Source organism: Coenobita brevimanus, chromosome 48 (assembly GCF_032717465.1).
Source record: "Coenobita brevimanus isolate Jiangsu-jjx chromosome 48, ASM3271746v2, whole genome shotgun sequence".
Classification (NCBI taxonomy): domain Eukaryota; kingdom Metazoa; phylum Arthropoda; class Malacostraca; order Decapoda; family Coenobitidae; genus Coenobita; species Coenobita brevimanus.
In genome coordinates, this window is record NC_137001.1 from 24,154,872 (window position 1) to 24,226,960 (window position 72,089).

Genomic DNA, 72,089 nt, shown 5'->3' on the forward strand with positions numbered 1-72,089 from the left:
AATATTCGAGTAAATACACCTCACAGGCATTCCACTATTCCCACATTGCAGTGCAGCCTCTCACACCACAACATACTTAACCCACTTCATTCACCATGTTATCGCAACATGGACAATTCTCCAACATAGCCTCAGCAAAAGACCTTTGGAAGTGACTGGTCGAAGTGACTGGCTTCCTTCCGTCCTCTGGTTACATGTCTAGTCATTGTGAACTGCTCCTCATGCAGACTAAGGCCTGTCCACACCAAATGCTTGCTGGTGTGGGTGGGAGTTCTACATCACTGTCATTCATAGGGGTTCTTGTGTGCATCTCCTCACATCCAGTTGGGCTACTTGTATGGGTAACAGTAATGCGAACTCCCTCCCACACCCACTTGTGCCAGCAAGCATTTGGTGTGGATGCAGCCTAACAGAGCTTCAAACTACTGCCTTAACTCTGGACAGCAGGTCTTTGATTGGTGTGATTCACTGTCTGTTACTTAACCTCCGGCCAGGGAAGGGGTTAGAGGGTGAGCAGAAACTTTGACTCACAGATATATATACTGTAGTTATGTAATACAGCCAACACATAGGTGCAGGTGTTCTACTGGGTTTAGGCACTCCAGCTGGATTTGACATTTATGGCATTACATACATGGGATAGTTGGTGTTTATTGCTCTTATTAAGCCACTCAGAGTCGAGCAGCTAGCTACCTTCCCTGTAAATGTCTGGACTGAATACTGTAACTTTACCACAGACCCCTACACTCCTGATGGGACAAGAAAAAGGATTTGGCAGTAAACAGATAGAATTAAGATAGTACATTGTAGTTAATTAGTGAGATTAGGTTCCAGTTTGTAGTGGAGTAAGAGTGGGTTTTGCCTTTACCCAAGCTTGCGGACGTACCCTTAAGCCAGCCCTCCCTGTGAAAGTGATCACTAAAGGAGACGCCCTTTTTGTTTTTTGTCAGCTCATTGCAATGCCCATCGCTCTCAAGGCAGCTGCAGAATATGGAACATTAGAGTTTGGCTAGGACACACCCACATCTGAGTGTTGGGACGATGGCGGTCAGGACTAAACATCCACACATAACATTCTGCAGACTATCGACAGGAGTGGCCGGCACCTTCCCCACCACCATGACAGAGACCCAGATCCATCCTTTGACCAACCGTATTGAAGGAGCAAACACCACTGAGGTCCAGAGGATGGTGTGGTAACCCAACCCGCCATACGCACTCGACAAGAGCCTTGGTAGTGAGTGCAAGTGTCTTTGGCCTGTACAGTAAGTCCTCATTATATGTTGGATTTGGCGTTTGACTTAGTGTCCAGTCCATAGAAAACATCTGCTGTACCATAGCCTGCCTCAGTCTGGGGGTTCCTTAAGGTGAAGCATTTCCTTAAAGGTGAAGCATGGCATCATTTGATGTGATTATCATCAGTACTGTATGTGTTCCAAAATATCTCAACATTTTACATATGGTTGGTATTATAGATTAGGGGAAGCCAGCAGATTAGCTTTATAGGTTCCAGTGGAACTTTAGTAGACAGTTTTTAAAATAAATTACTGTGCATTGAAAACCAAAAATGCTAAAAAGGTGACATATAATGAGGATTTTCTGTAGTAGTATTAAAACTGAGAGCACAAAGGTACAGTATGTTAAAATCTCCACCCCCACTTTTTTTTTTTTTTTAATTACAGTGTTCTCTGAAGTACAATATATGATGATAGAATGTATCTGACATGTCCTCTTGTTACTGACTACACTCTGTAATATGCGGTGCAGGCTCATCACAGCTAACAGTTACAGGTGTACCATAAATAACCATAAAAGTAACAGGGGCTTTTTTACACCTGTGTGCTTTCAGTTTTAATTTCATGGCCCTTTAAGTTCTGGTGCAGATATAATCACCCTTGACAGCTTATCAGACCAGGGTGGGGGGGGCAATATATATGAACCTTCTTGGGCTTGAGTTGTGAATAAGATTTCTATGCTCATTTTACCTTAACCTGGCCTAAATTTTGTGTCCTTTGGCAGCTTATTTGACATCATGCAGTGATGGAAAAAGATAATACTACATGGCTCTGCATCCTTTCCATGGCACTTCTTTGTTTCTTGTATCATAATTTAAACTGTTTTTACACCTCAGCATTCAGGATGGAGAGATGGCAATTTTAGGCCAAGTTATGTTCGTTCTTTCATCTCTACTCACTTATCTGCCACACACTTAAAAGATCAGAAGTCAGAATTATATACCCATTTTTAAATCAAAGTCCTTTAGTCCAGTAAAGTATTATTATTATTATTATTTTATTATTATTATTATTTTTATTATTATTATTATTATTATTTTTATTATTATTATTATTATTATTATTATTATTATTATTATTATATTTATCCATCCTTCCATCCATCATCCAATCCTACATTGCCCCATGAGGAGCGTAGGAGCCCTTATATTATTATTATTATTTTTATTATTATTCCTCCTTTTTAATTTTTTCTGCCTTCAGACAGTGTTGTGCGGCCTGGAATTGATTTTTAGCACTGAAAGGGTTAGTGAAGGTCATATCAAACCCCTCCAGTTTGAAAAGCTCTCCTAAGCTGAGTAGAGTTGACTGAAGAGAGGAAGATGACTGAGAAATATGTTATGGGAATGAAGGGGTTAAGTTGTGTATAAGATGACGTATTCATTCATTCATTTTCACTCCTACAACTGCTATACACTTTAAAGATCAGGGGCCATCATTATATCCATTTTTAAGCTTATTTGTGTGTAAGATTTCAAGTTTATTTATTGATTTTCACACATAGCTGCTATTCAGTTATTGGCTCATTTATGAATATTCTTGAGCGTACGTTATGTGGAAGATTTTTAGGTTATTCGTTTGTTTTCCCCTCATACAGCTGCTTTTCAGTTATTGGCCTTATTTACAAATCTTTTTAAGCTTAATTTGTGTTCCAGATTGCTTGAATGTGTTTGCTTTATTCGTTTGTTTTCATCCATACAGCTGCCATACACTGCAGAGCCAGACTAGGGTGAATTATAACCGTTTGAGTTTGTTGAGAGAGAGGGGTGTGAGCTGGGAGCAGGGCAGTGAAATGGCGAGGGATAGGACGACATGGAGGCGATTTGTTTGTGGCCACGCCTTATGGGATTAAGGCGTCTGGCAGTAGATAGATAGAGAAATATTGTTGATGGGTTCCCTAGTTTGTTCTTGTTATTTTGGGGTGATTTTATTCAGCTTAGGGAAGACTTTTCGACTTAGGACAGATACAGCTTTACTACTCCCCATTGCCACTACAAATCCTTCCTAGCTTGAGTAAAATCATTTAGAGATGGCAAGAGTTTAATGAGAAAATACATCATCAGACTGAATGTGTTAAAGTTAAAAGAATGACAAGAAAATTATTCTTAATGGTGATTAGCCACTATGGAGATGTTTATCCTGTGGTTTAGGTCTGTGATGAATATGAGGAGCTTCATTATGTAATTCCAAATGGGCCAGATGTGATAAACTAAGAAAGTGGAGGTAAGACGATGAATTTTTTGCCCATGATGCTTTTAGAGTTCCGTCATAGAGCAGTGCCATAAAAATAATATGAAACACTGTGTGGAGGAACTCGTTAGGCACCATGGCTTGTATTCTTGTTTGTTAAGGAAGATCCCAAACACCTCTTCCTAAGAAGTTTATTTTGTTTATTACACAGTACTGTCCTCTTCTGTGTTCCTTAAATAATTATAATGTCATCATACTCTGCACAAATGATGTACAGAATGATATTGGCCCACTGTATCCAAAAATAAATTGGTACGGAAGAGGTGTTAGGGAGCTTCCTCAACCAATGAGAATACAGGACCATGAGCCCAAAATTCTGTATTCTATCATCTGTTTTCTCAGTCTCAAATTTGGCTCATTTGGTGTTACTTGACAGAGCTTCTCGGATGATGCCAAACGTCGTATCCCATGGAGGACATGTCTCATTTCAGCGTTGACCCCGCACCTGATACCAGTCAACCCTTTGGTCTCAAAAATCAATTCATCAATAGTCACTTCTTGTTCTTTGCCTGGGATGTGTTCCAAAATATAGCAACATTTTTCCATGCAAGTGGAGCTGCTGTGGTTTGGTTGCTAGTATGCTAATCTTGTGATGCTTTAGCCCCTTTCATACGTTTACACCTCGTTGGTTCTACCATTGGCGTATACAGACTCTCACACGGACCATTTGACTTTCACATGCATCACTCTTCCAACAGACGTCCCCTCCCTATTCATACTTTACCAGCATGGGGATGGTTTAATCTGGCATCACACTCCCTGTGAAAAGGTCTGGTCTTGCAGTGGATCTGATATGGGCAAACACAAATCCAGACGCATAAAATACCCATGCAAGCACCATACTGTACATTGGAGAATATTGCCTTTGGACTGAATAGATAACAGTGGAAATTTACCCCATCAGTCCAGTGACATAGTTTCTTTTGCATTCTTGCTTTTGGATGATTTTATTTTATATATTTATTTATTTATTGCTTTTTAATGGGAAGGGTTGGATACAGCCTATGTTTACACATACAATACTCAGAAATTTTTGTAAACTAGAAAACTAAAGAAACTACCCAAAAGAAACCACTGGATTGGAGGGGTGAAAGGGTAATCATTCTGTAATTCACCTTGAACTTAATAGCAAACCTGAACATCAAAAAGGCTGCTTAAAATGAAGACTTACTCTATATTCTTCGTATTCACTAAGGTTTGTATTTTTGTTGGTTCTGGAGGCTTTCTGGCACATTGTCTTAGGGATTTGTTTTTCAGACGACTCCATATAATTTTCTTGTATGTTATCTCCATTTTTCTTGTATCGACTTCAATCCATCCATCCATCATCCAATCCTACATTGCCCCATGAGGAGTGTAGGAGCCTGGGGCTAGGCAGTTTGTCCCGACATTTAAGATGAGACTTCAAACTATTGAATATTGCATCCACTTTTCCTCCCAGTTTGTTATGATGAGGTCTCACTGTATGTTAATGTACAGCAAGTCCCCAGCTAACAAACATCATTTCACAAAATTTTGCCAATAAAAACAGGCTTGTTAATTATATAATCTGAGGTTCCTGTGATGGTTTGCTGTCATGTATGGGTGGACTACATATTGTGGCTGAAGAAAATGGTGGGTGTGACCTGTTGTTGTGTGTCCCATTCAGATGCATCCGTTCAAGTACAGTATTGTATGCACTGCATCATTAGGACAAGAAGTAAGTTACTTGATTTTTTGTGTTCTGTGTACAGTATTTGTAGCCTGCATACTTGGGTTAAGTGTACAGTATATACAGTAACGCCCCAAGTTTAGCAACATCTTCGTTCACGGTTTTGTGGTTAGTGGTGACCTGCAAATATTCCCAAACACTGGGTTTCAAGTGAAAACCCCTCCATTTGTGGCAAGAAAACGTAAATAAACCATGCACATGGAAAACAATGGTCACTTGTTGACCGCCATTGCCACAGAAGAGACGCAGCACAGGATGGACGTGTTGCATGGAGAGGCAGAGGCAGAGGAGGGTGGAGATGCCAGAGGTGGCAGGGCACAGTAGCCTCACCACCTGCTTTGGAAATTACACCCCCCATCCCTTCCGTTACGCATCTCACTCCAGCCTTCCAAGTGAGTTTCCTTGCCTGTTACTCTATGTACTTTGTAGTAATTCTAGTTTATTTTCAGGTGTGATCAGTAAATTTTACATCACATAAATGAGTTTTAGGAGGAGTTGGCATGGGACCCAGAACCAATTAGCCCATTTCCCATAGGATCAGTGTCCTAACTTAGCAGTTTCATGGTTCGTGGTACTTCTCATTGAACCAATTAGGCGCGAAACTTGGGGCTTTACTGTACCCTGTATATACTACAGTATTAACAAACAGCCATTAATTCTGAGTAAAGACAATCTTAAAAATGGATTTTGTTCATTAGCTGGGGACTTGCTCTCCCAGAAAAAGAAATAAGCCAGTAAGAAAGAGGTGCTTGGAAGCTTCCTTAACCAGTGAGAGTACAGCCTGATCTTTATAACAGATATCCACTCCACATCTATTATTGTTGCTTTGCCTCTTCCCCACTTTCACAACAAGTTATTAATTGTACAGTTATCCACCAAAGCTGTGTCATCAATCCTGCCTTTCTTGAACTTCATTATTTGTTGGTTTTGTTCTTTTCAAAAAAGGCTCCAACATGCTTGCATGCGTCAGCCTTGGTCACCCAATGTCGGCTCTCCACACTGCTTGATCTCTAGCAGCCTCCTAGTTCTGTACCTGTAAGAGAGTTAATTTGGAACAGCAGAGGGAGAAGTGTAAATGGAACTTTGAGTTACTGAGAGCTGATGGGTGAGGAGGGAGGGCAGTGTTTTAGGTGACAAAGGGGACAGTGTAGCATCCCATCTGTGGAGATATATTTTGCATATTACACTTTAACATTTTCTTATATACATGTTATATTATCAGCACAGCTTGCATTAACCATATCAGTTCAGCCATATATTTCATACTTTATTGTTGCTATCACCAGATGATTTTATTCTGCTGCTGAGAAAGAGTTTGAACTGGAGGAGTTAGATTTAGCCTTCATTAACTCCATCACTGCTAGAGGCCAGTCCTAAGTTGAAGTCTAGTGGTTGCAGGAATAAAAGTAGAAAATATGTCATCATGTTGAAGGGATTAACTTCATGGCCATCGTCATCATCATCATCATCATCATCATCATCATCATCATCATCATGTGTAACTTCAGCCTGCAGTCCACCAGGTTCATGTTTCAGATGAACCTGGGGCTACTACTACAACTACTGCTACTACAATACTGTCCAGATCCATGAATGCATCACAGTATGCTAAAATTTCACATATTGCATTTATGTTTTCATTTGGTTCAGTACAGTGCAATACAACTTGTCCAAGATGTTACGTGGGTCAATCAGTCACTCAGTCAACCACATTTACCACATCTCAGTACATGAGGAGGTTCTTCAGTTGGCTTAAATTATATGTTAAAACCAAAATGTCGTACGGTAAATTGAAAGAGGATTTAGTGCCATATTCAAATCTGGTATCTCAAAATTCCAATAAGATGAATTAATGAAAGAATATTTGCTGTCAGTTGAATATTGCCTCATAGTATATTTAATGCCAAAATTTGCAGAGCCAAAAAATTAGATAAAAGAGAATTTAGCACTAAAGTTGTTGATCTTTTTATTGCCAGATGCCTCAGTCCCATACGGGGTAGCCACAAACAAATCGCCTCCACGTTGCCCTGTCCAATTTGTTGATCGGAAGAAAAAATATACAGTACACTTCCATAGAGACTGACACATCCAGCCACATACTGCCCCTCCCTACCTCTTAATCGGCTAAATGTTTGTGGCGATTGGTTACTAGGATGCCAGCATATATTTTTTTTTAGTGCCCTCTCATTTTTTAAACATGAAATTTGGTTTATCAGTTTTATTGATCATTTAAAGTAGTTTGACATTTTCATATTAAGTCCTTCAACCTAGTGACGTACAGTACTTTCCATTGTATCAGTGAAAGCTTTATCCATCTGCTTCAGTTAGGAAGATCTACCCCAAAGATAGCGCATAGAAAAAACAAGAAAGAAAATGTCTGATTGAAGGGGTTAAGTTGCTGATTAATTAACTTCTTTTCTTTGCCTGAAGTTGTGTATGATTTAAAGTTGATTTTATTTATTTATTTATTTATTTTTTTTATCAATGACTGGCAGATGTCACTGTTAAAATTGCTTTACCTCCCCCTTTCCTGTGGTAATGTATTTTTCATGCTGTTCTTGGTAGTGTAAGATTTTTTTTTTTTAATAAGAAGACTCCCTGTAGCACTGTAAAGTAGTAATAGTAGTAGTATTAGTGGTAGTAGTAATAGTAGTAGTAGCAGTAGTAGTAATAATAGTAGTAATAGTAATTGTAATAATAATAGTAGTATGGTAGTAGTAGTTGCAGTCTCAGCCATATCTGAATATGAACTGAGTGGACTGCATGCTTAAGTTTCCTTCCTTCTGCCGTCCACCATCCTCCATTCTGGGGATAGAGAAGTTATTGAGGGACCTTTATATAACCAGGCATTGGGACCTCCTTGTTATATCGGGGCCACCATACCAAGTTATCCCTCTCCAACACCTCTTTTAGCGAAGGAATTAATGAAGCGCGGATCTCACCCTCCCAGTTTGAAAAATCGTACACAGTAGAATAAAAATAAGGATGGGAAGAGTAGAATAAAAAATAAGTCTTTGGTTTGAAGTTTCTCTCTCTCTCTCTCTCTCTCTCTCTCTCTCATCCTAGGTCGTTACTTGAGGACTGACTATTTTGGTGTCATCTTCAAATCTGTCTTTCATTTTTGTGGGAATATATTAATTTTTGAGGAATTTATTTGACATATCCTTCAAAAAATGGCCATCCACGAAAAAATCACGTCCCCAGAACCTAACTTTAACCTCATTCAGACATCAAACTGTGACATCCTTTGAGGGACATCATTCAAAACTTGATGTCCTTTGAATTGACACGTAGCATTTTTCGGACTTTTGACATCTTCTAAGGAGCGTCATTCGGGTTTGCAAAACTTTGACACTTTGAATCTAAGTTTAGCATTATTTGGATCCACGTAACTCTGATATCCTTTGAACCTAACCTTAGCATTATTCAGACTTTGACATACTTTGAACCAAACCATGCATCATTCAAACTTACCAAACACTGACATCCTTTAAGCTTAACTGTAGCATAATTCAGACATACTTAATATTGTCTCATTGCTCAGACTTAACTTGGACATCCTGTAAGCTAAACTGCAGCATCATTCAGACATACATAGTATTGTCACCTTGTTCAGACTTAACTTGGACATCCTGTAAGCTTAACTGCAGCATCATTCAGACTTACCTAATTATGGCATTCTTTGAACCTAACCAGGGCATCCTTCTGCTCAGAGAGATTGGAGATACGACCCCGACCTGACTAACCAGTGACAGCTACATCGTAAACACCTAACCAGCCTTCACACCTACCCTTGACAGATCTTTCACTGATCTGTTTCACTACTACCTAACCATACATTTGGCAGACTATAAGAACAGTATTATATTCCCTGTAGAAGAACAGATAAATAGATAAATGAGTGAAAGGGAAAACTGCAAGGATTTTGAAATGTAGTGGAATGCTCATCAAGTAAAACATTAAAGAGACATCAGAAAAATATAATTAAGGATTTTGTTAGGGGAAGGGAGGTGGGGGAGTTGCATTCTTGAGAGGGTAGGACAGTTCATGTAGCTGACTTTTATCACCATTCCTGTCCATAGATTGTCCATAGATTCTGTTAGTTTCATAGTGGACTAGTGGTTAGAATGCCCCAGTCGAGTTATGATCTAGCCATGCACATAGGTTCAGTTCCCGAGCAGTGACTGGATGTTTATGGATCATGTAATACCATCACGGGTGTAGGCTGGTCATCCACCCCTAAATTTACTGGACTATATTTCCCTTACCCTGGGCCCTACACCTCAAAAAGGGTAGCATGGGATGGGCAGTTGTGTACCTTTGTTTTTTTAATGTTAATTTTAATGTTAAGTTTTGCTTACTTAATAATAGCATAACACTTATAGAAGATTTTAACATTTATAGAAAACGTTAACAATTTTAGGCTTAAGTAAAATTAATATTAACCTCTTCAGTCCAGTGGCATGTTTTGGTGTTTTGTTGTTGCTGTTTTTTTTTTTTTTTTTTTTTTTTTTTTTTTTTTTAATAGCTTGAAAAGGATCTGTATTAGTGAAGGTATTATTGAAGGATTTATGTAACCCCACTAGTTAAGCCTTATCTAAGCTGAGAGTTAGAGAGAGAGAGAGAGAGAGAGAGAGTTATGTGAAGATAAAGTAGCTTGGATGCAGTTCTGTTATGGCCCTCTTCTGTTTGGGGATTCCCAGGAGAGAGCAGGGTGTCAAGAGTTAGTGATGATGGCAACGATTGTGGTGGCGGTGATGATGACGATGGTGAGGGTGGTTGTGACGAAAATGATGATGGTGGTGATAGTGGTGGTGCTGGTGACGAAAATGATGATGATGGTGATGGCAGTGGTGTTGACAATGATGATGATGAAGGTAGCATTACTAAAATACAAAATACATCATTGGACTGAAGAGGATAATCTATGAAAGAAGAGAAGGTTGTATGTGAATCAGCTGTTCACTAGTGCAGGAAGCTAAGGACTTTCGTTTGATTTTTCTCTTTTGTTTGATTCATTACTTTTGTAGAGTAGTTATGTACATTTCAGTAGAGGCACAAGTATTATTTGAAGTAGTACAAAATGTAACTTCAGTAAACTATCTCTAGCATGCTTAAATAAAGATTGTGTATTGGGTCTGGATGTTTTACCCTTTTGTAGTTTGTACAGTAATGATAAATTGGTAAAAAGCATTGTTAACCAAATGAGGCTGGGGACATCATTTTATTTTCTTCTTGCCAGCTCTTGACAGCTTTAACTTTGATAGACTTTTTAAACTGGAGGGGTTAGATACAGCCCTACCAAATCCCTTTCATATGAGGGACCTGTCCTGAGTTGAATATATATTTAAATGCAAGGAAGAGGGAACCAAAGGCCAGAAGCCCGTAAGATTGTTCCCTCCAAGAAAAAAAACAAAATTAACAGAGAGCCAAATTCAAGATCTGTTCATTGGTGACTGTAAGAATAAAGTAAAAAGCATGTTGCCCAGACTCAGGGTTATTGATTCAAAACTGTGGTTGAAGCAGTAAGTAAGTTAACTCTTGACATATTTTTGTCAGCTTCAGAGACTGCCAAACACCTCTTACCCACAAGTTTATTTCTGCATATGGAGAGCCCTGGGTGCTGGAGAGAGATGCCTTCATGCAGTGATAACATTGTAGTTGGGATGCTCCACCACTTGGGTATATGAATGTCCCTTACTTCCCTCCTTGTCCCCCAGAATAAGGATGGTGGACTAAAGACAAGAGCAACTGCAGCCTCCAGTTCACCATTTCACGTTCAGATGAGTCTCGGGGCCACAGCAACAGCAACAAGATTCACCATCGAGGATTGCTAGGATCAGTGGTCAGGGCGGTTGGTTTGAGCAGGAGCTGTTGGCACTGAAGCAGTGTGTGTATGTGTGTTGGGGAGACGAGGGATGTCAAGAAGTCCTCATATGGTACATCGAGTTTTCTTGTAAAGGCCTGAAAGTGTAACATCCTGGGGGACCAGCTGACATGACAGGCACTGTATTGTCTTTGGACAGGACATCCACCAAAATGTGGATGTTTCTGACATGTGGGAGGCTGGCAGATGTAACCATTGTTAGTTTAAAGTATTGTTAGTTTAGTTGTTTTGGCCCTAGGCGCATCTGAATATGAACCTGGTGGACTGCAGGCCACAGTCTCCCATCTCCTGCAGTCCACCATCCTCTTTTGGGGGGGCTGTGGAGGGAGTTGAGGGATGTTTGTGTAATTTGGCAGAGGAGCATTCAGTTACATCAATGCCACCTTGTAACGGCACACCTCTCCAGCACCATCAGCGTTGTGAAAGGGTGTTTGGAGGCTGCATTTAAATTCGCTAGGTCAAAAAAAATCTGTCCTAATCTGAATAAAATCATTTCGAGGTAAGAGGAGCAAAATAAAATGTATCCCATCATGTTGAAGGAGTTAAAGCATTGACTTCCACCGTTTAGCTGCAATTGTATTTATGTACCATAATCTAGTTAGCCCTTGAAAATTAGGTGTCTTCTAACATTGGAGTCTTTGTAGCATGTTTTTCTCGGCTGTGTATTATGCTCATTGTATATTACCTTCATAATCCCCTTAATGTTACTGCATTTGATATATTTCTGTTACAGATGTGGAATATTTTGGTAATTAGGCAAAATAGGTCACTGAGGAAGAGGTATTATGAATTTCAGAGGCTAGACTACAGTTGTTGGTGTATCTTGGAGAAATGATAGCAGTCAAAGGCCTCAAACTGTTGTGAGTAATCCTTTCACTGCCATTGATACAGTACACCTAGACCGAGTGCGATTATTTGTCGCCGGTTCATGTAGGTATTCTGTTTAGGGTTACATCAGATAAATTCTTTCAGGTGAGATAAATCCTAGCCATCAGAGGGTTAAGGGTTGTTGTTTATTTGCTGTATTTAATAGTAGTTGTAGTACAGGCTCTACTTTTACACCAGTAGTAGTTGTAGTGGTAGAATATACAAAATTCCCCCACCAGTGACAGAGTGGCAACCTCAAGATTTGGGATATGTGTATGTTGGAGTTACAGAAATCCAGCAAAATTTTATACTCACCACAAAGCATAGTTCACCACAATTCCACTGGATTGTTAGGGTGATTCGAACTTGTTTGCTCAAGTATGTGCTGATGGTTATGCCTGTGAGGTGGAGTCAGGATTCCTGGTGCTTGAATGGTGAGTGAATTAGTATCTGGCTCATTTCACTGGACATGCATTTTATTAGTTCTTTCTCTGTAATGTTTTTCTCATAATTCTGGACCCCACCCCACCCAGTCCATAGGTGAGCAAAAGAGATGATGGTGATGATGATATGGATTTAGCCCAGTAATAGAGCAACTGACTAGGAGAGGGAATGTGAGTGAGGTGGAGGGGGAGACTGAAGATGAGATGGAGGGATGGGGTAGAGAGGTATATGAGAGAGGGATGCAAGTTGGAGAGAGGGCAGGGTAACATGGAGGTGATTCGTTTGTGGCCAACCATTGCGGGATTGAGGCGTCTGGTGATAGATGGATAGGCAGGATAGAAAGAGAGGTAAATATGTGGAATTGTAGATTGTCTCAGGGAAGAAAGGTAACTGGTGCACTTGATATGAAACAGAAGTCTGAGATCGGAGTCTGCAGGAGGATTGCATAGTGGTATGTTAGTGTTATTACTATGTGAGTGTGAGACTTTGATATGGCCTGAGTTTGAGAAGCCAAGGGTAAGTGCAGTGGACATGGGACTCTTTAGGAATGTAAATGGATAGGATGAGAAGCATAGAGACTCATGCAAGATTTGGAATAAGGAAGAGTGTTGGTAATAGGTTAAGAGAGAGTTTGCTTGGTTGGTAGGTTCAGTGGGAGAGAATGATTTTAAATAGGGTGCTGAAAGAGGTACAGTATATGTGTGTGAGTTTGAAGGTGGGAAGAGGGATGGCAGGCAAGAATAAGGCAAATAGAACTGTAAATGAGTTATGGAATGGAAGTTAACATGGCCTAGGAATGGACAAGAGATTGTGTTGTTTAGGTGATTTACCGGTATGTATGGATTAGCACATGACAAAAGATTATTACTGTATTAATATATTTTTTTTTCCTCCATTATAGTTGCCGAATGTGGGTTGGGTGTAATGAAAAGCTTCTCTTTCCTGAGTGCCAGGGGGTTGTCTGTTTCCATTAGGCCCACAGTGGGGGGTGGTATGTGACAAGGGGAGACACCTCTCAGAGCTGCCTGGCTCTCACCTGATTGTCCTGGGTTCCATTCTCAGCACAGTATTGGCGACACGTTAGTTGATTTTCCTGTTCTAGAACAGGTTTCTTTCATCATTGTTATGCATAGTTATTCACCTTACATTCTTTAGAACCATCCTGAGGAAGAGGCCTTGAGCCATGTATGATACCACACAGACATTTTAAATAGTAGTTGTTGTTGTTTTGGCTCCAGGCTTATATGGACATGAACCCAGTGGACTGCTGGCTGAAGTTACCCTTCTCCTGCAGACCACTATCCCGTTTTTGGTGGGCAGGGAGGGAGTTGGACATTTGTATTATGTCACTGCCACCATCTTAAGGCATCCCTGTCTAGCACTATTGTAAGTAGTGATGGGAGGAATCATCCAGACTTAGAGCTTATGAGAAGGTGTGTTGATTCTTCCTACCAGGAAAAGCCCCACAAGGCATGGCAATCATCCCTCAACCCACAGGGTCATCAGCATCTTGTCCATTCACTCAAATCAGCTATCATATGATGTGATTCTCACTTCTTCCTTGTTAGGGTACTGGAAACCCACTGTAGGTGGTTTCACTGGTGTCACCACCTAATCTTGCCAGTGGTATCACCTGTGTGTGTCTTTTGTTCACGATATGTGTCCCTCATCAGTGCTCAACTTTCCACCCTACCCCATGCCACTGCCCACCACTGTTCAAACCCTCCTTGCCCACCTTTGTCTTTTCTACCACAGGCATCAAACTTCTGTGATTTACACCTTCATATCACCAGCACTTCCCTTCTGGATTGGGGTATCTCTCCTGGGGACCCCAGGCTCAACTGGAGAAAGAGGAGAAGGAATACTGCGTCTGTAATACCTCCTTGTCATAGGAGACAACAAAAAGAGTTGTTGATGGACTTGTGACTTTTAAAAAAGTTACAAAAGCAAACAAATGACCTTGAAACTGGACAGAGATATTTGATGACCGTGGAGTAAACAACGAACTTTGCGGATAGCGATTTGGAATGGAAGAGACGTGGATGATGAAATAAATGGGAAAGAAATTGTGCATGTGCTTCAAGATGCAAAAGTGTGGACTGTATATGCAGGCAGACTGAAACCAAATGGTAGGATAAGTGTGTGAGAGAATCGAGGTTTGGATCAGGCATATCAGCCGAGTGTATGAGAATGAGAGAGCAAATTATTGAAGATGTTAAGAGTGTGATGATTTTTACCACTATTTCCAACACCGAGGTAGTGTTTCAAATGCCGTTCCACCAAATTTATTATATACAAAGTTGATTTTTGGCCTTATGATAATTTATTTCTGGCTGCCCCTTCCAAGATCAACCCCTTTAATCTTGTGACATTTTGTTGTTGTTGTTCTGTTTGGCCATGTGGAGAGGATGGAGAGTGAGAGACTGATGAGGAGAGTGTGTGTGAGTGAGGGGGAGAGGGAGGGGGAGGCCAAGGATGAGATGGAGGAATGGAGTGGAGAGGCATATGAGAGGTGGGTGTGAGCTGGAAGCAGGGCAGTGAAATGGCGGGGGACAGGGCGACATGGAGGCGAATTGTTTGTGGCCACCCCTTACGGGATTAAGGCGTCTGGCAATAGATAGATAGATAGACTGTATTCAAACAGTTTTATGCATGTTGGGGGAGAATTTTTCAAACTGGAATTATTTTTACCCCTTAACTACAACAAGATGCTCTCCCTAAGCTGAATAACATTGCCTTAAGGTAGCAAGGGTACATTAGTAACGTGTGTCATTGGATTGAAGGAGTTATGGCATCTGGTTATAGATAGATAGATAGATAGATTAATGGCTAGGCAGATAGATATTTAGACAGTGTTTGAATAGGTTAAGGCATCTGGCTGTAGATAGAAAGACAGACTAATAGACAGATATTTAGATGGATTACTTGAAGAGTTAAGGGATCTGGTTATAGATATAGATAGGTAGATAAATAATAGACAGATAGTTAGTTCAATAGACAGATAGGCAAATGGGTAGATAGTTTTGTTTACTTCTGTTGTAGTTCCTAACCCCTATAGCCCAGGAATACCTTACCAAAAATTGAATGAAATCACGTAGCATTAGAATTAAGAAAAACAAAAAATGCCACAGGAGTTATTAAGATTTTTTTCAATCCGCACAGCACAGGGCCGCCATACCAAAGCTGAATAAATTAGAAAAAAATAATGTACCAGGGCTGAAGGGGTTACTGGAGGATTTTGCCCTTGAATGCATCCAAAATAAGGTATGTCATTGTATTTGGTGTGTGGTGGTGAGTGTTTATGTAAGTGTTCAGTGTTAATGATTTTCTTTCAGTGAGGCTTTATATGATGCTTGCAGAGTGAGAGTGGTGAGTGATGTGTGTGTGTGTGTGTGTGTGTGTGTGTGTGTGCAGGAGGCTTAAATGTGGAAGTACTATATAAATGCATAATATAGGCTTTAGAAATGTGCCAGGAATAAGTTAGAAGAAGCACCCTAAGATGCTTTCATCATGTGGAAAGTTTGGAGAATGAGAGATTAATTAGGAGATTGTGTGTGAGTGAGGTGGAGGGTTAGAGTGGGAGAGGAAGACCGAAAACTAGAGGGATGGGGTGGAGAGGCCCATGAATGTGGTGGTGTGAGTTGGAGGGAGGGTAACCTAATGGTAGAGGACAGGGCGACATAGAGGCAGTTTGTCTATGGCTGTCGCATTAAGGTTAAGTTGTGTATACATAGACAAGATAGACAGACAGATAGATAGGGAGAGAGACAGAAATATGCAAATTACAGATAGGTAGACAGAGAGACAAATATGCAAATTATACTTATATTCTGACGCCATGTTTTCCTTCTCTTTTCAGCTTGTAGGTTAGACTGACTGGGCATCACACAGCCAGTGGTGTCCTCTGGTACTTTGGTTATGGGCTGATATTACCAACATTCTTTTAATTTTTAAGGTAATTTTTTTAATCACAATTTTTTATTAACGACTTAGTGATAAATAATAATGGATGATTATATAGACAATCAGTAGAGGTACCATAAGTTTTTAAAAAATCATGGGTCATATTCTGTAGCTGGCTTTGGAGATTTTGTAACACCTCATTTTTAGTGATTTGTTTTGTATGTTACACATTTTTTAATTCTTATAGGCGACTGTGACAAACTGCATCAAGAAATGTATAAGAATTACAAGATCCTTCTTTCTTTGTCTCTCTTGTATTTTTATTTTATTTTTTTGAGGAACTTATGAAATTCAGCTTCAGGCTAATTTTTTTTTGAGAAATCCATATCAACATGGGCCCAGTTCTCATCTGTTATGGAGCTACAATTTATGATGGCCATATGGGCAATAATTGTCCCCCTCATAACTAACCTCTAATTGTGGTGCTGTGTTGGTTGAGAGTCAGGCACATGTTAATACTGTACAGCAGTTTTTACTCAGATAAGCCTTAGAATAACCTCCCAAAGTTTCTCAAAAATCTCAAGGGACACTATAGATTATCAGAGTGTGTACGTATGATGAATTTATAAGAAAAATGCACCATGAGATCTCCAAAACCACCTAGAGTATGATCCCATATTGTTACATAATGTAATTGTCCAGCTGAACTTGGCATTGAATGACATCACCTGTTCCATTATCAGTTCAGGATATTGAGTTTCAGGTGTCCTTATAATTATTGTAATTGATTATTTGAGCACAAATTGTCATACTGCTTCTTATTTCCTTTTTGTTTTTGTGCAGTTCTGACACTGAAATTAACTGTAATCTTAATTGTTATGTTTAAATGCATCTTGCCATTCACTGATACAGACATCCCTTGCTTAACGAAGGATTGCATTACCCTCTGTGCCAGAGGGTATAGGGCACTGCAGTTCCCAGGTTGCCACTTTTGCCCAGTAGTGAAGGGCCTGAACCTGGGAGTAACCACAGGAGTCTCTCCTACTTGGGACGAGGTCAGAATGTGTGACCTCTGGGATAAGGGTGCTAGATATTGAGCAGCATGGAGAGCCATCATTAGGTGACCCAGGCCAAAGCATGCAAGTATGTGGGAACCTCTATAAATGAATTGAAAAACAAAACATTCAGCAATGACTTGTATATATATTTGTCCTTAGGTATTAACAAAAATCATCTTACGAGCTTTTTCAGTTATGAACCAACTCTCGGAACCAATTAAAATTGTAAGCAAGGAAGAAGGTGTACATTATTAAGTGAGGGATGCCTGCAGCAGGTCAAGTAGAAAGAATGAGACAGGAGAAGATGAAACAAATGCGGTAGGTTAAGCTGTATATTCCTGTATTTTGCTTTGGTATACTGTACACTACTGTAATATTTCGATGAGTTGTAAAACATGATTTTGTGTATTAGACTCGGTAAGATGTTTTCCATGGTTAATAAAGTTGTACAGTTGCTTGGATTTGTAGTGTTCCTTTTTCAGCAGAAATGGACGAGACAGGTTGCATTCAGACCGTGGTTATTTCCAAAAATAAATACTGGGTATAACTTTTTTGGGCATGTGGAGAGGATGGAGAGCGAGAGACTAATGAGGAGAGTGCATGTGAATGAGGTGGAGAGGGAAAAGGAGGCCAAGGATGAGATAGAGGAATTGAGTGCAGAGGTACGTGAGAGAGCAGGATATGAGATGGAAGCAGGGCAACAAAATGACAAGGGATAGGGTAACATGGAGGTGATTTGTATGTGGCCACCCTTTGTGGGATTAAGGTACAGTACCCTTGCGTCCAACACGCGTTTGTCCAGCACGATTCGCGTCCAGCACGGAGAGCAAAAAATTAGTATGATTTAATACGATTTACGTACTGTAAAACGGGTGCGTAAACACTGATGAAGCTCCGAGAAGTGGGCGAAATCTGCAGAGTTCGCCTGTAGCACGATCACTTCCGGTCCAACACGGTCATACTGGACAAATAGCCTCCCCCGCCCGCTATCATGACGAGATCGTGATGTTGCCCAACGAAAAACGCTTCAGTTCTCACGTGATGTTTTGTTTAAATTTCTCCCGCCACAGCGCCACTCAGTCGCATAATTTGCATTGGACGGTGCTTTTTTTCTCGCTGCATTTTCTGTCCTTGCTACTGCATTTTACCCTGCTCACGATGCCTAGGAAGCCTTCTAAGAACCCCAAGAAGCGGCGGCACCTCCCTCAGGCCACCTAGCTAGAATTCCTCGAGAGGCAGAAGAAAGGGGAGAGGAATTTCAAAGGATTTATGAGGGAGGTTGAGGAGGAGCAGCAGCCATTACCCGCTAGTGACGCCAGCAGCCATCCTCCAGGGACCCAGTAGGACTACCTACAGTCTCGGATATCACCTTCCATTCCCAGCAAGCCCACCAACACTATCCTAAAAGGTTGGTTATCATTCATGGTACAGTACCACTTATTATAATTACAGTAGTACCAGTATATGTATAGGTATATGGTAGGTATTTAGGGTGTTTCCTAGGGTTGCTGACATAATTCATTTTTCCCCATTAGCTCTGTTGTTTGTCCAACTCGTTTTTGGTCCAACACGGGACCCATGCATGACAATATTACCGTGTTGGACGCGACGGTACTGTATATGGCAATAGATAGATAGTTAAGACTTGATATTGTTGTGGCCCTAGGTTCATCTGGACATGAACCTGGTGGACTGAGGCTAATGTTATCCTCTTCCTGCAGTCCACCATCCTCCTTTCAGGGGATACAGAGGGAGCTGAGGGATGTTTGTGTAGCCAGGCAGAGGAGCTTTGTCCCAGCTTCCTGGGACATGTGCAGCAATAGTCATGGTTAATGAGGTATCTCTATCAATTTAATTCAAAATGTAGCAGTGTGTTGTGTCTGGATTATGTTTCTTTATGATGTCAGTTCTTGTGTCCTCATCACCCTTGGGGCACCTACTACTGTACCTTGCTCCAAGTAACAACAAGTGAGGTAGCTGAAGGCTCTCATGTTTACTACTGAGCATAAAATAGTTTGTAAGTAGTAGAACCAGCATTATTAGAAGTACAGTAGTTTTTGTAGTAGTAGTTCCAACCCCAGTCTAACCTGAACATGAACCCAGTGGACTGCAGGCCACAGTTGTCCTTCTGTAGTCTACCATCCCCCTTTTGTGGGCTAGTGAAGGGGTAAAGAGACGTTTGTATACATGGGCAGCTCTGCCACTGGTCATGTCAGTGCCACCACATGAAGGCATCCCTCTCCAGCACGAGTCTGTAAGTAACAAGAATAAAATGGAGAAGTACATCATTGAACTGAAGGGATTATCAGTGTTATTTATTGCCAACTAAAATCTAAAGTTGCCTCACACCAGTACCTTGATATTGTGCTACATGGTCTTGATAATTATAAGACAAGCAGCATATGTCATCTGTTTAGTATGTAATAAGACATTTTAAACTACTGTAGATGTATGTTCTCAGTGTTCATCTTCCTATATTTTGCTGTATAGCCTCTCCTGCTTTTGGATATTTTATAACACCTTTGTGAGCAACTTCTTTGTTTATGGCTTACTAACATGCAATGTTTTTCTAACATGATGAATATCCATAATCTCTCTCTGCTAAGCTGATGACCAAAGTGTAGTCAGATTGGTGGAATGACCTGATTAGTAACCAAGGAGGCATCATTCCCTCATAACTGAGGCTCATAGAATTTCATGTTACCATAACCTTTGATGTTGGGTATGCAACATGTATCATTGTATTGTTAACCAAACATCTGACTAGACATCAACTATGCCTTCCTTCCTTTCACTGTTCATGCCTACATTTTTTTTTTTTTTTTCATCCGGTGATGCAAGTTAACCTGCTAACTGCAAGGATGTATATACTTGTTTTGTCTTCTTGCCTCCAGACATATTAACAGTATCTTAAGGAAAGGCCTATTGTAGTGACAAGGTTTACATGGAGGAAACTGCTGCACCTGTACTCAGTGTACAGCCTTCATGACGAGTGGCAGTGTAAGCAGTTTACAGCCATCTATGCAGGTACAGTGCACAGTACGTGTTTCTTACCCATTTTACCCCAACCTGGCCTGAAATTGCCCTCTCCCCATTGTGATTTCTGAGTTGTAATAACATTATAAAAATACTGTACTAGTCATGAAGAAATGTTATGATAAGGATGTGAACTAAGTTGCAAATGGGCAAAATTATGGGTCGTTAGTGAAAAATGGGTATAGTTTTCATTTTTAGTATTAGAATATATTATACTAATTTATTTTCAAATGTATGCTTACTAATTTTTATTCAATCGTGTTTGAATTCCTAGCAAGGGGGGGGGGGGACTCCTCAGATTTTATGAACTTTTGGATCAAACCTGGCTTCCTTCCAGTTAGGCCTCTAGTTATCTATAGCAAGGGTTTACTGCATAGCAAAAGTGAAATATAAAATACTTCATTGAACTCTTTAATATATTAATTTAGGGTGCTTCTCATGGTGGAGAGGGATGCCTGCACATAGTAGCACTGATATGAATGGGTAACTCTGCTTCTTGGTTATATGAATGTCCCTCAGTTCACTCTATGTCCCCTAAATGGAGGATGGTGGACTGCAGAAGGTTAATTTCAGTCTGTAGCCCACCAGGTTCACATTCACATAAGCCAGGGGTTGCTGCAACTGTACTGGGACGCCTCTATATGGACAAAGCGGAGGTGAAAAATTATTAAAAAACACAGATGCACAATATTATACTATTGCTATAAAAAGATTTCTGAAAAATTTAGAATGAATGAAAAAGGTAGGGCTGCCTTTGTGTCTGCAATTTACTTCAATTTTCCATATCCCTTCATGTGACTTTATTAACCTTTAGGAATAAACTTACCATACTCAAGATTCAGTACTGAGCCTATGTTTTAAGGCATTACTTACCCTCCTCTCTTCCTGTTTCTCCCATCTTTCCTGTCACTTCTTATTGCTTTTCTTTCCTTTACAGGTGGCTTTACATTGAGTGACAAGCCAAATGGTTTCCTGTAAGCCAAGAAACCATTTACAACGCTGGGTGGTAACCATATAACCAAACCATATGTGCTCCCTACGTGTCAACAAGTGGGTTGGTGGAGGGTTAGTGCCCCTCCACGTAAATCAAATAACTCAGAGTCAAATGGCCACCCCTTACAGGATTATGGCGTCTGGGAATAGATGGATAGATAGATAGACTTTCCATAACTTAGTGCAAGGTTTTATTGGTTTTTATATATTGTACTGATGGGTGACATATTCGTTTCCACTGGAGACCACTTTTAGCACTGAGATGGAAGAGTTAACAGTAATGGTCACCACCAATCCCATTTTGCCACCTTTGGAGCATAGGGCCCAAGACTAGGCTATTATAGTCCTGGTCATTTAATAATAGGAGACTGACCTATGCCCCTGGTAGCATTGATATGATCACCTCCAAGACCTAAACTGTAAGGTGCAGACCAGTGGTTTGTCCAGAGGGGTCTACCACCATGCGTCTATATGAAAGAGAACACAGAATTAGAATATTCCTATTTTCAACTCATTACAGTATGTATCACAGTACTGTCTTGGAGAATGAAAGAAAATCCATATTTGTGGGTACATTTTAGTAACTTTCAATTTACATCCTAAGACTATTGTACTTTGTGATATTTTCCTCATGAAATTAAAAATAACCTGCTGACAGCTGTGTTTGCCAAATTTCAGGGCATTCTCTTGCATAGCTCAGTCAGTAGCAATTATTATAGACTGCACCACTGGGTGAGAGTTGTAAAAATTATATATTTCATTTTTCAGTGAACCAAGTTTATTTATTACAGTATGAGAGAAAACAGGATCTATAATGAAGTTACTCCTGTTTTCATCTCATTATGTACACCATATTATACAGCCATACCCCAGTATGAGATGAGGTTAAGTCAAAAGTGAAAATGGATTGCATGCCCAGAAACCGCAGAGGTCGATTTAACTTGGGTTCATTGGCGTGAGAGAGGGAGCCAAGGACCATGTAACCTAAGATTTAAGAACACATTTCTGTTAGCCAGCCACCCATCTGAAGTAGCTATGTCCTAGGATGGTCCAAGTCATCACCAAGGGCCCCCCCCACAAGGCTAGGGGACAGCTGAGGGCCTGGATGATCACTTGAGGTTTTCAGGAGTAGGTTTGGAGTGAAGGGGTGAGGGTGAGGCACGGCATAGCAAGTTGGTGTAGGAGTGCAGCTGTGAGGTGCTTAGCAATGTCCAATTTCACATCAAGGAAGGAAGGAATACTGAAGTAGCACCAAACCATAATATGGCCATATGGCAAAGGCAGAAGGGAGTGGGGGAAATAATTATATTAAATGTATCATGTGAACAGTGGTAAAAAAAAAAAAAGTGATAATATTGGAAACACAAACAGTGACAGAGTCACCTTGGAAATCATTAAGCTTTGGGGGCCAATGTAGTAAGGAGAGGAAGAGGAAAGCTGAGAGATTGTGATGGAGTGTAGAGAAGGAATCAAGTAAAAGATGATGAACAGTCATAGGGCAGTTACAGTGTGGACAAAGGGGCCGAGGGTCATGGATCATTAAATGACCATGAGTTAAGGCGCATTTGACCCAAGTGAAGACAAGCAAGATCTGTTTCCTATCAATGATTGGAATAGGCTGATGTGTGCCAAGGAAGATCTGATGGTTTAACACTGAAGTTTGTTCTGAACCTGCAGGTTCCACAAGGATTGCCAACGCTCAGGGAAGAGACAGGTTAGAAAGGAAAACAATCAAGAGCAGGACTGGGGCAGGGAGAGCAGCAAAACATGCTAGTGAGCTAGCTTGTTCATTACCATCAATCCCCAATATGGCAAGGAAACCAGCAGAAGTGAAATGACTTTTTCCGAACAGAAAGACGGAACAGCCACTCCTGAATGTGGGTGATCAGATGATGATAAGGCGAGGTGTGTAAGGAAGTGCAGACTGACAGAATCGGAGAAAATAACAAAGGAGGAGGAACAGAACCTAGAAAGAGACGAGCAAAAAGAATAACATAGAGTTCTACAGTGAGAATACTTGCAATGAAAGGAAGAGTATTTTGGAAGGAGTCAGGGAACACTAAAGCCAACCTGAAATTTGGTCTGGCCAACAGCCCACCAGCACATCCTAATACTTCATGTTGCAATATGGGAAGGATCGCTGATGAGAGTTTTGATAGATATGGAAAATTTCACAATTTCATTCCAAAGACAGAACAGATTGGATAGATGAAAAGGATGGAAGAAGCAACAGCAGAAGAAAAGGCCCTTCAAAATTATTTGAAGCAGCAAGGGGGGCCTAAAGAGAGGGGAGAGGGCAGAACAGAGTGGGGTTGGAACCAAACCTCCACAAATTACCATGCAGTCTATTAAGGCACCCTGCAACAGTTCCTCTGCACATCCAGTCCCAGTCGACATCTCTGAAGCCTCCCCCACGATGACAGGCAAGGAAACGGGGGTTCACATCAAGGAAAAGCCTACGCCTTTATTCTTTTAGGCTTGCACTGGGTACCCTCAGTAGCATCAGGCTTTCCATTAGAGGTAGCACCCATACCAGACATGACTCCAAAGTCACAAGTTTCAATACTTCACACACAAAAAATTACCACTCCACTTAATATTGCACACTGTACTATTTACTGTGCACTTTCACTGTCATCTGGTGATAGCAGTGGTGTTTCTATGGCCTTGAACGTGTGAGACATCTACGTACCAAAGACAATGTAGGGGAGACAGTCACAGCTGTGGGACACTGGAGTGAGTGGACAAACAAGACAGGGTTTTCAAAGAAGGGCGCGAAGTAGGCTATGTGTGCAGACCTCAGACTGGGGTTATGCGCATGTAAACACTGGTCGGCCATCTTGGCTCAAATGACTGTCAGCTTGTGCAGGCAGCACTGTGTACACACGGGATTGTATTGTATAGTGAATTCCATGATCATTAACCTGAAACTAGGTATATATATATAAATACACATGTAGACCATCATCCATTCACTTGATGTAGTGCTGCCTACTTCTTCCTTAGCCTTTATCATTCTTTTTCTGTGACTGCCTCCTCTCTTCCTATTTCTCCCATCTTTCCTGTCACTTCTTATTGCTCTTCTTTCCTTTACAGGTGGCTTTACATTGACTGACAAGCCAAATGGTTTCCTGTAAGCCAAGAAACCATTTACAACGCTGGGTGGTAACCATATAACCAACCCATACGTGCTGCCTACGTGTCAACAAGTGGGTTGGTGGAGGGTTAGTGTCCCTCCCCGTAAAACCAATAACTCAAAGTCAAGAGGCCACCCCTTATGAGATTATGGCATCAGGCAATAGATAGACAGATAGATAGATTTAGAGCTATTGACTGATCCATACTGGGGCGTGACTGTACCCAAGATGAATAAAACAAATTTTACATCTTTTGGCTACACTTGTGATTTTTCAATTTCCATCTGAATAGTTTTTCACTGTCATGATATGAAAAAAGTGCTTGTAACAGCATAAACTTTAATAATTATATTTTAGACTTACCACCATAGCCAGATACTGTTGCAATACTAGTTACAAAGTTGATGGCCTGAATGCCAGGGTACAGCTTCTAATGCCACATTTCAGTGTCCATCCACCTTGTGTGGTTTGGGCAACACTTAGTGAAGTTAACTGTGGTAATCTGGATAGTGCAGTAGTTAACTGTGGTAATCTGGATAGTGCAGAAGTTAACTGTGGTAATCTGGATGGTGCAGTTGTTAACTGTGGTAATCTGGATAGTGCAGTGGCCTTGTACCCAATGACTGTGAGTTAACAGCCTGCCACTTACAGAGATCAGCATTCATGTATGTGCCTCATGGCGTCTGTCCCACCTTTAATGTAGCAAAATGAGTGCGATTCTCAGTATAAAAATTATGCAAATTTTGAGACCTGACTGTATTGTATCCTAAAACTATGGCTGACAGTGCATTAATAATTGTGTACTGTAATTAATTATTTAACTATAAAAACTAAAACTAATGGTTATAACATATGGCATGTAAAAATACAAGCACAATTACAATTTTCACACTAGTATCTCCATAAGGATATACCCGATTATCTTACATTTCATACAATTAGTTACTGATGGTGCTGGAAAGGAACGCCTTCACACAGCAGCACTGATATAACCAGAGCTACTCAGTTATACAATGTCCCTAAAATCCTTCCCTATCCTTTGGAAGCAGGATGGTAGACTGCAGGATAAGGGCAACTTCACCCTGCAGTCCAATGGGTTCATATTCAGCAAAGCCTGAAGCCAAACAAGAGCTGTTGACTCATTCGAAAGGTTTATAGTAACAAAAATATATATTTATGACACAAAGTTTTGTATGATATTAAAACCTGATCGTGTTAAGTTTATCTTACGAAGTGGTATAATTTCCATTAGGCTAATCCCACTGCCACGATAAAGTAGATAAAGTTACTATTTACTTTTACTGTACTGTACACTATACTTATCAAAGTTCTTGCCAGCGACACAAGACACAAAAACAACTGTGCATCTTTTCATTTCGTTTGCTTAGTTTTTAGCAAGTACGTGTAATATCGTTTTTGAACGTTGCACATGTCTCTCTGGGCAATGTAGGCCTTTTTCTGTGCTTCCCATGCCTCTTTCATTGCTTTCAGTGTTTCGTCTATTAGTTTCTGCCGTGACTGGGGCTGATTTGAGTCTTCCCACATCTTTGAAAAGGCTTGAGGGTTGACACACTCTTGTGAAGGAGGGGTGGGGTTAAGATGAGTGGCCAGGGCGTCCAAATCTGGCACAATTACCATCTGCTGTACCCCCTCTGCTCTGGGTGGTTGCTCTCTTGTTGGTGAGCTCTTGGACGTGACAGCAGTAGCAGCAGCAACAACAGCGTTTTCCACTTCCCTAGAAAAGCATATGTATTTTTTTTTAGAACTGCTCCCCACTTCCTGAGAAAGATAAATGGGTAAACCTTCACTTTTACAATAGCAGCAGCAACAGCATCACGCTTTAGTTCCCTACAGAAATATATATTGCTAAGTACTGTATATATTTCTTTATTCTTCTCAAGTTCCCTAGAACCTTAGAAAAATATATTAAGTACAGCACAGTTACATACAGCCTGTTATGTTTTTAGTGTCAAACATTTAGAATGCAACGTACAACTGAAAGATCCTGGAGAAAGTGAATTCACAGGACAGAATGCGAATTCCTAAGTAAAGTAAAACTCATCCAATGTGGTATATATATGACTTTGAAAACTGTGAATAACGAGCTAAAAGAATACAAAAGTAAATTCTGACGATATCTGTGTATTATACATAAAAACTACTGTATAGAAACAATAATAATAATAATAATAATAATAATAATAAAATAAACTTCTAATGAGAACATATACCAATCCATGTGAAACTGAAAAGTATACATAAAACAATGCATATGAACTTAAAAATGTAAACCTGTACTGATGTCTTAAATGTATTTGAAAACTTTAAATCCGCAAACACTCACCTTTCCATTCTTTCGGTGTACTCCACAAGGTCATGCGCCCCAATACCTGAGGGTGAGATCCCTTTAACGGCAACGTCATCACTTGTTGCAAACACCCTTTTCCCTGCTGGATAATAACCTACCAATAGTACTCAGAAAAACACAGACCTGGGTTAACCCCTTCACTACCTTGACCTGGATTTTTATGGCTCCTTGCTATCTCTAAGCGACTCTTCTCACTTTACAAGTACATTGGCTCCATTCCCACATGACACACCCCACACTGCTAATATTATCTCAGCAGTTAACAAGCAAATACTTCAAGTTCTTTTCTCTTCTTAGCCTCTCTCTCTCTGGTTCAGCAGTGTATCACAAATCTTGTAAGTCTCTCATGGTTATGGGTTTGCACATTAAGCTGAGACAACATCAGTGCTGGGTGTGTCAGGAGAGTGGAGTCGACTGCCCCTCTCTTAGTAGTTTTTGTTGTTGTAACCCCCTGTTTATCTTCTCCCTCCTGTAGTCCAACATCCTCCCTTCAAAGGACAGAGAAAGAGCAGAAGGACATGTTTATGGCAGGGAAACGGAGCCACCGGGTTATAAAGGTGCCACTGCATGTAGGCCTCTCTCTCCACATCTCCTTGCAATGTGTTGGAGAGAGACCTTCATGTGGTGGCACTGACAGAAGCAGGTGGTTCAACTGCCTGCTCATACAATACAAACATCCCTCAACTCTCGCTATCCCATGAAATAAGGGTAGTGCACTGCTGAAGAAGGGTGGCTCTTAGCCTGCAGTCCACGGGGTTCACATTCAGATGATCAAGGGACTGCAACCACTACTAATATTACCACCACATTTCATAGTGATGGGCTTAATGAAATGTATATTCAACCCTCCAGTCTGATGTGTCTCAACCTGAATAAAGTCAAGTGGAGATGGCAAGAATAAAAAAAATGCATCATTGTAGTGAAGGGGTTATAGAAACATAATGGCAGCCCTGTCAAAATATCCATCCATACACCTTCCATATTTCACATGAGTTACATCTGAAATCAATGATGTAGAATCACCAACAAAAGTCCAGTCTCTTTTCCTCCTCCTCTCTCTATGGACTTGAATAAATTTACCTCATGAATCCACCGCAACCAACACTGATGATTATACTTTGGCTATAGATCATTGTCATCAGTGTTACTTCATTGGATTCATCACAATAATCTTCCAAAATCCACTAAGAGAGAAAGGTTACAGATGCAGCACAACTACTGCCAAAAGTATCTGTCCTGTAAACATCTATATCAACCATACCATATGTAAAAATAATATAGTACCGGGTAATAATAATAATAGTATAACAAATGTCTCACTCAAAAGTTTTCATTACTGTTTATTTTTCATGTTGATTATTTAAAAGCTCTTGATGCAACTGGGTTCTTTCCCCTTTATATGACAGTACTCTAATAAACGGGGAGATCATGGGTGGGTCTTTGTGGTGCACAGTGATGAAGTGTATTTGCTCCAATGCCCTTGTACAATTTCTAGATGCCTGATGGCCTAGTAAGTTCAGGTGCTCCAACCAGATCTGGCCCATAGGGGTCTGCATTTCAGGGATGGCTGGGGTTTACTGCTCATACACTGCTGCTATAAGGGTTTAGGTTTGAGGTATATGAGGTTTACTGTTCATTTAGTGTTGCTATAATGGGTAAGCCACTAGTCACCTAACCTTACACGTATGACCTAAGTACGCCTTTGAGTCCCTATGCTCCTGATGGGTCAATATGGCAGTGGGTGAAAAACTGCCACACAGTGATGAGCATTGTAACTAAGCATCTCATGGCCTTCATCTACATACCAGATGATGTAGTGGTTATATATGTGCTCCGGCACCATTTTTTTTGGCATTTTTCTGTACGGTAGCCTCACTTCATTATTTTCACTTTACATCTTATCCACTTTACTTGGTACAATACTGAACTGTACCTTCACAAACAGAACCCTTACATAAGCTGGAGACCCCTTGTACTTACCCTTTTTTAAAAACTGCATGAGACCGATATAATATTTCTGCCATTTCTATTTTGCTTCATGTGTGTGCTGATCTGACCCAGAAATATTATAGCTTTATGCTCTTATTTACGTAGAAAATTAAGAGAAAATGGTGGTAATGATAATAAAACAATTTAAACATAAATATGCATATATAATGCAGCTCTCTTACCACTCACCACCTGCAGGCAGCACCATTCATACATCTGATACAGTTTTGTGTTAGTATATATAATCTACATTACATATAAATAAAAAATAGCCGTAATATTTAGGAAGGTAAAGTTACAGGAAGAGTCTAATATTGTGAGTAATATTACTGCCCAGGACTGGCTGCATTGAACCACAAATCTACTCCCACCGCCAAAACAAATGCTTTGCCCCAAACTACTCAGATACAGTACACCACTCCAAGCATGCTCTTCATCATCAACTCTCAAGATACCATAAAAACCACTTATCTGTTACTGCAAAACCTCTTAAATATAACGTTGTGATCCAGAAATGTTGCCATCATATTTTTATGTCCTGGTATACTGTAAAATTATGAGAAAAATGAAAGTATTAAACCAATTTTTCCACAAAAATTGTGTGTGTAACTTCAATCAAAAGCCAGGAGACTAATGATGGTGTGAATTGTTACATGTACAATTTATCTATTGGTGGAAAAAAAAAAAAAAACTTTGGGGTTTGTGTGGGGAAATTGGAGTCAAATTCAGAGTTTGGCCATGCCAAACTTCTGGTATATAATGTAATGGACAAGATATACTTTATTTAACAGAGGCACACTTGTAGTTATTTTACAGTGGCCAACTCCTCAAACCAAACAGAATATTCCAAAGCCATATAACCTTTCATTTACACAAAGCTCAAGAAAGACCACTGGAATCTGGAGGTGGCTAAGCCCCCCCCCCCCAGGCTGATTATGTACATCCAGTGAGTGTGTGTGTGTGTGTGGTGGGGGGGGATTGCAACAGGGACTATATATTCAGAGACAGGTATGCAACATCACTCCTAAACAACCTCACAGACCCTCTGAGGGCTCAACACTTCTTCTCTAAGATCATTCAAAACCTATGTGTGACAAATACAATGGCACTTTCCCTTCCCCACTTCCCATCTAACCATTTTCTCCTCAGAGCTAAAATACACAAAGAAGAACCCAAGTCACAATCTTTCAGTGTCATACCAGGCAATCAGCAATCCAAACTTCCACAAGACAACCTATAGAGAGATTCAGTATTGTCTTTACCGAGGAGCTTCACTTCCCACTACTGATATTTAAGATGGCCTATGGATCATTCCCATCCACAACTAATTCTAAAAATATATATACTGTACTTCACAGTTAATGACCATAATATTAACTCATGTTTTGAAATTTTAACACTGCTCAGAGGGTCTTCACAAAGCTGACTAGAATAATCCAGATGGAACATGAATAACCAGAGAGTACATACTGTACCTCCACCAAGGCAATGCCATTCACCCTTAATGTTTTTCATGAACCTGGCCTTCAACTTTTCCCATCCATAAATTATCAACCGTTCTTTTGATGATCATCAATCTTTGTTCCTCACCTGGTGCAAATCTATCCAACAGCTTTGCAATGGTGATACTGAACAAGAGAGAGAACGAGACACACACACACACACACACACACACACACACACACACACACACACACACACACACACACCAAGCCTAAAACATAACCTCTTTGACCGCCTCAACAGTGGATCAATATACAGCCAAGGTAACCTGTGACAAGGGACATCTAGCTAACAGGATCAAATAAGACCTGCAGCCAAGCCAGATAATTGCTGCCGTAGTCCCAGGCTCATCTGAATGTGAGCCTGGTGGACTGCAGGGTGAAGCTGCCCTCCTCTTGTAGTCCATCCTCATTTTGGGGAATAGGGAGGGAGTTGAGGATCATTCATATAAAGAGGCTGTGGACATGCCTGTTCATACTAGTGCCACTGCATGAAGGCCTCCTTCTCCAGCACCACCCCAATAATGCATTGACACAGTCCTATTTCTTTGTCCCCGTTGCCCAGAATACATCAAGTCTGTAATCTCATTGAAGACGATATTTTGGAACTTTTTTTGACTCATGACAAAACCCCTTCAGCCCCAGGACATCATTCTTTCTGTTACCAAACAAGTTTCTTCAATTTGGAAGAGCTCCCTAGCAGAGCAGGGGTTGACAAAACCTCTTCAATTTGATAATTCTCCAAAGCTGAATAAAAGTGCCTGGAGACTGCAATAAAGTGGACCCTTGACTTACACAGATTGCAAAACCTTGACTTATTAGATGTCACTAAGACTTTTCCCGTTTGCACAGCCAACACAAACATGGCCCATCCACAATGTATGCAGTGCTGTAACCAAGAATGTGGATTGATACTGGTGGAAATACCCAAAGTATTTCACAGTGGCCATTTGGTGATGTGATTTGTGATAGCAATTGCTGCTTTTAAGCCTTTTTACTGCCACTATCTTATGTTTTATATACCTGTTTTGCAGAGTATGTCCTGAGAAAGCATATTAGTTTGTTGGGGTCATACATGATTTTTACTAGGAAAGTGGCAATCAGGTTTGAGATTTAGTTAACATATCAGCTGATTGCGTTTGTTGCTTTAACTACTTTTTAACATCACTATATTGTTATACGCTTGTTTTATCTCTGTACAGCAGGGTACCAGTATGTCTTTTAAAAGCATATCATTCGGCAAGCTGGGGTAGTATGGTTTTTAGTCAGGTTAACACATTTGCTTTATTAATTTATGTTGAAGGTGCCTGATTTTGTGGCTTACATAGATACAGGATGCTTAGTTAACACACCAGCCATGTAAGTTGTGGGTCCACTGTAAAATGATGAAAAATGATGTCACTGAAGCAAAAAGGTTAAATGGAGTGGTGGTAACTCTACTGTTACAGATAGTCCTCATTATAAGTCACTTTATACCCTATTGGTCTTTATTTAGTCCACCGTAGATTTCAGGAAGGCTGTCTATTAAGGTTCCACTGCCATCTGTAATGTGGATCTGCCAGTCTTCCCAACGTACAGCACCAATTACTGTATAAGATAGGTAGAGAGTGTGGCCGTATTCTAAGTGGCGTTGGTGAATCCATAGCATTTCTTCCTTGGCAATTTATTCAGCACATTTGTAAACATTATCATTCTGTATGTTACTAATGCAAACTAGGTCAATACTAAAAAGATATACATATACAGCTGGCCCTTGTTTTACAATGAACTGGTAGCTGTGATGAACTGCTTAAACAAAGTAAAAAATTAGGACTTTTTGATATATGCTCTGATTTTCACTTATACTATGACTAAAAAATTGGACTTTTCTTTGGTATATGATAACATTTTCACTTATACAATCATTACGATCCCGTACAAGCTTCGCTGGTCAATGAATGACAGCCGTTTTCACTTGTATGATTCCCGGCATGCAAGCTACCATTCACATACATGTAGTAGTTGTTCCCTAGGGAGTGTGGCTGAACAGCCCCATCACATACTTGTTTCCAGATGTCCTTTGAACTTGGTCACTGCTGGATGCATCAGTGATGGAACGAATGTGTAGTGCTGGAGTTCAAAAAGCAAGTTTAGTGCAGTGAAATGAAACAACAACCAGCTTAGGGAAACTGCAAACTACTTTTTAGACTTATTTTTAGTGGTAAGCAACATGTAAAGTGAAACAGCAACCAGTTTAGGTAAGCTAGAACTTCACTTTTAGATTTTGTTAGCCGGGTGACCCTTGGCCAAAAACATATCCCCACTGTACCCATGTCATAACCGAGTCAATATACGATAAATTGTTATACCGGTACCGTACAATGGATGTTTTCAAATACATCCTCATCATAAAACAAGGGTGTGCTGTAACAGACCCAGACAGTTAAGGATTAATATGCAAAATAAATCACCAAGGAAGAGGTGCCACAAAGCCTTCCATACCACCTAAAACTTGGCTGGAAGTATCCCTGACTTAGAATGAGGACTGCCTGTACTTATTATACATCTTACCTGTTCCATTCAGTAATTTCTTCCGTGCTGATTGTGATTTACCTTTAGCAATGACGTTTCGCCACCTCTTCATGCACTGCAGAGAATTAAAAGGAATGTTAACCAAATTTTACTAAAAATAAGTTGTCTATCTATCTATCTATAGCCAGACGCCTTAATTCTGTAAGGGGTGGCCACAAACAAGTTGCCTCCATGTTGCCCTATCCCCTGCCATTTCAAGGCGGAAAGTTGTAATACAAGAAAAAATATATACTTTACTGTAATTCCTCACTTAGCACTAAAGATCTGGTTATATAACTACTGATTTATATGAATATTCTTTTAGGTGAAGGACATGGAGGCAATTTGTTTGTGGCCACCCCTTACAAGATTAAGGTGTCTGGCAATGTAGATAAATAGATAGATAGATTTTGGCGAGATTATCCTCTTATCGGATGTTACTCCAGGGTCAAACTTACCAACCCATACGTGTCCCCTCCGTGTCAACATGTGGGTTGGTGGAGGGTTAGTGCCCCTCCTTGTCAAATAGCTAACTCTAAGACAATCGGCCACCCCTGACGGGATTATGGCATCTGGCTATAGATAAAGTCAACTCGTCTTCCCTTTGATAGAAACCATTTGCAGTGAGGCCATATTTCTTATTCAAAAATCAATGTACTAACTAAAATTCACATAGAGGGATTTGTCTGAAGCTACATGAAGATAAAACACAATACCTTCAATTAAAAGTGCTGATTCATTAATTTTTGTGCTAATTTGGAAACTCACTGCACCTATTATAAAAGAATGTGGTTTTTCCTATTAAGTCTGTCTTATGTAATATCCATAAATATTACTGCAACTACTGTACATTTCATAAATACCAAAACTGAATTATTTTTTGAAAAGGTATTTGATGTTGCAGTCCAATGCCATTCTTTTTACAGCATTTCATGGGAAGAAGTAACAAACAAATTATTTTAATGGATTTTTTTCAACAGTATTCACTTTTGTCCTGGTTGTTAAGTGTTTTGGATTTGTATGACATAAGATAATTTCAAAATGAAGTAATTTTATTCATAAACTGAACTTAAAACCTTGCTCACAATATGGGCTCAAGAAAATTTATGAATTATATGCATAACTTAAGTTCAAGAAAATTTATGAAAATGGTATATAAACAAACAATCATGTGCACAACTCAAAATTTTCAAAATCTGATACCTAGTCAAGTGAATGAATAAAAAGCAAAAAATGAGAAATCCTGCAGAAATCTTAAGCCCAATAAAGGATTTTTGTGAATATGGTACTAGACACTTAAATATTCACTCCATTTATTATAATTAGAATATATGGAAGGAATGATAGAGCTATACAAATAAGGGTTAAAAAAAATATATTACCTGGTCAGCTGTACGGACACTGTAGGGGAAACTTGCATTAATTTTCTGAGATATAATATGCCACGCCTCCCTTTTGCTCTTGGATGTCACTCCGGGGCCAAACTTGCCTTTAATTATGTGTTTCCTCTCGTTGACCAGCCTCATGAGATATGCCGTCTCGTCCTCTGTCCAATTACTGTTTCTCTTGACGGTTCTCTGGGCTTGTTCACCGTCCATGGCTGCGCATTCATACATGGTCTCCGAGGCGCTGTTATAAATGGCTGCCCCTTGTGAAGCCGCGTTGTAAATGGTGGTGGCTGTTGTCCCCGAGGAGCTGTCACTGCCGTACTCCATGTTGCCTGGGAGTTTTGTGTGGGCCTTCTGAGGTGCTAGACTTGTCCGATGCGTTCAGCGGCTGTGGGAACAAAGAAGGAGGTGCCCCCGACTCCGTGCCGATCCTGAGAAAACTGTTTTAGACGCCCTGTGGTTCCCAGGGAGACAGTCATGGAGAATTTAAGCCAGTAGAACGATTTGCTACGGCTCGTGAAGGTCAAACACAGCCAAGGAGATTCAAAGTCCAATAATCAGGTTGTCTTGCCGCCAAAACTAAGGGAGGATAAGGATTAGGGAGCCTTCTAAACTCAGCAACTGCTACAAGGACATGAAAATAAAACTATCGGGTTCTCTTGGCGAACCCAATAAACCCATTCGTACGATATATACAGCCAAAGGTCCGAAAGAATGCGAAAATGACGCTGTTTTACGGTCCTATGGCGTGAAGGTTTGACCATAGCTTGGTGGTGCGGGATAATATGTACTCATATATAATACACAATTCACCAGTTTTGGCTCATGTTTAGTCTAAACTTGTGCCATGCCAGAATTCTTGTAATTAACTTGCTATAAAATAATTGCCAATTATTCTTTGGCTCTTCTGGGCCTGTTTGTAAATTCTGTCTCCCACCGCCGGCCCTATATTTATATAATATCTTAAACCCCTTAAGAATTCTCACCATTTAATAGCTAAAGGTTGTTTAAAGAAAACGGCTTTAAAATAATCCAAAAAACTTTTACGGCGGCAAGCCATTGATTAATAGAATAAACTGGATGGCTCAGTTTCAACAGAGTAACGTGAACTAGTGAAGTAGTTATATTCACCCGGCGGCCATCTTACCACTCAAACTGATGCGGTAAGTATTCTATAAGTTGATAATACTGTACAGTAATAGTTTTTGTTGAAGTATTCTGCATGCATTAGCTAGTGATTCCATAAGTTATTACAATGGTTTAAAGTATGCCACACATGGACAGAGAAAACAATTCCAATGATTGTTGTTGGGGCAAAATGTGACAGAAATCACACCTTCCTCAACAGACACGTTAGTTCTTTTAACCCCAGTGCTAGGGTGCGACACCTTCACATGGTGGCACTTGTGCATCCACTGCCTGGTTATGGGAAGGTCCCTTGGCTCCTTCCCTATCCCCTAAAAGGAGGTCGGTGGACTGCAGAGGGGCACTTAATCCTACAGTTTACTGAGATTTTGATGACAATATAGGAGGCAAAAGAAACAGAAAGGTGCCCATTTATATTATATTAAATAACCCAACTTTCACATTAATATTTACAAAAATAAAGCATTTATATAGGACATTACATTCACAAACCAGCCTCATTCTACATACTGTATCAGGGGCGCACCCAGGAATTTTCTAAGAGGCGGGGGCCCATAGTGAGGTGCGGTCAGGTAATCCTTATCCGGGAGGTCACATGCAGGTTTAGTCAGACAGCTGCTGGCTAATGTGTCACTCTTTGTTTGTACTTGCTAATTTTTCATATTTTGCTGATATCGAAATAAATATTTATAAATATTTAAAGGACCCAGAGAGCTAAGAGGGGGGCCAAGGCCCAGTGGCCTCTGTACTGTATTACATTATTTGTGGTAGTGGTATAGTAGCATCCCCAGGCTTATCTGAATGTAACCCCAGTGGACTGCATGCTCAAGTTACTCTGCTGCAGTTCACCATCCTCCTTTTGGGGGATTGGGAGGGACTGGCACTAGGACAACCCAACGGCCGGCCTCAACCAAGAGTAAAAGGTTTTATGTCAAGTGTAGGTGCTGGAGAGGGACACCTTCATGTGGTGGCACCAATATAACCAGATGGCTGAACTGCCTGGTCATATGAATGTCCCTCAACTACTCCCCCATCCCCCCAAAAGAGATGGACAACTGCAGGAGAACATCTTATCCCTGTGGTCACTGGGTTCACATTTCAGATGAACCTGGAGGCACAATAAAAAAGTTTCAGGTGTTGTCCTGAGTTGTGCATAAAATCACGCATTGTACTATCACTCAAAAATATCCTTACTCATGTGAACACTAGACTCCACAAAGCGCTGAGCGATTCGAACAGTGTAGGTTGTGTCAAAATGAACCATGTCACTTTAGTAAGGATAAGTTTTTGAGCAACAGTGCATCAGCTTACTGTGATCACACCAACTCAAAAAGCTATCATCATCATCATCATCGTGACCTTTTCGCTACATGGTGTGAGACAATAATATTACAGGGAGACAATGCAGTGGTATATACCCATAATTTCTCTTCACACTGGTATCCATGCTTTCACAAGTGTGTCAAACAGCAACATTTTCTGTCATATCTGTAGTATGTTTCCTCTATGTATGTGAAAATATACCGTATGCTGTCATATGAACATGTAGACAAGTAATTAGTGTGAAAATATTATACAGCCAAATAATGTGCAGTTTAAATATATTACTGAGCACAGTATTATCACCATCACCCTGAACTTTTTCCCACCTGAAGGTGATGTGAGGTAGGGCCCAAAGGGACAGTGAAAAATTGAGATGATAAATCACCTTTTAAAATGGGAGAAAATTCAGTGACTTGGAGAACAGTATGCAGTCCATTACTGTGGTGCAACTATATTCTGTATTAATTAAAGCATTATACAGCCCAGTAATGTATAGTGTAGCTACATATATTAATTAGATTATACAATCCCCTCTCCCTTTTTTTTGTGTGTGTGTGTGTGTGCATGTGTGTGTGTGTGTGTGTGTGTGACTAATCACTGGCTTACCACTCCAATCCCTGAGGCTCAGCAGTCCTCCTATATACCATACATCTCTGACTTGTCACTCTGGCACTAACATCCATTGTCCATATTAACTACATGCTAGGTCTGTCTCACACAGGATTGGTGTGTTGGTATTAGTGGAGGTGTTTTTATGACATGGTGGTCGGTCTTTGGTAGATCAGTGAACTCTACATTCCTGAAATTCAAATCCCTTAAACTGTTCCCTGCCTCATCTGGGATTGCAACCTGTGTCCATTGGGCGACAGACCACCTCTCTACCAATTTGCATTACAGTATAGTATAGTTCTTTCACCTTAATTTGGCCTGGATTTTCAACCTTTTGTTTCACTCTCATTTTAAATGTCAGGACCAACTGCCTAGCCCCGGGCTTCTACGCTCCTCATGGGGCAACGTAGGATTGGATGATGGATGGATGGATGCACCTTGTTTCACACAGTTCATTAGCAGAAGATGTTACTGTGACTCTACATCCTTTTCCCAGCACTTCCTCACGACAGCCTCATATTCTGGCATCAATACATTATTGGTACTGAGCACTCACAGTGGAGTGGTGAGAGTTTTAGGCAGAGTTAGGGTAAAATGGGTACAATTAGAACATTATACAGCTCAATAAAGTGTAGTGTACGTAGCGAGTGGTCAATTTATCATGCACCCCAATTCTTGTGTGTTTTGGGGACTGCAAAGTCAGCATTACCAGTGTCTTCCATGTATCTTATACTTCCCAGCACCTTTTCCATGCTTTATTGAGTCTGCTTTTATCCATCTAGTAATTGCATAGCTGATAAGAAGTTTCACAAAATAGCCAAAATATCTGCACTCCTTATATCAGCAACCTGAGTTCTCCTTCCAAACAGAGGAACTACAAGGCTTAATATATGGACCAGTACTGCCTCGTATATTATTCTCTGTTTGCTCTAACTTGGCCCAAATTTTTTCTCCTTTTGTCACTTATTTCACGTAGCTCAGTGGGCAGAGAATGACAATGGTATGGCTCTACATTATTTCCATACCACTTCTTCATGATTAGCATCATATTTTAGTGTTAAGATATTGCTACAACGTCATTCAAGAACGAGAGACGGTAATTTTAGGCCAAGCTGGAGTAAAAAGTATGGTAAAAAAATTTCTTAAAAATATGCTAAAATGGCTTGTCATGCATCTTCAGTAGTGCTTATATCCAGAGCTTGAACACATCCAAAAGCCCTTATCACCTTCATGAATTTTATAATATTATGCAGTCGTCACTATATCCGTTTCTGACAGTCTTTTTTACTATCTGATTCCCAGTAAATTAAAGAAGAATTGAATATTAAAGGTATAACTGCACGCTATGAATCTGATTTGTCAGTTTCCCTTAATTTACACCCAAAATTGTATGTAAAAAGCTCAGATTTAAAACTCGTTATTTACTGTATATTGAGGACTGCTTATACCAGCCTGATTAAGGTCTCCTTTGCTTTATTTTTGTGTATATGCGATGACTCAGGCAAAGACCACTCCAGCCCCAGCCATAGCCACACCAACAGGACCTGGCCCATACGTACAGTACTGCTTATGTAAACTGCTTCTTTCTGATGACATAATTTGTATCTTGTTGCTAATCTCAGACATTTTGATTTAGCTTACATGAGATATTTTTACGCTGAGAGGTTACAAGCAGCCTTTATTAACCCCCTCACCAACACAGGTCCTTCCAAACCTAAATAAAATAGTCTGCAGATTGCAAATATCTATCTATCTATCTATCTATAGCCCAATGCCCTAATTCCACAAAGGGTGGCAAGAGACAAAACGCCTCCAAGTCACTCTGCCACCCACCATTTGACTGCCCTCCCCTCAACTCACTCCCCCCTCCCTCATATACCTCTCAACTCCACGTCCTCCTGGGTCTCCCCCTCCCTCTCCCTCCTTCCACTTCACCTACATACACCCTCTTGATCAGTCTTTCATTCTCCATTCCCTCCACATGTCCATTCTCTCCACATTGCATATATAAAACAACAAATACTGGTCAGAAGGCCTTATTTCTGCTTGAGTTTCTTTTTGTGTGTGTGTGCAATGACTCCAGCAAAGGCAGCTCCAGCCCCAGCCGCGGCAGCACCAACAAGGCCTGGCCCATACATACTGGCCTCCTGACTCATACCAGCAACCAGTGGGGTTACCATACGAGCCACCGATGCCACACTCTGACCCACGCCTGTCACTGACCCAACCTGTAACGTATACCATAAGTTACCTGAAGAATTACACCTTACTTCATATTACAAGCTGAAGCAAACCCCACCTCTGCCATATTGTGGAAAACTCTACCGTGCCTGTATATTTCATCTATCATCAATCTTTTATTACCCCATCAGGAGCATAAGGGCTGAGAACTGAACTATCTACAACTTGAAAATGAAGCCATGACTGCTGGACACCAAGAATAAGAGATGGCAATTTTAGGCCAAGTTAAAGTGAAAGGAGTACTGCAACAAGTGCCTGACCTTAGATGGCTGACAGAGGCTGATGGAGATGGCAGAACTGCTGACACGAATGATGGCGGTGCTGATACACAGAGGTACCAGACACAGCAGCAGCAATGACAGGGATGGTGCCAGTGTCAGACCAAGGAGTGCCAGCATCAGCAGGATGGAACTGTGGAACAACTCTTTCCTGGGGTTGTGGTAGAACTTGGATACATGTCCAGTGAGAAGGCCAGCAACAGCACTCACAATGCCCTGTAAGGAACCATGTGTGTATCAGGATATAGTTTCATATACAGTAATCAAACTGGTTCAACAGATGCCTTATTTCCTCTTAAGGAGTTTCCATACTGAGGTTGGCCATGTTACAGTTATGTTTTTTATGGACTGCAAGCTAAAGCAAGTGACAAAATCAGCTAATTATTTCCAAACAGTTGTTACAAACTGTTGAGGAAAAAGACTATCCTGAGATGTAAAACAAGACACAGTATGTAACAATGAGTGCCTCAGCTTGGACTGAGATCCTATGTAGCTACTTCTGGGTGAATGTTCCTTGCCTAAGAGACTGTATAGTTAGTTATCATGCCTGTAGCCACACTTCACTCTCATGGCAGTACCTCTCACAGTCAATGGTAGTCACCCATCTATTACCTTTCTCATGATACAGAGTCATTATTATCGCAAACTCTTCCCCACCTAAGAACAGGGTGAGGAAAGCATGATTACCTGGAAAGAAATGAGGTAGCCAATGACAACCGGACTAGCTCCAAAATTCTGGCCGATGAGAAGTGAGAAGTTTGACCTGTATACGAGTGAGGCAAAGCTGAGGAAGAAGCGGATGGTGAGGATGGGCCACAGAAGAGCCCACTCCACTTCTCTTGCCCACCCCAGCCCCCACGCCCAGCTGTTCTTCTCGGAATCCTTCTTCTTCTTCTTCTGCACTTGGACTGGCCATGAGGGGATGAACAGCCAACACAAAGCTGACACAGAATTTGAATATTACGGATCCATTTATCTATGTATTTACTTGTCTAACTACTTATCTATTTACCAGTCTCTCTGTCTGTCTAACTCCCTGCCTACCACTCTACCTAATTATCTCACAATTTTCTTCTTCTTCACTAAGACTGGCCTTGCAGACCTGACAGAATTAGAACAATATTACAGTTCTATCTATCTACAATATCTATCCATCTATCTGGCTATCCATTTATCTATGTCTGTCTGTCTATCTATATATCTATCTGTCTATCTCTCTATCTACAAATGTATTATATTGCATGTCACCTCTTTTTAATATTGTTTAGGTCATCAAATCAAATCAAATGACACCATATTTCCCCTTAACGAATCCCATACTGAGGTTGGCCAAAAATTAGCTGATTCTTTCTACAGACCAACAGCTATAATAAGTGCCAAAACCAGCTAATTACTTCCCAACAGTTGCTGGAAAATGCTGGTAAAAAAAATATATCTCAAACGTGTAGTAAGATTTGTAACTATGTGTTTGTTTTAGCTTGGATCTTGACTCCATGTACTTGTGGTTGAGTTCCCCACCTAAGAGTGTTGATTATGTGGAAGATAATGCATAATAAATGACAAATCAGTTACAGAAGAGTCCTCACTGTATGTTATGTGGACTCTGGTTACTGGGCGATGAATGAGAGAATATGAATAAGTGTGCGAGAGTGTGAGTCGAGGCCAAGAAAGATGGTACCAGACATTTAATCAATGGTATAGATGGTGTAATTAAAAGGAACTGATGTATTGCTGGGTAGATGGGATGTCATGGGTAGATTGATGGATAAGTGGTTGAGGGAATGAATGTATGAATAAATGGGAGTATGGATTATCAGTAAATGGATGAATACATTGGTACACTGATGGTAGAAGGAATTTAATCACATGTGTGGGTGGTGTAATGAAAAGGAACTGATGTATTGTTGGGTTGTAAAAATCCGAAACTAACGGAATTTATAGATGATGTAGTGTGGGCAGGTAGGGAAGATTGAGAGACATGGCCAAGTGTAATTCTGATCTGGAATGGATGATATATACTGTACTCACCAAAATTTATGATGAAAATTGTAGCAGCGAGGTTACATACATGGAAAAACCCATCTTGTAATTCAGAGATATGACCTGGAGAGAATTAAAATACAGTTATATAAATTCGGATGATGATGATATATAAATTTATCATATACAGTATATTCTTTTAATGTACTACCAGTATATTATTTCAACAGCAGAATAAAAATACTGTATTACATCAGTGATAAAAATAAAACTGCCAGGTCCCACTCCTACCCATATGGCTCATGTACCATACCAGTTTCTCCAGTCTACACAATTAGTTGTTGGAAAAAAAGTTGTGATATTATGGAACACGATACTGTATTAAAACAAGGACTGACTACACTCCTTTTGTCAATGACACGCATGACACATTTTCTTGTGACAAAGTAAGCGAGTGACAGCAACATTCTCTTAAATATAACCTTTAATTCTGTGGCATTTCAATGATTTATCCTCATTATCTCCAGATGATACATTCAGCTTAGTTGACACCCCATGCTGCTATCCCAAGAGAGTAATGGTGTATTGTTATGAGAACAGACACATAGACAGTAACAACAATAATATTAGTAACCTCAGTGATGCCAGTGTAATCTGGTGACTGCAAGAGGTGATGACAAATGGTATGAAGTGCTGGACTGGGATGGCGGCAGTGATAATGATGCTACTAGTGATGGTAACTCAAAATAGTTGTTGAATCTGATCACATATTATGGCCAAGTCACACACTGGGGCTTTCTAACAAATTTCCCCTCCCAGTTTTAATGTTACGTCCATCAGTCTTACCTCCCAGCATAGGGCCTACGATAAAACCCATACTTGATGCTGCATTGAATCTGCCAAAGACACGGGACCGTTCCTCACTGGAGGTGATATCCGTTAACAGTGCCCGACATATTGTTTGACTGTGCTTGAATGTGCCTGAAAATAATACACAAACAGACTGTAAGTAGTAAGTGTATTGTATTTCAAAAGTTGTGCAATATGATAACTTCTTCATTAATGCTGTTCTACGAAAATTCTTCATTCTATATTCTAACTATGCCTGAAGATAAAACATAAATAAACTGTAAATAATAAATGCAAATCAGTATTTCAAAAGATGTGCAATATCATAGCATCTTCATTAAAGTTGTTCAATTAAATTCTTCCATATTTAAATTTAATGAATGTTTAGAGGTAATTCTGTTAATGATTACAACAGAATTTTAATGCCGGTCTCACCTCAACTTACATCAATGTTGAGATGATATCCTCACAACCACCACCTTTATTTATTGCGGTCAAAAGGAAAGAAACAATGAAAGCTAAGAACAGGAATGAAATACAGGGCAGTCTTTACATTGCACTGTTTTGCATGTTGCAGGGAAAACAGCATTTCAGTCTACTGGTGAGAGGTGTGTAAAAATTCTGGGTGTGGTGTGAAATAAATATAGTCTTGTCACCTTACCTTGGCCTTAAATTGCCTGCTCTCTATCTTGAATGATAAGTTATAGCAACAGAATAACACTTGACTATGGTGCTGGTCACAAAGAAGAGGCATGGAAAGGACAGTGCCATAATGCTATCTTTCTCTGCCAGTGAGCTATGAAATAATTCGCAAACAATGAAAACAGCACAGTCAATCATGTAAGAAAATGATGCAGGGTAGAGGCTGGTAATGCTGACTGACCCAACACACAGGAAATGGGATATAATATTGATCAGGCTGCACAGTACTGAATATCACTTGAGGTGGGGGAGTCAGACCTGCTAAGCTCCTTGAGATGATGATGATGGTAAGCGAATGTGTTGCCCCCAAGATGATGTAGCTGGTAGCGGTGGCCAGCAGACACACCAGGACTACCCTACGTCGACCCACCACATCACTCCACCACCCCTGCAATACACATATCAACTGCACATTAATATCACACATAGCCTAACCTCACATTATCATCCCATCACACACATCATATTAACACTGACACATACACACACACACACACACAGACACACACACACACACACACACACACACACACACACATTATCACTTTATCATACACACCACCACCTCCTGCAACACACACATTATCATCATATAACAGAAGCAAGAGCATTTAGATTATACATACTGGTATTATACTTTTACATCCACAATATAAACAATGATAAAAGACAGATTCTACTTGGACAAAAGCCCACTATTCTCCCATACTAAAATGAAAACTCCCTCAAAACTCCCACACCTGTCAAATTATGGATACTGCAGAGTTATTTTAGGACAACAAAAAATGAAAAAATAAAGGGCGAGGGGATGATAAGGATTTTAGTGAGTTTAATATCAGATACAGTGAAAGAGTGGCAATTTTTGGCCACGTTAGAGTAAAAGCACTTGATTATAAAAAGTTGGCTGACTGAACATATTCTTGAATGGTTTCACTACTTTGCCATGAAAATTTTCTCCTTTAAGCTATTTTGAAATCTAAGTACACATTGTCCTGTTGATAGAATGTATACTTATGGGATTAAACCTTCACACATCATTCAGATCCTTGGTGTAGCACAACACATCCATCTTGTCAATCTCATTTCACTGCACTGAAAACTGTGAACATCTTTCTTTACATTCCATGTTTCCCTGCCATACTGTCATACTTCACACATACGAAACCAAAGTTTAGCTTTAATACACATCAGTACAATGAGTAATTGACACAGTAAAGTATTTACAGTAAACTGATCACAATCTGAAGTTCTTGAAACAGTAAATTATGGTATAGTACTGAATGTATTGAATACTATAAACAGGCAGTAATTTTAAGTACAGCATAGCAAATTTATGGTACAGTACTGGTAACTGGTTATATGCATGACTACAGGAACATTAGCAAGATTTTGAAAAAAAAAAAAAAAAAAACTGCATAACATACCACCATGGGGCTTGAGAACAACTGGATTGCTCCATAAAGGGACGTAACACAACCAGCAGCCACATGAGAGATGCCCAGGCCTTTGACCACTGGCAGGATCAAAGGAAGAATTAAACTCACTCCAAACAGATCCTGAAACATGAATAGTGCTACACTCTCTTGTACTTACACTGTATACAATGTACAATATGTATAATATGCAATGAAGCTACAGTAAACTATGTAATAATTTCTGTATGGTGCACACCAGTATACAACAGAACCTGGTGGAATGCAGGCTTTCTCTGACACATTTGCCATTCCTCCTCTGGGGGATAGAGAAAGAGTTGAGGGATGTCTGTATAGTTACATCAGTGCCACCACATGAAGGTGTCCATCTCCAGCACAGCTCTTGACCATGAAAACATTAATCAAGAATGGAAAGTCAATGAAGTACGGTATTGTGCGAGGGCCTCCCAATCAGCAGCACCATAATGCCGAACACACTGAAGGGTTCACAGGCCTTACTGGATGCATTCTACATCCAATAAATGGCACGTCTTAGGAATGACAGAACTGTACATGCTTTTTTTTTTTTTTTTTTTTTTTTTTTTTTTTTTTTTTTACCATGTCCCCTCTTCTTGATAAGGGTTAAGGCATTGCCCCTGGGTAGAGGACTTTGGTTTGAAGCATGCAGCATTTTGTGACCAGATGCCCTTCCTGTTGTCTACCAATGACCTTGGGTGGACTTGAACCTCCGACCCTTCAGTCAGGGTGAAGCGCTCTAAGCCATGGCAGCTACTCTTAAATTAATATGCTCGCCACTTAGTTTATGCAATCCTAAGCAATTTCTCCTCCATGAACATGTTGGCAATGCTTTTTTTAGTACTTAGTGAATAAGGAATAGGGAGATGAAGAATGTCCAGATCTAACTCCATCTACTACCATACCTCATTTACATTAAAATAAGCTAACTGAACCAATTACTAATAAAATATTACAACTACTTTTACTATCACTACTACTATCACCACTTCTGCTCCTACTGCACTACCATTTCTCCTACTACTACTACTATTACAAATACTGCCAGTACTGCTGCCACTACTATCACCACTACTAGCAATGCTACTATTACTACCACTACAAACAGTGCAACTATTACTACTACTACTGCTAGTACCACCACTTCTAAAGGTACTACTATTACTACTACCACCACCACTACTAACTACCAGTATTACTGTTACTACCACTACTACTACAAAATTACTGTTACTACTACTGCTACTATTAATACTACTACCACCACCACTACTGCAAAGACTTCTACTACTTCTGTTACTACTACTGCCACCACCATCATCGAATTCCAGTACTCATCCTACTACCGTACTACCAGCACTTCTTGTACTACAGCTGCTTGATTGCGATACTATTATATATTTAATTTACTCACCAAGAACCCTACAACAAAAATGATGTGGTGGACTCTGGTTAACCCCATAATATTGTAGTTACGTATGGAGAAAGCACCATTAGTTTCTTGTAATATGCCACGTTAAACAGTACGGTACAAGGGAGCCAATTACACGACACATCTAGCTCCACTACCATATGGGATTTGGGGTAATGTCTTTGCTTCTACTCTCGGGTGTCCTGCTTCAAGTGTCGTGTCATCCTATTTTTGACGATTCCATTCCTTCTTTTTCCACAGGTACTTAATATGTTTTCCTGTCCCGTATGCCATTTATTTACAACCCCTCCCCCCATTACCCTAAAAGCCACCCGGAACATAGGAGACTTCGTGGCATCTCTTACAGCAATTTATGACGGATTTTACACCATGATATATTTTTTTTTGTCATATATAGATTTTTGGGATCGAAACACATAATTTTATTAAGGTAAAAGATCAAAAGGAGCATGTAAAGTGCAACACCCGCGCCCACCATCAAAGGGCCTAATATTACTTTGACTTTGCCCAGTGATCTTGACCGTCGACCGATTGCTGTAAGAAACGAATTACAGGATTATTGTCTCTCCCTTTATTCTGTGACCTTGACTTATGACCTAGCCCTGTGATCTTGACCTTTGACTGTTCTTTTTTTTTTTTTTTTTTTTTTTTAATAACAGAACGGAGGAAGGAAAAACAAATGGAGAAAAAAAAAAAATCCATACACCAGATTACTGGTGTCCTCTGTTCATAAAATATCTGTAACAGTTAGACTTGAAGAGTTGTAGGTTGAAATTTGGAGGAAAACAACTCTGGGGAAGCGAGTTCCAGAGAGATGCAGTTCGGGGAATGAAAGAATTCTGATAGGCAGAAGTTCTGCAATATGGTTGAGTGACATTCCAGTCATGAGCGCTACCAGATGCCCGTGTAGCACGAGGGAAGGCATGGAGAGGTGGCACCATGGACGCAACTTCGTCTGAGCATTTGCCAAAAAAATATCTGTAAAATAATGCAAGGGAGGCAACATTCCTTCTTACTTGCAGGGGAGGTAGTTTATATGTAATGGCAGGGTTGTTAATGATTCTAACAGCTTTATTCTGAATTTTGTCTAGTTGCCTTAATGCAACCTCTCCACAACCATTCCACAAGGGTGAGCAATATTCAAGCTGAGAGCGCACATGACTCTTATAAATTATAGCTAACTGCTCATCGGCGAAGAAGTTACGGACTCTGTACAATAATCCAAGTTTCTTTGAGGCGGTTTTAGCAAGTGATCTGACATGAGAGGTCCAGCTGAGGGCACTGTTAAGTGAGACACCAAGAATTTCAATACTTTTGGAGATGGGAATATTAGTAGCACTGAAGGTAATGTACGAGTCTGGCAATATCTGTCTATTGGTAAACTGTATATATTTAGTTTTACTAGCATTAAAAGAGACAAGGTTGTTTTGTCCCCATTCACTGATTGTAGATAGATCTTCATTTATGGAGATGGCTGTATTGAGTTGAGAGGTAGAGATATTAGACTTTGTAAATGGATGTCTGAGTGTGAATGAACTATGTAGTGTTGAGTCATCTGCATATGAGTGAATGGGATTGTGAGTGACAGATAAGAGATCATTAATATGAACCAGAAATAGGGTTGGCGCCAGAACTGATCCCTGCGGCACGCCGGTGTTAATTGAGTGGAAATTCGAATATACATCATCTACTTTTACTCTTATTTTCCTGTCACTAAGATAAGAAGAAATCAAAGGAACAAAAGACGTTAGTCCATAGCAAGGGAGTTTGGACAGCAGGGAACGGTGCCATACTCTGTCGAAAGCTTTAGAGATATCAAGAGCTACTGCATGAGTTTCTCCAAAAAGATCAATTGATTGATGGATGGTATGAGTTAAGAGATTGAGTATGTCAATGGTGGATCTTTCGTGGCGAAAACCGTATTGTCTATCATTAATTAAGTTGTTGGATTCAAGTCTATCCCCCTCGTTCGTGCATACGGTGCATTATCCTTGACCCCCCCACAATTTTTGGTCTAAATAGGAAGAAAATACTTTCACTTAGCCATATGAGCTTGACTTTTGACCTAATATTATTCAAAACACTAGGTCAAATCTTTGGCGCTCTCTCTACACCTCCTAAAAATTGGCTGAAATTGGATAAAAGCTGAGTTATTATATTCAGAGAGAGAGTCACACACAGACGAATTCGGACTAAGGGATGTCTCCTATCTAGCCTCTGTTGCCAAGGTGTTCCCTAACACCTATTCCTAAGCAGTTTATTTTTCCTATTACACCGTACTGTCCTCTTCTGTCATGTGGATGGATTATATATATCCCCGAGCTAGACCTAGATAGATTATATGGTCCTGCTAGGGTGACAGGAGAGTGTTATAGATCTTTTCCACGTGACGTCATGGGTCATGTGACTTTTGTTTACGACGCCATACTGGACGGCAAATTGGCAGACGTCTAGAGAGAGAGAGAGAAAGAGTGCAGATTCCACAATGGTATTCCACTGTTGTGCCTTCGGCTGTAAAACATGGCAGAAAAGTGGAAGTGGGGTAAACTTCTGCCGGTTTCCAGCCAATGAAGAAAGGCAGCAGAAGTGGATTGATGCCGTGAAGAGGGAGAATTGGCAGCCGACGGCCTACACCCGACTCTGTAGCAGGCATTTCCTATCAGGTGAGCCACCCCCCATCCCCCCCACCGCCACCCAACCACCTCACACACACCCCCACCCCACCTACACACCCCTCCCACCCTCTCACTGCCACCCCAACTCCCCCAGCAAGCGCGCGATCTCTCAATCTCACGGCCTCGAGTCAAGCGCTCTACCATTGAGCCACCGTGTTAGGAGCCTTACATACCCGACGAGAATACGGACAGATGGTCCCGTATTCTTGTCTAATAAGGAGACTCCCTATAGCACCTTATCTTTAGCGATTTATTTTTGGATATGGCTGGTTAATATAATTTTGTACGCTATCTGTGCAGATTATGGCGATATTAGAATGATTTATATAACACAAAAAAGGAGTTAGGTATACTAAGCAAAATAAATCGCTTAGGAAAAGGTCTTAAGGGAGTCAGGGGCTATAGTGTCTTAAGTGTGTGATAAGGAATGAGAGAGATAAGAGATAGTGGGATTGTTATCGTGTTCTTTCAGTACTGTGCATGAGTGGAAGGTGTATATATATATATATATATATATATATATATATATATATATATATATATATAGAGAGAGAGAGAGAGAGAGAGAGAGAGAGAGAGAGAGAGAGAGAGAGAGAGATATGAATACATATATATATCGAGAGAGAGAGAGAGAGAGAGAGAGAGAGAGAGAGAGAGAGAGAGAAATAGATATAAATACATATATATGAAGAGAGAGAGAGAGAGAGGATTCTGTGAAAAGTGGGTCATAGGAGTCAAAGGGTGATGGTCGTAGGAAAAAAGTGGTAGTAGTAGTAGCAGTGGTAGTGGTGGTGGAGGTGGTGGTGTGGTAGTAGTAGTAGTAGTAGCAGTAGTAGTAATATTGGTAGTGGTGGTGTGGTAGTAGTAGGTAGCAATATCAGTGATAATAGTTGCAGAAGCAGCAGTAGTATTAGTAGTAGTAGTATAGTGGTGGTGTTGGTAGTGGTGGTGGAGATGGTGGTGGCCGCAGTAGTAGTAGTAGTAGTAGTAGTAGTAGTAATAGCAGTAGTAGTAGTAGTAGTAATAGCAGTAGTAGTAGTGGTAGTAGTAGTGGTAGCAGTAGTAGTAGTAGTAGTAGTTGCAACCCTATCTCATCTCAACGCAATCCCGGTGGACTGCAGGCTTAAGCTGTCCGCCACCTACAGTCCACCATCGTTCTTTCGGGGGACAGATAAGTTACTGAGGGACGTTTGCATAACCAGGTAGTAGAGCCGCCTGGTTATATCGGTGCCACCACATGAAGGCGTCCCTCTCCAGCACCATGGGGGAGTACACCCTGCTAATATGAGTGTAGTAGGTAAGCTGGAAACAGGGGTATAGATCCTGGGTGGGTAAAAGCAAAGCATATAGACAACGACCTTGCGTGAGAGGGCATATCCTGTGTAATCATTCCCCAGTGCAGTTCAAGTAGGAGAGAGAGAGAGAGAGAGAGAGAGGTGGGCAGTCACAGATAAAGAATGATAGAGGTGCAGAAAGAAGTAGGCAGCATTACATCGAGTGAATGGATAATGGTCATCATCTGCCACCTTTCCCCTTCCCCCGAGTAATTAGATTAAATGTACTCCAGCGGCAGGTAAGGTACAAGCCAGAGAAAAAGAGAAATGGGTGTGGTAGGCAAAGATAAAGGATGAGATAAGCAGTCGAGATGCGGGTGAGTGGTGAGGCAGGTCGAGATGCATACGCCCTGCAAAGATGGGCGTTGTTTGAGGGGTGGCGTTGGCAGTGAGAAGCCCTAAGTCACATTTTCTTATATGGTGTGTGTGTGTGTGTGTGTGTGTGTGTGTGTGTGTGTGTGTGTGTGTGTGTGTGTGTGAAAAGGCTGTGGTGGATGGAGTTTGCGAGACACGCCCCGCAGCGGTGGGTGATGAGCTAGGTAGGGATGAGTACGCCCTGCAAAGATGGGCATTGGATAAGGAGGTGTTGGCAGTGGGAAAGCTGAAGTCATGACATTGTTCTCTTCGTGGTGACTTGGGGATGGGAGGTGGACATACTTGAGCAGTGGTGGTTTGGAGGAGAGTTGTATGTCCTGTAAATATGGCTGTTGTAGAATGGCCGGTAGCTACTTAGTAACTGCTAATTGTCAAAGTTTTCTCACGAAACAATAAGAAAGTCAGATGTCATCGCTACGGTACCATTCAGCTGCTTATGCATGTGAACGCTGATAAACCTGCCTCCAAAGTCTTGCTGTTTTCTCCCACTTTGGACTTGCATGCCTCTTTATAGAACTGTCTTTTTCCCGTGAAGAACATTTTCAGTAATAGTGATTAATCCACCCATCCATCATCCAATCCTACGTTGCCCCATGAGGAGCGTAGGAGCCAGGGGCTAGGCAAGTTAGTCCTGGCATGATTAAAGTTCATTCCAGGCGGTGAGTTATTCTTCTCCTAACTTACAGTGCTGTTAAACTGTTTCATTGCTTTAGACTTATAGAAGTACATTGAAAGTGTCAATTCAACAAATGAAGCAATTACTAGTATTACATCAGAACTATTTATTTTCAAGGACCCTTTTGAGCAGGAAGTATTCCAGCAATATTTGTTGAAATTCGTGTTGTTGGAATAACACTCGGTAGCAATTTTACATTACTAGCCCGAAGTTTTTTATTTCGAACATTCCTTGCTGACAGATATATAAAATTAAAACCGTGGAAAAGTACAAATAATCATGTACGGGGCAACTGCTGGATCTTTTCAGTAGATTTTGGTGTCACTAGTGAGTTCGAGACAGTGGTTTGTTTTTCTTGCAGGCAGGTGCCACCAGAAGCACAAATCGTAGTGATGATGGGCGTTGACAGTTTCCGACAATCACGCAAGCCTGTCATAAATGTGTGTTGCGCCGTGATCCCGTAGGTGTGAAAGCAAAACTGTAGTGAAGGTAATAACGGTGGCCATGCCTGTAGTGCTGGACCGACTGCCTCTCCCCAACCTCACTTGGTATACGGGGCTGAGTGTGGTGCTACTCTCGTGCTCTGTCTATTATGCCGGGGTCCAGGTCACTCTCAACCCCAACTGGAAGGAACGGCTGCTGGAGAAGAGCAATGTATCACGTGATGGAGGGGGAGAGGAAGGGCAGGTGTCACTCTACCACACCAGTGACCCGGACCACACAGCACAGGGGCGAGAGATGACACCATACCTCATACCAGAAGTGATCAGTTTTATGTTCCACGAGCCGTTATGTATATGGGTAAGTTTCAGAGATAAATTTGTAGTTTTGGACAGTCTAGGTTATTGTGATAGTATTTTTTAACCTAATTTAACCTCACCTGGTCAACTTTAACAGACCTAACCTTACTGATCTATGTAGACTAATCCAGCTTTGCGTTCGGAGGGTCATGTCTATCCGAAACTCTAAAGGTACCTCTTCAGAGTATGACCTTGTTGTTAAATCACCTGCATGTGTTTGTTTTGCTTCCAATGGTAGTTTTGTTTATTTCCTTGTTTGCCAATGCCACTCTTAGTTTTGGAGGAATGGGTGAGTTTGACAAGATTTATTGATATTTGTTTGATAAAATTCCAGAACCTAAACAGTGATTCTAATTACCTTTATGTGTTTGTAAAAAAGGAAATATTTGGATTTGCAGTCATTCCAGCCCCTAGTTTTACAGGCCCTAGTCACACTGGCCCCCCTCCCCCCCTATTCACACTGGCTTCCCACCCAATTCACACCAGCTCACCACCCTGTTCCCACCAGCTTCACACCCTATTCACACCGGCCCACCACCCTATTCACACCTGCCCACCACCCTATTCACACCGGCCCACCACCCTATTCACACCGGCCCACCACCCTATTCACACCGGCCCACCACCCTATTCACACCGGCTTCCCACCCTATTCACACCGGCCCACCACCCTAGTCACACCAGCCCTCCACCTTAGTCACACCAGCTTCACACCCTATTCACACCAGCCCACTACCCTATTCACACCGGCTTCTCACCCTAGTCACACCAGCCCCCCACCTTATTCACACCGGTCCTCCACCCTAGTCACACCGGGCCCCCCACCCCAAAGTCACTCCTGCCTAACCAAACTTCTTGTAGGAGACTTTTTTTTTTTTAATCTGACTATCAGGGAGGCTGCAGTGACAACGGATGGTAAAACTAGGGATCGGAAGAACTATGTGCCGGAGTGACTTGTTTCCAATTTTTGTAGTATATATGAGAGATAATTAAGTGTTGGTTTTGCAGTAGAGAGAGTGAACCAAAGAAAAATAATGATTGAGGCAAAGACAGTACCATATGCATACAGTTTTATGTTTCTTATGGGTTCCTATCATGAGCAGCAACAATAATTTCCTTTACCATTTGCTCCCATAATTAGGTTGCATAGATAGCTCAATAGATAGTGTTAGGCTACATAGATAGATAGGGTTAGGCTACATGAGGTTTGGTTAGGTTCAGTCTGGCTTGTTTAGATGAAGTTGGAAAAGTACTTAATATTTGCTAGCTCAATTATCTCATTTAGTAATTAATTTTAAGCATATTATTGTCAGTATTGAAGGCACCATTGGATTAGAGTTCTATCTGTCTATTGCCAGACTCCTCAATCTCATAAGGGGTGGCCACAAACAAATTGCCTCCAGGTCACCCTGTCCAGTACCACTTCACTGCCTTGCTCCCAGCTCACCCCCACCTCTCTCATATACCTTTCCCCTCCATGTCATCCTCAGCCTCCTTCTCCATCTCCCTTCCTCCACCTTACTCACATTAAAAAAAAGATTACCAGTTGTGAGTGAAGTAAGGTCACAGGTTGCATGCAAGTTAGGGCGATACCAGTAGCCTTCGTAATGACCTCCCTTTTCTTTTTGTGTTTGTATTTGTTAGTTCATCTCTCTCTCTCTCTTCTCTTTCTCTCTCTCTCTCTACATATTATTACCAGTATTTGACTTTTTATATGTTTTCTGATTTTGCCAACTGTTAATTATTTTTTTTTTTCTTCATATTATTTACAAGCATTATTGATTTTTTTTTGTTTTGATTTTTTATGTCTGTGATTGTGGCAGTAGTTAGCACTGTTCTTTTTTCTGGTGTGATGGGGTCAGGATTCCAGAGACTTGAATGGTGAGTGAATGAGTGTGTGGCTCATGTCACTGCACATGCTGTTGATTTATTGATTAGTAATTTCTCTGTTGTGTACTTTCTTTTACTGGTTTCTACATGTCACTTTACCTCATCCTTGGGTGGAAAAAAGGAGGTTGGGATGATGATGATGATGATGATGGTAATGGTGATAGTGATGATGATGGTAATGGTGATGGTGATGGATTGATGGTGATGATGATGTTTCTGCAGACCCTGATCAACATGGCATACTGTGTGCTGATTCTGCTGGGCACATTAATTCAGCGGCTAGTGTTTGGGGAGCTGCGAGTGTCGGAGCAGCAGCACATCAAGGATAAATTCTGGAACTTCGTCTTCTACAAGTTCATCTTCGTGTTTGGCGTAATGAATGTACAGGCCATGGATGAGGTGGTGCTGTGGTGCTCCTGGTTCAGTGTGCTGGGATTCTTGCATCTTCTGGCTCAGCTCTGCAAGGACCGATTTGAATACGTAAGTCTCTCTTGCGGTAGTTGCTGGAGAGGGACATATATAGCCAGGTGGTTCTACTGGGGGGAAAGTATTATCTACCTGTACCTGTAGTGCACAAGCATTACATAACTACTAATAACTACTCTTGAGGTTTACAGTTCACATAGGGTTTATACGTTACTTCACAAAATGCCACTACAACAACAACTCTCGGAATTTACAGTTCACGTAGGGTTTATAGCACACCAACTGCCTCTTGGGAGAGAGTAACTGGCCACCCTCACCTAAAATGTCAGGACTAATTAACCTAACCCTGGGCCTTTATGCAGTTTATGAGACAAGAAACAGTTGGATGAAAGAAGGGTAGAAGTTGCTGTCACAAGTACTAAGTACCTATAATTTTTATATTACAGTGTTCCCTCTAACTGTGTGTTAGAATATTTTAGTAGTGAGCGAAGACTGAATTTGAATTATTAGAATATATACTGGGGTATGATTTGTAATGCTTCCTGATTGCAGCTATCCCTTTCGGCCACCACACGACGACGGACACACGTGAGACTATTGGGGCTGCTGGGCATCATCCTTACCATCGCCACCTTCTGTCTCCTCATCTGTGTTGTTGTGGGATGTCACTCAGGGTTCAACACATTTGCCTTCATGGTGGCTGAGGTACATGCTGACAATATTTACTCCACAACCACTCCTACTCGTTGCCCATCCTTGCAGGGTTTATACCTACCTACCATGAGGTAGGCTTGTATTGGCCAGTCTCCATATCAACATATATCCAAAACAGAATATAATGGATGTTATTTGGGTGATTCTTAAGAACTTGCATATAATGTGAAGAGAAGGAAGCTTTAGGTGGTTAGACCCATGAGGTAGAGCCAGGACTTCAGAGGCATGAATGATGAGTAAATGAGTGTGTGGCCCTTTTCATTGGGCTTAGACTACTGCATATTATTGACAGACTTTCCATTGTTTTCCTTTCTTTTTCATTATTTTCTAGACTCTACCTAACCCCATCCTTAGGCAGGAAAAAGTTTTGATGATAATGATGATGAATGTTTACTTTTTCAGTGCATCCTGCTGATCATCCGGACCCTGTATGTCATCACGCGCTATTGCATTTACCTGTGGGACATCAGCCATGAAGGACTATGGGAAAAGCGAGGTTAGTTACTCTCCAGTCAGATTTTTATTGTCATCAGTCAAGCTTTAATTTTAAGAGCTGACTGGTATTCTTTCTTTCATGTATACAACTGGTATCTCTCTCTCTCTCTCTCATTTTCATTTTTCCCTCACCCTTATCCATCCCCCTCTGACACCTCATCCATTCAGCTTTTGAACTGTCTTCCATGGCCAGCCTTTCCCAGTGCCTTTTATGTACAGTAATTCAAATTCATTGTGTCCAGACATCTCACAATGAACTGATTTTGATTTTGACATCCTTTTTTATGCATTTTCTTTCATTTGCGGGCTCTCGGACTTTTTTTGTAATTGAAAAATTAAATACTACTGTAAGTGAGTATGTGGAGTGGTGTATTGTTTTTATATCATCAATTTTCGGAATTACTGGAGTATTGAAGTTAAGAAGTCACTGCATTATAGTATTGTGATCCCTGCCCTGACGTATGGAAGCGAGGCGTGGACCCTGCAAGAGGGGAACAAGCCAAGAGTGAGAGCAGTGGAAATAAGTTACTTGAGAGGAGCATGTGGAGTGACATGAGGGACAGGTTGACGAATGAAGAAGTGAAGGAACGTTGTGGGGTGGATGTGGATGTGGTTGAGAAGATTAGGAGAAATACACTGAGGTGGTTTGGACATGTGGAGAGAATGGAGAATGAAAGACTGACTAAGAGGGTGTATGTAGGTGAGGTGGAGGGAGGGAGAGGGAGGGGTAGACCGAGGATGAGGTGGAGGGATGGAGTTGAAAGGTATACGAGGGAGGGGGGGGGGAGCTTGGGGGAGGGTAGTCAAATGGTGGGTGACAGAGCGACTTGGAGGCGTTTTGTCTGCGGCCACCCTTTGCGGGATCAGGGCGTCGGGCTATAGATAGATAGAATTTTCGGATACCAGAATGTTAACATTAATAAGTTCTGCGGGTGATAATGTGTACAGACAAAAGCAGTAATTGGTATCCCTTAACAGACAGTGCCAGTCTATCTCCTTGCACTGCCTTTCTTATTATCTCACTGAAGTCACCCGTTACCCTCTTTTGCCCATTGTTTTGCCTTAAGAGTTAGTGGGTGGTTCTATGGCCTTTGCTTTGTCTGCCAGGGGATGATCAATTTTTGCTTCCAAGTTTACATAAGTGGTGTATGAAATTAATGTGACGGACATAGTTATTTTAGTGAGCCTTTGATGGACATAGTTATTTTGTTTTTTCAGGTGGTTATGTGTACATGACCGAGCTGATATTTGAACTGAGTGAGCTTGTAATGGATATGATTCACCACATACACATGCTTGTGTGGGGCAACATGTTCCTCACCATGGCCTCGTTGGTGATTTGTATGCAGTTACGTCTCCTCTTCTACCAGCTCCAACACAAAATAAAATCACACCACTGCTACCTGAGAGTTCGTCAACTTATGAACAAGTATGTCCGTTATTTATCTTGTTTACCTTTGTTTCGTGATTCCAGGGGTTTGCATGGTGAGTGAATGAGAGTGTGGCTCATTTAGTTGGGTATGCTGTTGATTATTTTTCCCTCTTCTAGATTTTTCTTGCTTTCTGGATCCTGCAATATTTCCCTCTTGGCTGGGAAAAAGGGGTTGTGATGATGATGATGATGATAACTTTTAACATAATAGTCACACCATTACTGCCATGGAGGTCTTCAGCTTATGGGCAAGTTGAGGCTTTATGTAACCCCCCTAATTCAAAAAGCCGATACTGAGCTGAATAATATCATCAAGATCTGGAAAGTTTTAATTGAGAAGGACCTCTGTAACTCAGTGGATTAAGCCTAGTGTACATCCAGTGAAAATTTATTCAGCATTCCCAGGTGTGACGAGCTTTGAAATGATTCATAAGAGTGAAACAATGTTCATTTGGTAGTGCTGTTTATTCTGAATGCTTGGTTCATGTGTCATATCACACCACAGGGCTGCAGGATAACTGTAGATGATGTACTTGTTTTTCTTCAGGTATCCAGAAGTGAGTGGTACGGCTGTGAGTGTGGAGGAGCGTACATGTGCCATATGCTGGGAGGTGTTGGCTACCGGCCGCTGCTTGCCCTGTTCTCATGTCTTTCATGCATCCTGCCTTTTGGCGTGGCTGCACCAAGACTTGTCCTGCCCTACATGCCGACACAAGTTGCACAAACCAGAACAGGTCTGTGTACGTTCATGATGGCAACTCTCCTTCCCCCTTTTGCATATAGTATTTAGCTTCATATAATGCTGTCTGTTTGTCATTGTACATACAAGGACTGTAGATGTTCCCCAGTTTATGCTGATGTTGACTTTTGGAATTTTACTTTATGGAAAGGTATTAAAGTATGCTCAGTATGTTTTTTATTGCAGTGTGTACAGTTTATTTATTTATGATAAATTAGTATGTACAGTATATATGCTTTTTACTACAGTGTGTGTGTGGTATCTTTTTATCTGAACTTTGTGTTCACAAATTATGTATACATACCATATTAGATTAAGTCCAGTTTTTTAAAGTTTTGACTATTTGTTGCATTTTTCCGGAACAAATCCCAGTGTTACCGTGGAGGTGTATTTGTAAGATTGTTGATTTTCACATGTTGTAAGGGAATGTGAATATAAGATTGTTGATTTTCTGTGTTTTTATAGAGCGAGTCTGTGTCACTGCTGGAGGGACTGCTGCCAGGAGGTGAGGATGATAATTTGGGGCAGGAGAGTGGTGTGGGTGAGGTTGGATCCAGCCCATCCCCAGCCCCGCCTCAGGGTTCAGGCTGGCGCTATGTATCATGGCTGCCCAGCTTCAGTGTTGAACAGAGCCACACACAGCTGCCCCGTCACCAGCAAGCCTCTGCACAACCTGCACCTACATCACAACTGGACTCACTCGCTCGCCAGGTTAGCAACACCAGTCTTCCTCAAGTTGTGACCCCAGGCTTAGCTGAATTTGAACCCGGTAGACCACAGACTCTAGCCGCCTTTCTGTAGCCCACCATCTTACTTTGGATGGATGGAAAGAAACTTGAGGGATGTTTGAATAACAGGGCAGGGGAGCAGTTTATCGCAGTGCCACTGTTTAAAGGCATCCCTGGAGCATCCTAGTCTTGATGCAAGCCTAAAGTTCGATACATGTCAGAATCATCATCATCATCATCTAATCCTATGATGCCCCATGAGGAGTGTAGGAGCCCGGGGCTAGGCATGTTGGTCCTGACATTTAAGAGTAGATCATAACTGAAAAATGGATGTTATAAAAATTAATTCTGGACACATGGTGCCTTTTGAGTTTCTCCATGGAGTGCCTCATGTTATTCTTATGATAGTGTTTATGATTATGTTTCTTGAGAATTGCAAATCCAACTTCATCCTAGCAGTTTCAACAAGTGCTTCTTGAGAGTTACATATCATGGAGAGCTTGTTTTATGCCTGTATATAATTATCTTTACAGGTTCAGCAGATGTTTCCCGATGTATCATACCTACACATCCTGGAGGACCTACAGCACACACACTCCCTGGAACTAACCATTGACAACATCCTGGAGCACCGTCTCATCAACCCACCACCCATGTTCACCCCACAAGACACTCCCAGGTTGGTTGACACTGCATATACTCTCTTCACTTTATCATCATCATCATCCGAACCTCCTTTCCCACCTCAGGGCAGGGTGAGGAGTAGCATTGTTCATACAGCCCAAATTTGTTCAGTCCAATGGGCCACACTTACATTTGCTCACCATTCAAGCCGTTGGAATCCTGACTTTATCTGATACGCCAAAACATTCATCACGTTCTGCAGCTTCACGTAAACGTATCCAATAGAGTCAGTCTTTCCCTTCACTTTATCTAGCCCTAGATTTCTCTCTCCATCCTGAATGCTGAGCTGTAACAAGTGATTAACCCTAGAATGAGATACTAGTCATGAAGAAGTACTGTACAAGAGAAAGGATGTAGAGTCATAAAATTATCTTATTCTGCCACTGAGCTATGGATAATGTGTTTGCAAAAGACAGAACTCTCATGTCAAGTTAAAATGAACAGACTATAGGAGTGAAACGTATAGTATTCTTTTAACCACTAGGAGCCATATTTCAGGGGATGTGGGAAGCATTAGAGCATCCCTTTTCATAGCTACTTGTTTTGTATATTGCACCCTACTCCTAACCCTGCCCTAAGGTGGGAAAGGAGGTCTGGGTAATGATGATGATGATGATGATGATGATGCACCTTTACGTTGTCTTGTATGTTATTTATAGTACCGTATTCAATATTGACTTAGGCTACTTTGCAGCAGTAACATGCAACAGGATACTGAGGTGTCATATGCGGAATACAATGTTAAGAAAGAGATGGTACCAAAACCAGTTACAGTATGACGCTGACACTCAAGGACATTCTGTCTATCTATCTATCAATCTGTCTGTCTGTCTCTCTATCTGTCTGTAGCCAAATGTCTTAATCGTGGAGGAAGAGATTGCTTGAAGGGGGTCATCAGATCAGAACTGTTCTATCCTCCCAGTCAGTACATTTGCAGTATAAGGATATAGTTTCATTCATTTAAACTGTGAAGCCAAGACCCAGTGGTGATGCTGATAATAATGATAGTGTATAATACTAACCTGGCTCCCTGTTTTTGTATTTTCAGCTCGTTGTTTGATGTGAGTTTGAGTGAGAGTGAGGGTCATGAGGCTGATGATGAGGAGGCGGGTGAGGATGAAGACCAGTTCCAAGATGCCCTGCCTGCCCCACTGCCTCACCTGGTTATGGAGCAGCCCTTGGACCTGCTAACCCCACAGCACATCATGAACGACTCGAGTGACTCCGAGTCTGATGGGTTTGTACCACTCCGTACTAATAATAGATGTGATCCCAGGCTTATCTGGATGTCAGCTCAGTGGATTGCAGGCTAAAGTTGCCATTCTCCTGCTGCAGTCCACCATCCTCGTTTTGGTTGAATAAGATATTGTATGTTGATGATGGATATTGTAGTATGCGTCACTGTGCAGGTCACCCTTGTTTTATGACTGACCATTAAGTAATAATTTGCAAATAGTGTTGACATTTTGGCACCCTTTTTTCAGTATACGATCACTACATTCCTGTGCAGAGCATCATTTTTTACATATGATTGCCAGTTATGCTTATACAACTGCTACAGTTCAGTGTAGGATTGATCTTTATCCAGTTGGTTTTCTTGAATGTAATCTGATTGTATTGTGAGGTTGACCTTATAGTAGTGCACAGTACTTAACCATCATGACTATTTCAGGAGCAGTGTTGGTGAGGGAAGCTTCGGCAGTGGAGGGAGGTTCAGTAAGTGTCCACGAGAGAGAGAGCAAATGTTGGCGCAGCGCAGAACAGCCCTTCTCTCCCAGGCACGACACCGATTCGCCAATCGTGCCATCAACAGTACACAACCCAGTACATCACAAGATTAGATGTACCATTTGTTTATATTCCTTTTCAATTTCTTTCCTAGCTTCCTGGACCCTACCTCACCCTATCATTAGTCGGGAGAAAAAGGTTGGGTTGATGACGATAATTCCTTTTTCAGTTAGAAAGATGGCACACATTAACTCACTGAGTCACTGTGCCATGAATACAAACCACCCACATCATCACATGGACATATAAAGCTGTGAAGAAGGCACAATATATACCATTCCTAGGTCTTTAAAAAATCTCCAAGTATATCTTACCCTTTTAAGTGTGGGTTTAGCTTGGAAATTTTGCATTCTCAAGTACCAGAGTAAAAATGCATGCCAATAATACAGTACAGTCAGAATCGGAGTGCATGCAACTGTGTGATGCCAGTATATTCCTGGAGATATAATTATTGTCCTTTGGTTAATTTAAAGGAACTTCCAGGTGTACAGGCATAGTAGTGACACACATTGTACAGGGTTGACTGTATATTGCACATTCCAGTCATGAGTATTGTGGAGATGGCTTAGTGTGCTTTTTTGAGAAGCACAGGAAGTACCGATCAGTCATGCAATCACTGGCCATAAAAGCAGACACTATAACACATGAATATTTACTGGATGTGAAAATGATGGCCTGCAGTGGTAATTCGGAGTGAGCCATCCAACACGTGAGAATTGGGTTGTGTGCTATATAGACCACTCTGTACTCACTATTTTTGCTGGTGACGCACTTCCATTTTGTGTACCTTTTATGTGTTGCCTACCATGTTTTTGTTAGGCTTGCCATGTTGCTTTATATTCCTTTAATAGTCCTATATTGTATTCCTTGAGGTAGGTTTAAGGTCTCAGTTAAGATTTACGTGCTCTGCATAATGCTTTACAATATTTTTGGGTACAATTGATACACTGTGTACATATGAAATTACTATGGTCTTATATATGTTTGTGATTATTGTTAAAGCTAAGTTGGCTGATCTGAGGTTTATCTTTTGAAGTGATGGTGTACCTGTAAATATTATGTTTTAATTTTACCGCATAGAGTGACGCTTTTATAGATAGCTAAGATAGTGTGAAGGACAGTAAACTTATATTTTTATGTGTATCTGTTACGGTAGGAATTTCGTATCAGTTACACTCTCAAGTACATTTAATTATCTGACACTTTGTTGGAAAGAAGTGGGTTGAAAATGAAAGGGAGGAATGTGAGGAGAAAGCAATATACTGTACTGAGTAGATAGTAATAAGAGAGGAGGGAATTAAGAGGGAGGGACGAATGTAAGGGAGAGAGAAAAAGAGAGAAGAAGGAACTGTGAGAGGAAAGGCAGAATATGAGGGAGAGAAAAAATATATACTTTTGAACACAGTTGATAGATGGTAATAAGAAAGAAGTTAATTGAGAGAGAAAAGGAATAGGAGGCAAGGAAAAGATGTATGCTGAGGGTCTTGTGAATAGATAGCCCATGATTAAAAAGAAAGGAATGTTTATAGAGTGGAATAGGTGGATATTTAAAGAAAAAGAAATCATGAGAATGTGTATCATAATTATTTTTATATTACATTTGAAATAAAATTGGTGTTTTTTTCCTTTTTTTTTTTTTTTTTTTTGATGAAATTGTAAAATGTGAATGGTAACCTGCCAGTCCCATTTTACCATATTCAATGTATAAAGATCAGAGGAAAAACTACTGTGGTCCAGAATTTGTATATTGGGAAAAGTAATTCTTAAATTTGCTCAGAATTAGTATCACAATCCACAAACCACCTGGCACAATAATCTCGGTATTGTACGTGTACGTCACATTTGCCTCCATCATTTTCCAGAATCCTCATCACAATAAAATAATGTTCTTTTCACATGCAGTAGACTCCATTTTTGACTTGAGAAATAGTCTTTGCGAGCGAGGATCATTCTGTTACGTATAGGGAAGCCTCTGCTTACCTATGTGATTTTATTGTGTCCTGGAAAAGTGTGCATATTACAAAGCTGTGAATGGTGATGCTTATAATGTATGAGGATAATTATTTTGGACACCTTGTAAAACACCATATCCATCCAGCTTTTTAAGACAGAAGTTGCACTGGTGGATTAAACACATTTTTACAGAGGTGAGAGAAATGGTAGTATCAAAGCCATTTACCCATTGGTGTTTATATACGCATACGAGGAAGAACTTCACTGCAGTACCTGTATAATGCATATATGTTTTCAGTATTGTGATTGTTCCTTGTGTTAATAATTAGGATCACCATTTTATTGGACCTTGTGGAGAGGACGGAAAGCGAGAGAATGACGAGGAGAATGTATGCAAGTGAGGTAGAGGGAGGGAGAGGCCATGGATGAGATGGATGGATGGAGTGGAGAGGTATATGAGAGAGGGGGGTGTGAGCTGGGAGCAGGGCAGTGAAATGGCAGGGGACAGGGCGACATGGAGGCGATTTGTTTGTGGCCACCCCTTGTGGGGTCATGGCATCTGGCAATAGATAGCCAGAGACCATTTATTATGTAGGTAAAATTACAAAAAGAAATATGGAAAACTGAAGCTTGTCATCGTACAAAGCCACATGATCTACTGTACCTCCAAAGCTACCATGATCAAAGGGGAAGGGGGAGGCTGTTGCTAGCGATGATATGTAGTTGATTTGTTTTCACCTGACAGAACTGGCCACTCCCAAAGTTTACATTCTGAGTCATGGTTGCCTGAAATTTGAATAAGCCATAATGAAGGTGTAGGAATGAGTCTCCTTGGTTGCTAGTCAAATTGACCCTCCAGTCTGACTACACGTGGCTGTCGTTTCAGTCATAAGAGGGTAGGGTTGTTTGTCAGGTTAGAGTAAATGCAGTATAATGGTACATATTACTGCTGTTAAATACATGAAAATACTGTAACACTGTAAGTACCTGTATAAAGTGTATTTGCTGTGTATGTGTCATATTTATTTGGTTAGGTAGGAGAGGTGTGAGGGAGGGGGTGCCTTCATATGGTGGCACTGATATAACTGGTGGCTCAACTGCCTGGTTATACAAACATTCCTCAACTATCCTAACCCCTTATTAGGAGGAGTGGTGGGCTGTAGAAGGGGAATTTGAGCCTGCAGTTCACTAGGTTCACATTTCAGATGAAACTAGGGCAACAACTACTAGTTCAGAGAAAATTAGTACAGAAAGAGAAAAGGATACTCTGTTTCAGTTTAACAGTGCTGTAAATTGTTCATATGGAAGAATTTATATCCACATAATGGTGAAGATTCTCATTAAGTTCCTTCTTCCTCATTGGACCATACTGCACCCCATCCATAGGTGGAAAAAGAGGTCTGGATGATGATGGTGTGAAGATGCAAGGGTTTTTGCCTGATATAGACCACAACCTAAAATGAAAATGGTCCAGGTTGAGTCAAAACTGTTCCATCTTAACAATCAACAAATTTAATATGTAAAGTAATATCTTCCATACCATAATTTTTTCTGAAGGGGTTTGCATTATTTTGAATCTGAGTCACGAAAGATAGACAATGTTGAGGCTTTAAGGCAGTGTTGTTATGCCATGACTCGTACTAGTGAAAGCTGGGAGAGAGGGTTCCCAGTACAGGCAGAGAAATATCTTCCCAAAGTTTTGATGAATACATAACGGAAGAATTGAACCGTTTGGAACACTGGTAGAGGTAGGGTTTTCATTTTTGCCAGCTGTAAATTTTTTCAGATGGAGCTAGGAAGATACTTGTTCCTTTTGCTGTACCTGTGTCCTGGTACTAATGTTTCCCATCAAAATTAACCCCTTCAACTTGAGGACTTAGTTTATGTTGTGTTCTTGCTGCTGCCAGACTACAGGGTGCTCCATAAATAGCACTTCACTAGAAATTCACTTGGTGGTATTGTATGTTTGTGGGGATGGCTCAGTCTGCTTATGTGGGAGTGGCAGTGGGAGTAGGAAATAGCACTCCATTACCACTCACCTGGCAGTGTCTTATGTATTGTGGAGATAGCTTAGTTTGTTGATGTGGGTGTGGCTGTGGGAGTAGGCAATGAATAAATGATACCGGTTAGACATTGGTAACATTGACTTAGCCATCCATACAACACAAGAGAATTCCCCCAGCAAAGTGGAAGAGGAATGTTATAAATGGATCACCCTCTATTTTCTACAGATAAGGAGGAACATTCATAATTTTAGGGGTTGTAGAGGGTATAGATAAGTTTTAATACAGACATCTCCCTAATCATTAAAAAAATATATAGAGCAAAGAAAAAAAAAATAACATGAAGCATTCTCATTCAGTTTAAAGTTTTAGAGACTTACAATCCTCATTGGTGGCTGTGATAGGCTTATGAATCATTTTGAAACCTAATGTGGGAATGATTAGATAGACATTAGTGACATAAGCTGTGGATGGAGTGATAGGGGAAGTTTGTCATGGGAGTGGTGACATGTGAAGGTTTATGGCAAGGAATTGATTTGCTGGGCTTTGGGGAATGGACCATCTAGTCTGTGCTTAGAACTGGACACACAAATTTCATCTTTGCATGTGAGATACAATACTGTTATGAAAGCATAGGTATATATTTTGAATGGCAAATTATCGTTGTGAAAAACGGTTATGTCTCGTAAGTGTGCTGTGTATATAAGGTACAGTGCTGTTGTGAAAGCAGTTACCAGTACATCTCGGGTGTACCTAGAAGGAACTATGGTAAAAGCACAGTTATATCTCGTAAGTGTAGCCACATGCTGTAGTGTGACGAAGCAGCTACATGTTGAATGTAAATATGGGGCACAGTAGTGAAAGCATAGGTACATATGTTAGTGTAGTTGCTATTACTGTTGTGTAAGCAGTTACATTTTTAGTGTATGATACATATTAGGTTCAGTACTGTAGTGAAAGTATAGTTACATCTCTCAACTGTAGTTACAAGTACTGTTATGAAAGCAGTACATATCTAGTGTACAATACATGTGAGGTATAGTACTGTAGTGAAACATAGTTACATCTTGTGAGTGTAACTATGACAATTATTGTGAAACCAGTTGCATTTTAAGTGTACGTAGGAGAAACAGTACACTACTAATTTGAAAGCACAGATATTTCAAGTGTACCATCCATACTAGGAGTTGAAAATTAAGTATGATTTAAAACAGTTCTATACAAGTTATTTCAGAGCATAGAGTGTTTTTATGCTGTTTATATTATAGCGTGTAATTAATTTATTCTCTGTTTTTTTAACTTCCATGTTGTTATGACTTTAAATATTTGTTGCTACCAGACAATTTTCTTCAATTTAAGAGAGAGTTTTTGGACAGGAAGGGTTAGATAGGCCTTCATTGATACATTCAGCCTGGGCGTGTCTTTTTCATCTTATTCTTGCTGTCTCCAGATGACCTTACTTCATTTAAGGTAGACTTTTCAACCTGCAGCTTTCGGGTGTCTGTCCTTTCCTTTCCTCCTCCTTTCTTTCCTTCCTCTTCTGTTATTCTTTACTTCATTCTTGCCTTGTCCTTCTGTCTACGGGTGACTTTACACTCCCTGGGTTACATACAGCCTTAATAAACCCCCTGATAAATCTCATTGAGAGCACCTCATGATATTTTAGCAGATTCTCCTACTGTTACAAAAATACCAGTTATAAGGATCTTTTTGGCCGGCCCTATGAGAGCTCTTTCATAGGCAGCTTAGTGGTCTGGTTAATTTTCAAACATAATCATTTAAACACGTGATTATTTTTTGACCATACTGACTCTCAAATAACTTCAGGTTCATTTACCCATCTTGAACTACAGACCAGCCAAGGGAGCTCTATTTTCAGGAGCTCAGTGGTCAGGTTAAAATAATAATAATAATAATAATAATAATAATAATAGGCCTTTACTAAGCTGAATACAATCATCCAGTAGCAGCAGGAATAAGCATAAAAGGATATCACCTAGATCAGGGCAATTAATTTTATCAGTTCGAATCACCTTTGAATGAAAAAAATTAGGGGGAACAAGATTGAACTGAAATAAGATGTCATTGTACTGAGGAGATCAGAGAATGCCAATAATTGCTGGTGCTTTTGTTGTATCTCAAAATTCAAGCTGAGGCTCATTTTACTAGGACCATCTTGTGTTGTTTTTAACTTGTATTGGTGCTTTACGATATGCAGAAATTAGTTTTATATGTTCATGGTGATATCTTAGGTTGCCTTAGTGTTTTACCCTCATTTTATTTGTTTTTACCATTTCAAGTCTTTCCTCCTTCCTCCTCTAATGTTTCTATTACATTGCTTGTTTCTTTGCAATGAATTAATGTCTTATGGTCTTTGATTCTTTTCTGATGGGACAGTAATGGATTGGTTGATGGGTGGATGTACTGTGAATTGGGTAAAATTGACCAGTCAGCTTTATATACAGAAGTGGAACATTAACCCCATTAGCTCAGTGTTTTTCATTTTATTCATCCTGCACCTGTTCAAATTTATTTGTCCTTAGAGAGATGTCTTATGGTGAAATAGTTAATGGGGCTTGTTTCTAAAACCTTTGGTGCTGGAGGGAGTTGCCTTCATATGGTGGCATTGATATAACTAGGTGGCACTGCCGCCTAGTTATACACACATCTCTCAATCCCTTGTGCCCTCCAAGTGAGAATGGTGGACCGTAGGACAGCTTCAGCCAGTGGTGCACCATTCTTACATCCAGAGGAACCCAGGATCATACCAGCATCTGTAAGAATAAAATTGTATATGGGCAGGAAGAGAACTGTAAAATGGAAAAAAAACGTCCTCTGGCTGTTAGGGTTAAAATTCCTTTGCCACCTATAAAGCAAGTTTACCAGTTTCCCTCAGTTTACAAAACCAGTTGTGGAGAAAAAGTTGTTACCGAGCAAACATATGTCTATTTATAGCATAAGATGCATCATTCTCGTGCTTTCTTCTCAGCCATGAAAGCTCAGTAAATATTTGGTTGTAACACTAATCAGTGATATGTGTCCCAAAGTATAAATTTAGCATTAATTCTGGGCCAGTGCACCAGAGGGTTAAATGTTCAGTTTAACTTTTCATCACATTAAGCAGAGTACAGATTCTCATATGTAATAAAATATTTTTCTTATAATGGCAGGTACTGTATAATAACCTCAGTGTGCTGGTACAGTCTGTTTTGGGGTTGCTTTATGTTCTATGAGATGGCAGTGCAGTTGTTTTGCCTGTGGTGCTGGTGGTTTGGAAAGGCTGTGAAGAGTGAAACGTATTGGTGGGTTATTTTTGTATATTGCCAGTCAGTCACATCCACAAGTTGTTTACCAGACATGAGTGTAAGGGGTGACAAGTAATCTTAAAGCTAGATAGTCCGGGAGAACACATGCCCTTCCTACCTGCCTGTTGGATATAATAAGCATTCAAGGAGTATTAGGTGTAGAACTTTGCACATGAAGATTTGTCCATTAGTGGATATGGAATTTATCACTCAGTTAACATAATTATTACTCATAAAAGTACAGCAGAGTTAAATTATCAAGTTGACAGAATAAAAGGCAACCAGTTTTTAGTTAGATGACTTTAATATATATTGATGGAAGTATTGACATTGATTATTAGGTTCATATGAAGTTCTGGTGTAGAGTACCCCTCTTTTTTTCTGGCATCCCAGTATTCCAACATTCCATTGGTCCTACTTGAGCTCTTTGAAATTATATTAAATATTTTGAATATTTTGATGCATGGAACTGTTGTGATATACAGTACCTGTACATGTAACCTGATTTCACTTGCGTTAACTCTGTGACTATGATGATCTTTTATTATATTATGGCAGTTTTATTCAATTTCAGGAGTTTCCATTTACTGAAGAGACATTTTTCCCTGTCTGTGGTCAGTAGTATTTTATTTTAAAACCTGGTCCAGGTCCAGTATATTGACACTTATGTGTTTCCCTGGCTTACCAACCCAGAGAGAGATGCCTTCATGTGATGGCACTGATATGACTGGGTGTGTTAGTGCCTCATTATACAAACAACCCTCAGCTCCCTCACTACCCCACTAAAGGAGGGGTGTTGGGCTGTGGGAGAAGGGGAGGTTCAGACTGCAGTTCACCAGATTCATGTTCCAGATAAGCCTGGGACCACAGCAGCAACAGGAATCCAGCTGGGTTTAAGTATAGTGGTGTTGCTATACTGCTGACATGATTCTGGTGATCTGGCAGAAGGAATATTTGCACAAACAACAGATATTACTAGTGGTTGTATGTGCAGCACACTATAGTTTCTAGAAAAAAATGACCTACCTGCTGTGTGTGTGAAGCAGTGTGACACCATGAACGTTAGACACTGGGACATTTGTGTTGTTCTGCTTGCATAAGGGTGCCATGTTGTTGTTGTGTTGGTTGGTTGATATTTTTTGTGGCACTTGGTAAATATGTTTTGTGATATTTTCTGTGGCACTTGGTAAATATGTTTTTAATATGTTTTTAACCCCTTCACTCCAGAGACATTTATTCCATTTTAACCAGGAAGACAATATATGAGTTTGTTCAGTGACTTAAATTATACAAAACTATTTAGTCAGTACAAAATACCTCCTGTTCCAAATATCTTTCCTAAGCTTAATATAATTTTCTAAAGGTATCCTGAATAGAAGTACATTATTGGAATGAAGGGGTTAATGACAAATAATTTATACCAGCACTTGGATCCTAATTTAGTTTTGTAAGACCATTATATCCCTTCCAGGACATCCCAAGTTGAATGTATAGTTTTGAAAGTTACTGGACCCACCCTGTTTTCGTTTTCGTTTTTAAAGGCTCCAACATGCTTGCATGTGTCGGCCTTGGTCACCTAATGGCGGCTCTCCACGCTGCACGATCCATTGCAGCCTCCCTGTTCAGTCCCTTAACCCTAAGGTCACACTTAATGACCTCGTCCCATGTCTTTCTCGGTCTACCCCTCATAACCCCACCCCCAATAATAACACTTCTCACCTTCCTCACCCAATTATCATCCCCCATCCTCTCCACATGTCCAAACCACCTCAATCTACCTCTCCTCATCACAACACCAATACACTCCAGTCCCATCCTACCTCTCAACTCTTCCATTGTAAACCCAGCCCCTCCAGGCCTTGGACGCAGGGATGCACTGCACATCCACCTAATCATTGTCATATCTGTACGTTTAATACTTTACTTTACCTGTTGTTCAGCCCAATGGATGTTGTAAATTATTGACAAAACACTGCAGTTCTTTTGTGGTATATTGAAAAACTTGGTTGTTGTGTAAGTAAAGGAAAACAAAGAGTGCCTAGGTACTCCTAAGGTGTAGTTACATTAAAAAGAAATCACAGGGTTATTAGGTTATGACATGAGTCCTGTGTTATGGTTTGCATCGTGTTAGATATTATTTACTCGTACTTTCTTTAATGTGAGTACTGCTTGTTTAGTACTGTATTTTGTTATTTACCATTTCATACAAAAGCACAAATATTTGTTAATGATCTGACTTGTAAGTTATTGCTGTTATCATTGTTAGCACAAGTGGCTTATTGAAAACAGTTTATAATATATACTGCTAAATCACTCTCACCTTGAATGTCAGGACCAACTTGCCTAGCCCCGGGTTCTCCTTATGGAGTGACACAGGATTAGATGATGGATGGATGAATATACTGCTGTGTACTCTACCTTGCCAGACGTAACCTAACCTAATACAGTTTGGTTCCAGAAGAAGTACAGTATATCACTGGTGAATGAACAGGGTGGCCTTGATATAGCGCTCCATTACAAACCGCCTGATGGTATCTTATGTGTTTGTGGAGACAGCTCAATATGCTTTTTGGATGTGGCTGTGGTAGTGGGAATAGGAACTGAATAAATAATGCTGGATGGACAACACAACGAGATATGTGGATTGGAGGAGGTTTTATATGAGCCATGCTTAAAGCTAGTGCAGGTATATATGCTTGTGGAATACTGAAACTAGAGAATACACCTGGATCTTGGAGACAGAGATTCTTAACCCCTTCACTCTAAGCCACCATTTTACAGTATTTCATTATAGAAGGGGTCTCTAATATTGAAGTGCTTGGTGAAGGCTGTATCCAACCCCTCCAGTTCAGAAATATCTCCCCTAAGCTGAATAAAGTCACATAATGTAAGCAAAAATATAATAGAAAATGCATCACCTGCCTTGAGGGGTTAAGAGCTTCAGTCGTAACTAGAGGTCATGTTGTGTTTAGTGATGAGTGTATGTGAGTGAGGTGGAGGGGGGGAGAGGGAGGGGGAGGCCAAGGATGAGTTGTAGGGATGGAGTGGAGAGGTATATGAGAGAGGGGGGTGTGAACTGAGAGCAGGGCAGTGAATTGGCGGGGGACAGGTTGACTTGGAGGCAATTTGTTAGTGGCCACCCCTTACGGGATTGTGGTGTCTGACAATAGATAGATTGATAGATGTTGTGTTTAACCTGTATGGGGAGCTGGGAACGCACCCTTTCTGTAAAGCACCATCACTCACCATGTTATGACTGTACTATTTTCGCTTTTAATTTTCCTAAATGTGACACTCTATAGCTTGAATGCTGAGCTGTAAAAATGATTGCTGTAACAAAAGAATGCAGTGCTAGTCACAGAGAAGAGGTATGGAAAGGATGTATACCTGAGGCATTGTCAAGATTAGCATGCAACATATACTAGGAAATATACATACAAAAAGGATAAGTACTGTAATGCTGTTAATATTATAATTGAATCACAGTGTATGGGTACCATGAACTATATGGCCCAGTTGTGTTGTTTCTCAAGCTAGGACTTTGTTGCTTATGGTTGTACAGGCATGTCCAGATGTCCGAGTGGGATGCGTTAACGGAGGACTGCTCGGGTAGGGAAAACTCATGTAATGCAAGTGAAAAATAGGATAGTGAAAACTTGTATAACAGAGTACGTAACTTATGGGGA

The 72,089-nt window shown here is 40.6% G+C and overlaps 3 protein-coding genes across 3 annotated transcripts; 1 reads left to right on the plus strand and 2 right to left on the minus strand.

Moving 5' to 3' along the window:
* Positions 1-25,165: 25,165 nt before the first annotated feature.
* On the minus strand, positions 25,166-34,863 carry LOC145399211 (uncharacterized). The gene is made up of 4 exons (XM_080271901.1): positions 34,373-34,863; positions 32,991-33,066; positions 26,926-26,971; positions 25,166-26,316 (listed from the first exon to the last, which is right to left on the minus strand). The coding sequence occupies exons 1-4, from the start codon at positions 34,703-34,705 to the stop codon at positions 25,953-25,955; spliced, it is 819 nt and encodes a 272-aa protein (XP_080128027.1). The 5' UTR covers positions 34,706-34,863; the 3' UTR covers positions 25,166-25,952.
* Positions 34,864-39,463: 4,600 nt separating this feature from the next.
* Positions 39,464-46,604, minus strand: LOC145399213 (solute carrier family 67 member A2-like). The gene is made up of 8 exons (XM_080271902.1): positions 46,369-46,604; positions 44,931-45,062; positions 43,765-43,894; positions 42,802-42,936; positions 42,004-42,078; positions 40,663-40,916; positions 39,958-40,191; positions 39,464-39,684 (listed from the first exon to the last, which is right to left on the minus strand). Exons 1-8 carry the CDS (start codon positions 46,414-46,416, stop codon positions 39,493-39,495), a joined length of 1,200 nt encoding a protein of 399 aa, XP_080128028.1. The 5' UTR covers positions 46,417-46,604; the 3' UTR covers positions 39,464-39,492.
* Positions 46,605-51,950: 5,346 nt separating this feature from the next.
* On the plus strand, positions 51,951-61,195 carry LOC145399350 (E3 ubiquitin-protein ligase AMFR-like). The gene is made up of 10 exons (XM_080272004.1): positions 51,951-52,247; positions 54,359-54,616; positions 55,115-55,267; positions 55,679-55,772; positions 56,990-57,200; positions 57,751-57,937; positions 58,408-58,653; positions 59,204-59,349; positions 60,403-60,591; positions 61,027-61,195. Exons 1-10 carry the CDS (start codon positions 51,951-51,953, stop codon positions 61,193-61,195), a joined length of 1,950 nt encoding a protein of 649 aa, XP_080128130.1.
* The last annotated feature ends 10,894 nt before the right edge of the window (positions 61,196-72,089 follow it).

Coding starts and splice junctions, on each gene's coding strand:
- LOC145399350 (XM_080272004.1), top strand. CDS start 51,951: ATGCCTGTAGTGCTGGACCGACTGCCTCTCCCCAACCTCACTTGGTAT. Junction 54,617..55,114: donor GCAAGGACCGATTTGAATAC/GTAAGTCTCTCT, acceptor TCCTGATTGCAG/CTATCCCTTTCGGCCACCAC. Junction 55,773..56,989: donor AGGACTATGGGAAAAGCGAG/GTTAGTTACTCT, acceptor TTGTTTTTTCAG/GTGGTTATGTGTACATGACC.
- LOC145399213 (XM_080271902.1), bottom strand. CDS start 46,416: ATGGGGTTAACCAGAGTCCACCACATCATTTTTGTTGTAGGGTTCTTG. Junction 40,917..42,003: donor AATTTTCATCATAAATTTTG/GTGAGTACAGTA, acceptor ATTCTGTGTCAG/CTTTGTGTTGGCTGTTCATC. Junction 40,192..40,662: donor GCTACCTCATTTCTTTCCAG/GTAATCATGCTT, acceptor GGTTCCTTACAG/GGCATTGTGAGTGCTGTTGC.
- LOC145399211 (XM_080271901.1), bottom strand. CDS start 34,705: ATGGAGTACGGCAGTGACAGCTCCTCGGGGACAACAGCCACCACCATT. Junction 26,972..32,990: donor GAAATTACTGAATGGAACAG/GTAAGATGTATA, acceptor TCTCACCCTCAG/GTATTGGGGCGCATGACCTT. Junction 26,317..26,925: donor TACACCGAAAGAATGGAAAG/GTGAGTGTTTGC, acceptor ATGCTTTTCTAG/GGAAGTGGAAAACGCTGTTG.